The following is a 60,948-nucleotide window of genomic DNA, read 5'->3' on the forward strand; positions in this document are numbered from 1 at the left end:
AAAGCAGGTTCCCTACGACTGGCTGACAGGTAGGCATCCAGATGGATCTTGAATATCCTCAGAGAAGAAGACTCCACAGCTTCTCTGGGCAACCTGTTCCAGTGCTTCGTCACCCCTACTGTAAAGAAGTTCTTCCTCATGTTTATGCAGAACTTCCTACGTTCAAGTTTTAGGCCATTCAAGTTTTAGGTACATTCTGTACCACTTTTCAGAGGCTTCCAAGCACAGTGATGTAAACCCTACCTTTTAACCCTTCAAATGTCTTCCCAGATGAAAAAGGAGCAAGCTGAGTTTGGTGGGATTACCCCAGGCTGGAGGCAGGAGTTTTGGCTGATATCTCTGGTGGTGGCAAATGGCGATCCAGCAGTGCCATCCCATGCATGCTGCAGCATGGACTGGTCCTCTTCATGCTGCAACTCACTCAGTTATAACGCCTGAGCTTCCCTTTGACAAAAAATAAATGGCCATATTTCCCAGGATAATTGCACTAATTAGATAGCAGCCCTTTCCTGTTCTTCTTTAATAGCTCCTACTGAAGGCAGACTCCACTCCAGAGGAGCATGAGCAGGATTTCATGCAGCATTTGCACAGACCTCAGGGATGAAAGACTGCTAGGAAAGTATTTGGATGGGAGACTAAAGATGACTTATTTACAAAAAGGCTCAATCTTGAAAGGTCAGCTTAAATTTAGATACTGATTCAGTATATTGCTGAACCAAATGCTTCTCTATTGTGTGTAATTTCACCCTTACCACTCGTGCTTAAAATTAAGCATATGCTTAAATAATTTGCAAGATGAGATCTTCAGAGCTCCATTAGCACTGTATGTTTTTGCTCTAAATTCACTGTAATTGTTCCTCATTGAATAGATGCTCACTGAGAAAGATATAAAAAGAGCATGGGAACAAAGGGGCCCTCAATCTGAGACTTTGATCCACATATTATTCAAATACATAATGACTGCTTTGATTTATGGATTTATTATTCTATTGAGGCATTCCAGAGATTACCCAAAACATTCCAGCTCAAGTCGATGCTGGAGGGTGTTACTAGAGACCCTGCCTGGAATTAGAGGGATAAAATTTAGCTGCTGGTTTGCTGCTGCGATTACATCACAGCTTGCAGGATAAGGGCAAGCAGCATAGCAATGCATTCAGTTCTATTTGGTGCTAATCACAAAGGCTTTTTCTCCCTGTGACACAAGAAAAGCAGCAAGAAGCACAGACTCTCTTCTACCCGCAGTATTTGGAGTTTTGGCAGTAAAACAAGACAGCAGACGACATAGTGGGTGTGTTGAAAGAAGGAGCAGATGGTAGATTGCTAGCGCAAGGATTTAGCAATGCATTTAGAAAACAGATTATTTTGGAAGATGAGAAATTATGAAGTATGATTATCCCCCTACTCCCACTCCCCTCCCCAAACGCATCCCTACAAAATGTTACTTTGGCCACGCACGATGGGAATGACTCAGCTCAGATGTTCTGTAAGACTTCTGCAGGAAATCAAATAGGTGGCAGATGTAATGAAAAAAATGCCCTGCTGATCATCTGCATCCACACCAGGTTGGATTTTAAAATTTATTTCATCTTGCACAGCAGACCCTCCCTATTGCTAACGGAGAAGATTACCAGTACAGGGAAGCGGCCTGCAAGGCACACTGTTCCCAGATGATGGAGACTGAGCAACCAACTCAGGATCTGCTCCTGCTGTTGTCTGCTCCCCCCCTACCACTGAGGGTGTTTCTCTATCAGTGGGCACTCACAGGCCTTCCCTTCATATCTCCCTGGCTGTGAAACTTCCTTTCTCCCATTCATCACATGTTGCTTATATTAAGAGATTTAGTAGTGGGATAGATTGTGACAGTCCTGCTGTATAAAAAAATAACAGGAAGAATAAGACTTCATTAAGGGTTGAACATCCTGCTGTGATCCATCTAGTCTGGCTTCTGGGGGAGAATGGGAACATCAACAATGTGAGCAACCCATACCGCTAGACCCCAGGGAGACTTCCAGTTACACAAGGAGTCTGCTCTTTCTTTAGCGGTGGTCTTATGATGGGAAGCAGAGAGATGAAGGGCTCCCATTGTGAATGGGTGAAACTCCTGACAATGTGAGAATAAAGAGTTTTGAGTTTCTCCCCACTGCTGAGACTGAAAATGGGACTTAGGTGTCAGCCAGTGACTGGCTTGGGAAGTGACTGTGTTCATGTTTCTCTTCACTTGGCCATAGTGACAAACAGGTTCAAGAAAGACATAAGAGGCTTGTACAATCATATCTGAAAAACACTTCAGTGAGAGACAAAGAGCAGGAGCTGGATGAGATATACAAACGCTTTTTTGGTATGGCACTACATTCTTGTTACTCACTTCTCTGCTTGATAGCCACATCTTGTCAGTGGCTGCCATCACTGGGGCAAAAATACGAACACCAGGATTGGAGCGTGGTGTTCTCAGTCCCTGTGACATCTTGAAATTACATAATAGCACACTGGAGAGATCGTAACAGATCCTGGACAAGAGTGTAATTTTGGCCCTTTTCAGCTCATCTTCTCAGGACTTCAAATTGTTAGGACACAAGAGAAAGAAAGACTGTATCACTTGGAGTTTTTCAATACATGTCATAAATAAGAGGTCTAAATAAGGTGCACTGCATTCTGAAAGGACCGTTTCTCTCAGCAGCTTTGTAAAGAGCCCAGAGTGATCACCTCAGGTACAAATCATTACTGTGTACATATTGAAGGTGGATGAGATAAATGCCACCCAAGTACCCTGGTTAAATGCATGGAAAGTTCTGTTGGCAGGGAAATTGGCCATTCGCAATCCAAGAAATTAATTTAGTTGGCTACCTATGCATGAGAATAATATTGAATACAACAACACACCATGACTTAAAGGCCATTAGGGAGAACAGGAGGCTGTAGTGATCACAGACAGAATATTCTTGCTGAGGATGAGAGAAAATGTCTTCTTAAAGAGCCAGTGCCACTGGGTTTAGTGTGCTATTTGCCCAGGTGAATCATCAAGTTGGATGTGAGGAAAAATTTCTCCCCTGAAAGTGTGATCAGGCACTGGAAAATGCTGCCCAGGGAGGTGGTGGAGTCACATCCCCTGGAGGTGTTCAATAAATATTTAGATATTGTATATGTTCAACAAACATTGAGATGTTGGACGTGGTTTGGTGATAGGCGGATGGTTGGACGGGATGATCTTGGAGGTCTTTTCCAATCTTGCTGAATCTATGATTCTGTGATTCTATCAGATCACAGATTTACAACACAATTGAATTCTCCAGTGCAATGATGCTGGACAAGTACATTCCTGGCACTTGCAGCCTGCCTGGAGATGCAACTTGAGGAGGCAGCTGAAAACTTTCTGGCCATCAAAGCAGCTACATCTTGGCTATTACCAGCAGCTGAGTGTTCAGATCTCTTTTCTGGGGGGTCAGGGGTGTAGTACAGGAAACTAGATCTTACATCATGCATCTATCAACTATTTAGGAACTGATGCACATCCCTCTACAAACTATCTGATTTCCATTCACGCTATTCACAGCTAAGGCTGTGTCCTTTTCCCTATTCATAATACTGTGCAGAGCTTTCTTGTGATTTTAAGTAAGCCTGGTAAGTCTGGATGTTTTTGATCTCACAGAAAAGCCAGCAGCTTAAAAGGAGAAAGAAACTGGTTTTTTTTATGGATAAGACTCATCTGGTAGCAGAACAAATTCATAAGGTAACACCATCCTCACTTTGTCTAGAGGATGTGGATGCAAGGGGCTTATGAAATATGGTAGATTTTAGAAGAACCTCATCAAACAGCCTTTATTTTGCATCTTTGTCCTGTGTGGTAGTTGATGGCTGTTGAAGTACCAGGTCTGGGAATTGGAGATGGCCAGCACTGCTTTTGAGGAAGGTAGAGTGATTGCTCTGAAGGAGTCAGTAAGGTATTGCTGTTTGTTTGTTTGTTTGTTTCTCACAAAGTTGTAATCCTGGTCATTCTAATCTACAGCATTTTATTTTGGGATAAGATTGTGGAACAAAATGCCTTCACTCTGCTTCACATCACTCAGCCTCACTATAGCCCTGTCTAACATGCAGAGTTCACCTGGAGACCTTCTTCCAGAGACTTGCAAAAGCCAGGGGCACGCTGCTGTTGTGCTGATTTCTGCAAACTTTCCAAATGAGCTTTTTTCTTTTTTTTTTTCTTTTCCCCGAAAATGCTGATTCGACACAAAGAAAACACCGGGAATGGGATGATTTTGACAATATTCTGACAGAAACCAGGCAAGTTTCCAAGACAGCCTATTTGCCAGGTGGGTCTCCAAACCCTTCTTGTTTCTTGTCGGCTCATGTGCACTACTCTGGCAGTTTGCCCTGCTGAATCCCAGGCACAAGGCTCACTGGTACAACAACTTCCCAGAGCTTTCAGCATGGAGCTGAGTCAGGCGAGGGGCAAGTGGGGCTGGGGAAAGGCTCTGCACCAGAGGGCGGTGGGTATGGAACAGGCTGCCCAGGCCACTGGTCATGGCCTCAAGCTCCTAAAGTTCAAGAAGCATTTTGACAATATTCTTAGATTTATAGTTGAACTCTTACATTGGCCTGTGTGGCATTAGCAGCTGGACTCAGTTCTCAGAGGTCCTTTCCAATACAGGATATCCTATGACTATCTTTGCAGCAGATCTGCTCTTTATCCCTGGGAGATGTCCACAAATGGTCCCTTCCCCACAGATCCTCACAAGAGACTCTCAGTGGTGTGGTACCACAAAGTGTTAATTCTGGGGCTGCAAGGAAAGTCTACTCAACAAGGCGCAGTTCTCTTTTACTGGGCCAACAACGGTCAAAGGCTCTGATGAGAAGAAGCCAGATGAGACAAGGGTGATTATAGCAGCCTGGAAGCATCGTGGAAGCTTCATCAGCAATTTTGAGTACAGGCTTACACATTCCCATAGTTCAGGAAAAATATGCAATTCAGAATTGATTTTAGACTCTGGTTTTACAGTGCCTGAGTCTGTCTAACAGGTTGCGAGAAGGAACAGTCCGTATTTCCTATGTTCTTCTCATCTGGCCATCAGGTGGCTGCAATGCCTCAATGCTTTCAGTGGGATACTGCAGTCGAGCCACACAAGAGCTGGCTCTGGCACACGTCCCCAGTGACTATGTGAAACCTGCTGGTCTTCAGGGAGAACTTAAGAAACCTCAACAACAGCAAAAGTCTGGTGTTTTCAAGCCAGTCAGGAGTTTTTGTGTCAAGGGAAGGGTATGTACAATTTAGTAAGCTGCAGTTCTGAGCATGGCCAGAGAGCATCCCAGAGCCCTCCACCAGTACAGAGTTGGGCAGAAAGCTGTCTGAATGCACTTTGTTCTCTCTGTAAAGAAAGACTGGAAAGGCTCCATCATGAGGGAAGAGTAATGCAAAAGCAGTGGTACAAGGAGATAGCTGAAAGGTGCAGAAAGGCTGCAATTAAAAAAAACAGCTCAATCAATAAGCCTTTTAATGGAGGGAAAGATCAATCTTTTTCCCTCCAAGGCTTACTCCCATCCCCGCTTTCTGTTTTTAATTCCCATAGATAGGCAAACTGTGGACAGCTGGAAGAAAGAAGGCAGAATTTAGCCCAGAAAGCTAGCCCTGGAGTAGCATCCTGCTGGGCTGTGCTGGTTATGGTGGGATCCTTACTCCTCCTCCATGGGACCCAGGGCTGTGGAACAGCCAGGTGGTATGGGGTAGGGAGAGAATTGTAGTCATAGAATAGCTTCGGGTGGAGGGACCTTAAAGATCACCCAGCCCCAACCCCCTGCCACGGACTGGTTGGCCCCCACCAGCTCAGGCTGCCCAGGGCCCCATCCCACCTGGCCTCAAATGCCTCCAGGGATGTGGCATACACAGCTTCTCTGGGCAGCTGTGCCAGGGCCTCGCCACCCTTTGAGTAGTGATTTTCCTCTAACATCTAACCTACATCTCTCCCCCTAGTTTAAAGCCCTTCCCTCTTACCCTATCACTATCAGACCACAAAAAGTCACTTCCTCTCCTATTTATAAGCTCCCTTCAAGCAGTAGAAGGCTGCAATAAGGTCTCCCTGCAGCTTTCTCTTCTCCAGACTGAACAAGCCCAGTTCCCTCAGCCTGCCTTTGTAGGAGAGTTACTCCAGCTCTCTGAGCATCTTTGTGGCCCTCCTCTGGACCCAGAAACAGAGAGAGGAAGACGCCAGGACATTAGGTGTTGTCATACTGATAGAAGTTGGTAAAAACTCATACTGATGAATAAGAGGTACAACATCTGGTTTTGGTCTGAGTCAAGGGAAAGACAAGTCCTTCTGATCAATATCTCTGCTCAAAAAGATCATTCTCCCTTTTCCCATAGTTAGCAATGCTGGACCTTCATGAGATGGATTCAAAATCTCCTCAGTAAGCAGACAAAGTCTCTGCTAATTTGAGATCAGCTTCAACACCATCATATTGCTTCAGAGCCCTGTCGCTGTCACACAGAGCAGAGCTCAGCGCTGCCCTCCGCTCCCTGTGAGGAGCTGCAGCCGCCATCACGCCTCCCCTCAGCCTGCTCTGCTCTGGGCTGAGCACACCACAGACCTCAGCCGCCCCTCATATGCCTTGTCCTACAGATCCTTCACCATCTTTGTAGCCCTCCTTTGGATGTTTTCTAGTAGCTTATGTCCTTGATTATGCCTCTCTCCACTGGAAAACTCCCAGGCACAGGGCAGTGTGCCCGCCTCGCTGCATAGCCCCCACAGAAACGTGCAGTGCTCCAGACATGGCTTTTATTCAGAGTCATGAAAATAGTCCACCCAGGCAAACAGGCACAGCTTTGTATTGTTAAGGGCTGGTTCCACTGGGGAATTTTTGAATTCAGCTTGCCCAACTCCAGCCCTGCAAGGCTGGATGCCAAGGTATTTGGGCAGAAAATGGCCAAGTGAGGTTTCATTCTTTTTTTGTAGGCAGACAATATTTTTGTGCCCCGTCATGGCTGGACAATCAAAACAGCAATTAGGTTGCATCAGCAGATGTGCTTGCTTTTAGTGACTGTGAGTCTCAACAGCGCATAAGCCATTTTCTGTTTGGGACAAAGATCTTTTCATTTCCAAATATAACTTGGACCTTTAAAGTGCTTAGTCAACCATCTGAAAAGCTGGGCAGGGGTGGCATTCGCTCTTAGCACTTTCAGCCCAGGAAACTGCAGATGTTTATCTTTAGCCCTCCTGTAAGGTGAGCAGAAAATGGAGACTTTGCATCTGCTCCACGAGGGCAGGCAGAGAACAGCCTGTGCAATCACTCGCAGTGCCGCAGATAAGAAAAACAGAGCAGATTTTGTTTCCACATCAGCACAAAGTCAGCTCAGTTTCCCAGGTCTGCAATCTGGCTTGCCAAAATCCCAGCCTCACAGCGTTGCTCTCCCTTCTCTTTTGGGGCCTTGCTGAAAGCCAAGCACCTTCCCGAGAGCCCCATTACATCCTTCCACGAGTGGTGACAGGGAGGAGCACTGCAAGATGTGCCATGAGCCCTCTCATGCTGACACAGAGAAATGGTGCCTTGCTCCACTCAATGTCTGACACAGATGGGATAAACTGTCTGCCGAGGGCTCCTGGCTTTGGAGAGGGCCGGAGAAACGGGCAGCTGGATTGTAGCACCTAGCTACAACCAGATGCAATCGGCTACACCAGGCACCAAAGCCTGGTGACACGGTTCCTACTTCTCTGCCTGCACATAGCATCACTTCCTAAACATCCAGCACTCCCAAATTCAGCAAGCAGCAGCAGAACTTGCTGGCACTTGTCACTTCTGAAAGTCAGGTTTCAGCTGCACCTCAAGCTTCATAGGAATTTTTGCAGGTTGGAGCAAAACTAAGGGATTAGGTTCAACAATATACATGAATTTCACTCAAATTAGCTGAGATAGACATGGCAAGTGATGCTCTTCTGCCTAGGGCTCTGTCTCCTGTTGGGTCAGGTCAACATCAGTGCAGCCACGTGTCCACCCTGGCAGCAAAGGAAGACAGCAACAGGGGCACCCCAGGTTACAGCATGGCATCCTGGAAACACAGCAAGGAGACAGGCAGAGAAATCTCAAGGTATGAAAAGCATGTAAAAGCATATGTCTCCATTTGCGTTTGTGGCCCTATGGCATTAATAGGATGTGAATAGTTCAACAGGATCTTATGTGCTGCAAGAGCACAATCTGGTCACCTTCAGGCCAAAGTACTGTTTCTAATGACGTTTCAAACTAAAATATCACCCTTATTTTTCTATATTGCTCTTGCTTCTTTTATATTCAATCTGGTGTTTTTTTCCTTCTTTTTTGTGGTCTACTGATATATATTTGAAGCAAATTCTGGACTTTACACTGACCCCAGCCCATCAGTCTCTGCAGTTGCAATAGTCAGAGCACCAGCTGCATGGAGGCCATAGGGTGAACTGGAGATGGGATTCATGAGGGCTGGAGGGCAGAGGGTTTCCCGCATTGCCCGCACTGCCCAGTGCTGAAGTCACTGTCCTACGTTTTCAAGAATGTGGCATGCAGGGACATGGTTTAGTGGGCACAGTGGTGAAGAGTAGACACTTGGACTAAATGATTTTAGCAGGCTTCTCCAACCTTTATGATTCTATGATTCTGTGATTTTAAGTATCTGTTTATTGAGCACTAGGGACTGATCTGCCCAGAGCACTGGGGAGTCCCTGCAATTTCTTCTATGCTGGGCATCAGAGCACGGCTGGAGCCATGGGAAGTCTCCATTCCATGATGATTATGGAAAGTTCCTAGAGGTCCTTCAGCTTTCCCACGGGCAGATTTACCCTTTGGACAGGTCAGTCCCTCCAGCTCACTCCAAAGGCAGCCAGGGCTACCTGTGCTCCCAGCACACCTCTGCTCTGCGCCTCACAGAGGGTGCCTAACACTGCCAAAGAGATACTCATGGCACAACAAAAACACACACCAAACTGCACAGAAGGAAAGATTTATTCCCTAATTGCTTCCTAGTGCATACTGAAGCCAGAATCAGCAAGGAATTGAGCCCAAGGAGTACTAACAGGACACGGAAAGGAGACTGACTTGAAATGCCCAATTGGGGGTCCCAGTCCAGTTGTGTTTTGAAACAGAGGGCAAAAAGTGAGCATGAAAGAGGCAGTTTGGTTTAGAAAGAAAACCCAAGCTTTTACAATTCAGCTTTGAAGTTGCTTTTCTTTCTTTTCCTATCTCATTCTTCTCTGGTGAACATGTGGGCAATACGTATTTGTACTGCAGTTCCTTCTGAATACTTTGTGAGCCCATCTGTGTCCCTCACCACCCTCCACACCTCTGGAGTTGCAGCAGAAGGGGCTCAGCGCTTACCAGAGGAGACCACAGCAAAGCACTGCCTGTTACTCATGTTTGATAAAAGCAGCATCAGAACATCTGATTTTTTTGCAGACATTTCAAATGAGATCAAGGACCTGTTTCCCTTGTGACACCACAGCAAAAATATAAATAAAAAATGGTTTCCTGTTACAGTGGCTGTTATAAAAGTACCAACAGTCACAGATTCTGTAAATAACTTTTAAATTATGGTCATGCAGTGTCAACAGGACATCCTGTGCAATGCCCTTAGCTAAGGAGCACCTCCACTGTGAGTCCTGCTGGCAGGGCAGTGCTTGCAGCACCACCCAACAGTACCATTGAACCCAATGGTTCTAGAGCACAGCACTGCAGGAAGCTCAGCTCTGAGCCATGCCAATGACACACAGTTGGTTACCTCCAGTTCCCATGTCACTGTTAAAGAGATAAGGGGAAAGGCAACTTGGAAAGCAAATGGTATCCTGGGCTCCATCAGAAGAAGGGTAGCCTGTAGGGATAGGGAAGTGATTGTCCTTCTCTACTCTGCCCTTGTGAGGCCCCATCTGCAGTACTGGGTCCAGATCTGGGGTCCTGAGAAAGACGGAGCTGTTGGAAAGGGTCCAGAGGAGGGCTATAAAGATGATCAGGGGGCTGGAGCACCTTCCCTATGAAGACAGGCTGAAGGAGCTGGGCTTGTTCAGCCTGGAGAAAAGAAGGCTGCAGGCTGACATCATTGCAGCCTTCCAGTACCTAGAGGGAGCCTAAAACAGGACGGGAATCAACTCTTTGCAAGAGTAGATGACAGCAGGACAAGGAGAAACGGGTTTAAGTTGAAGGGGGGAAGATTTAGGTTGGATATCAGGAAGATTTACCAAGACAGTGGTGAGGTGCTGGAATAGGCTGCCCAGAGAGGTTGTTGATGCCCCGTCCCTGGAGGTGTTCAAGGCCGGGTTGGATGCGGCCCTGGGCAGCCTGGTCTGGTATTAAACGTGGAGGTTGGTGGCCCTGTATGCAACTGGGGGGTTGGAGATTCATGATCTTTGAGTCCCTTCCAACCCAAGCCACTCTCTGATTCTATGACTCTCTGACTCATGAGCTGGGAAGATGAATTTATGTCCTACACCAAGATCTGACCAAGCTGCACTTGCAAGGAAAAAAAAAAAAAGAAAAAAGGAGGCTTGAAAAGGCAGTCACTGAAGTTCACGCTTTGTAATGGAAATAACAAATACGCAAAGCGGAGCTACTTCGGCTGTGCACAATCAGAGCACGAATGATGCACACGAAACGGCGAAGCAAAGCGCTCCGCAGCGCAGCACGGTCAGCCAAACCCGCGCTGCCCACGCGCAGCAGCGCGAAAACCGCAGCGCCCTGCCGGGACTGCGCCAGCGCCGCGCGCCCGCGCCCGGCCCCGCCCCGCGCCTCTCCATTGGCCCCCGGCTGTGACGTCACCGTGTTGCTGGGTGGAAAAGCGGTGACGCAGGGCGGGCGCGCGAATGTGGTGGGTGGAGAATGAATGGGGTGAGGGGCGAAGGGGCGAAGGGGCGAAGGGCCGAAGGGCGCGGAGCCGGCACGTGCAGCCCCGAGGGAGCTGAGGTGCGCGCGGGAGAGGGGGAGAAGCCGGTGGCAGGTCTGCGATCCTCTGCGGGGCCCGTTGTGTTCCCTGCACAGCTGGGTATGATGCGAGGGTTTATCCTGTGACCCCACCAAGATGGACAATGACAGGGAACGTTCTGTCCAGCCACTCTGTAGGGTGAATGAACAAGGCCATCCATCCCACTCACTGATTGCTACCTCTGGAATATATTCCTAATCCAGCGAGTCAGGTTGCTCACTTTGTGCCCAGATCCATCTCACTCAGCAGCTCACAGGCTCACCAGCTCACCTAGTGCTGGGGCCTGTACGGTGTGGCCACCCTGTGCCAGCAGCCAGTATCTCAGCATCTCGTTTTGTTGGCGTGCCATGCACAACCTATGACATGCAATGAACAGCAGGTTGCCACCTGAACCTTCACATGGAGGAGTGAGAACCAAAATAACAAATGCATTTTCAGCTAGGGCAAAGGCAGCAGCCTTTGAATGGGAACTGCTGGATTAACTCATGACTCAGCTGGCTGAACGCTGCGGCACATGTTGGGCTTAGGGCCGTGGCCGAGGCCGTGCTGGCTCTGCTGAAAGCAGAGCAAAACGTGGGCAGGGCAGCAGGGATGTTGCCTGCTCATCCTCCCTTTGAGTACTGGGATGGTGCTGGGAGACACTGAGCTGGGGCATGGTGCAGGGTGCGCAGTGCAGGGCTGGCCAGCTTTGCCATGCTTGTTGGAGTGGGAGGAAGGAGCCAGCCCAGGCGCCAAAACGTCTGCGAGGCCGCTTAGATCATGATCACAATGTTTTTCTGCATAGGGATCCACGTAAATAGAAGCCATTCATCCAGGCTGAGAGGACTGGCAGCTTTCAGAGTCACCCTGTCCGCTGATACACAACCACCGTAGGTTTTGCCCTCTCTTTGATTTCTGCCCTCCTCCCCCAGCAGCAGAATTCCCAGGGCATCATCCTCATGAAACAGCCTTTTGTTTCTGGGTGCCCAAAGCTGATGCATCTCTCTGACTCTGCTCCATTTCACTGCCCTGGCTGCTGGTGTCACCTTCCCAGCACCTCCTGCCCGGGTGGCGTTTCAATATCGCTGTTTTTCCTCTGCAGTCCCACTCCTGCCAGCCAGAAACCAAAATCCTTGCACTTGCCTGGCCCCAGCCACCATCTGCGGGCCTCCTGTTGCCCAGCCACTGGCTATGGGCTGATTAGAGCTCGGAACACACTGCCAAGCCATTGGTTCAAAATGCCTGGCTCTTTGATAGAATCACAGAATGAATTGAGTTGGAAGGGACCCCAAAGATCACCAAGTTCCAACCTCCCTGCCATAGGCAAGGTTGCCAACCTCTAGATCAAGTACCAGATGAGATTGCCCAGGGCCCCATCCAGCCTGGCCATGAACACCTCCAGGGATGATGGGGCATCCACCACCTCTGGGCAGTCTGTTCCAGCACCTCACCGCTCTCTCGATGATAAACCTCCCCCTGACATCCAAATAAATGATAGAATCATGGAACCATAGAATGGCTTGGGTTGGAAGGGACCTCAAGGAACATGAAGCTTCAACCCCCCTGCCGCATGCAGGGCCACCAACCTCCATATCTAATACTAGACCAGGCTGCCCAGGGCCCCATCCAACCCGGCCTTGAACACCTCCAGGGATGGGGCATCCACAACCTCTCTGGGCAGCCTGTTCCAGCACCTCACCACCCTCTTGGTAAAGAACTTCCTCCTCATATCCAACCTATATCTTCCCTATCACTATTTACAGGTGTAAAAAGTTGGTTTCCTTCCTGTTTATAATCTCCCTTTAAATATTGGAAGGCTGTAATAAGGTCTCCCCAAAGCCTTCTCTTTTCCAGGCTTAACAAGGCCAGTTCCTCCAGCCTACTGATAATCTTCATGGCCCTCCTCTGGACTGTCTCCAAAAACTCCATGTCTTTCTGATGCTGGGGGCCCTGGACCTGGATGCAGTACTCCAGCTGGAGCCTCTCATTCAGGTACGTTGCTGTGATCCCTCTCACTGTGAAGCAGTTTTGGCTGTGGTGTCATCTGATCTCACCTCTGCAGGGTCTCCTGGTTTTCTCTTTTTTTCCTTAATACTCTAAGGGAAGAGCCTCTAGCCACTCTAGGTTGCAAGTCTTCAGGATCTTCACTGGCAAGAGACATTAATAAAAGTGCAAAGAATGACAACTATCCATAGATTTTTTTTTCTGTATGTATAGTTATGCAATAGCTCACGCATATCTCACTGCTTCTCAGGATACTCTGCTTCTCAGCTCACCATGAACATCGAGCTAGCTTCAGCCAGCAGCTGTGAATAGCTCTTAGCATACTGCTTATTTGCCTGAGCCTTCAGCAGTGCAAGGAACCCACAGCACATGCTCCTGTCATCCTCCTGAAAAGTGCTGAGCCAAGTGTTAGCACTTCTGCAACAATTTGAGTGGGAAAGTTGCAAGCCTGCCACATGTGCATAATACCTGCATGGTACAAGCACGTTTGGACAAAAGCCATTCAATGAATCTGTTTTGTCACAGTGCAGCTGCACTACATCCAGCCTCTTGCTGCACTGTGGCTGTGCTCAGGTCCGAGCATGAGCTTTGCACCCCGATGCCTGTCTCCAGGTGCAGTGCCCCTGGCAGTTCTGCAGTGATCAGTGACAAGTTCCAGCTGTCCTTTGCATCTGTCCAAGCAAACACAGGCACCAGGTTTCAGCACAGGCCATGCCCATGCCTCGGTTACCCACAGCAAGAATCATTCTCCTCGTTTGATAGCTTTCATGGATGGATGTAACCCAGGTGCTGGGGTAGGAGGGGGAGGTGGGGGGCACGCAGCTTTTTCCCTGAGCTAATGAGAGTGGCAGCTAATTAGATGGACAACATCCCACCAGGCCTTTTACCTCTCCTAAGAGATCCTGCCTTGACTAATCAAGCCAGCACGAACGGCAGGAAAGCATTGATAGCAGAAGAAAATGAGATCACCCCAGAACTATCACACTGCCTTTCTGGGTGAGCAGAACATAATTTATCTCCCTCAGTCACTCAGATAACTCCAGGTATGCTGTGCTGAGCTCTTCCCATTGGTGCCATTCTCCGGCACTCAGTTGTCACATCAGCTTTGTTCTCAATTTAGGCATTTTCTGGCTTTACTTTCTCTGCAGCTTATCAAGTAGTAGGCACTGTTCTTCATAACTCCTAAGATAACTGCTCTTTCTGGACTTTTATTTTTGCCATTCAACACCTTTCATGAATGGATCTCACTTGCTCCTGGAAGCAAAAAGCCCTGAAAGGGGATAGCAAGAGGCAGGTGGGCTTTAATTCCCCTGCCCTCTCCTTGTCCATTACAGCTTCATAAAGCCTGAAGACCTCCAGAGCAATTCCAGGAGTGAGAAAGGAGAACCCAATCTGACAGAATCACAAATCCATGCTGTGGGTTTATTTCTGAACAGTGTCATCTCTCCATTGTCCCAGTGGGCAGAAGGAAAACTGGCAGAAGGGACGTGCTTAGAATTCATTTTGCCAGATTCCAACTGTGGCACATTTTCTGATGAAAGAAGTGCAGCCTGTGTTTGATGAAGGAGACATCAGTGCCATTTCAACCTCTGCCTTTATGAAGCTTCTTTTGTCCTTTGGTAGGTTTTGGGCAGCTCCTTGTCTGCACCTTCAGCTGGCCCATCACTTGCAGCACAGCGCTGCTGCTTTACTTAAAGGGAAACTAAATCTCCTGCCTGAGAACTATATGGGAAAATTTGCTTTGCATGAGCTGGCTGTGAAGAAGCAAATTCCCTGCCCAGCAGCAGAACGTGCCTATGAATAGTCCCTGTGTAAACAGGGTTGCACATTGCAGAACGGCATCGGGCATGCTTTCCACCAGCCATCTCTTCCTGAAATTCAATAGACATTGATATTTATATCCAGCCTTTGAGGTTTAGCATGCTTCAGCACAAATATACATTTATTAATACCGCAATACTTTGGGTCTTACTGACTCCCACTGAGTCTTATTTCACTCACAGGTACACTCTTTTTCCTGGACTGTCATGCTTGAAATAAGCTAAGCCAAGAGTGGATGATCTTTCAGCAGAACAAGTAATTTGCTGAAGGCTCCATTCAGCAATATTTTCCTTATTTCACTTGATCAAAGTGCTGTTTAAGCAGAGGGCTATGTTCTGCCCAGCAGCAGAGTGGTGTTACTGATATATGGCAGCAGTGGTCGCAGCAGCAGGGATCTGAGTGCCCATTGACAAAGCAGAGAGATCAGGAATCTGGCCCAGCATCCTCAAAATAAGAATGCTGGGAATAGAGCTATGCCAAGGAAGAATTTGGCCCATACTGTTTCTGAAATGAAGAAGCCAAATAATACAAAGATGTGAGCGGATCTGTAGTCTGTTTATAAGAAAATCCATGATTTATAGAGCCCAGCAAGAGGAAGGTTAAGCTTCAAGAGCAATACAGCATAACAAAAAGAAGTTATTTCTCCCTGTAAAAAGACACTTTAATAGAAATGAGGACGAATAAAATTCCCAAGATGTGACTTTGCTGTGGATTACAATCCTGTTATGCATTGTAGATCCTTTGCAGATCACACTATTGTGCTGTACGAAGGCATCAGTCTGCTTATAAAACAATTGTTTCCCTGATTCTGCTGCCCAGCATCTTCCTGAATCTGTGTCAATATAAATGCTTCTGCAGCAAGAGTAAGTAGCCAGGTCTACATGCCTGAGGTTCAGTCAGATGTGATGATGTTACTCATTTAATTGCCCAAACAGGAGCCAGGTCCCACCATCTCCTGATGCGGGGCTCCACTGCTGGAGCTGGGGCTGCCGGCTCTTTCCCAGCAGAACAAGGTGCATTGCTTGCATCCTGCCTTTCCCTTCCTGCAGCATCATAAATAGAGCTTGTGCGCTCTGCAGAGCTGGGCTGAAATAGGTCAGTCTTCGAAGGCAGATCTGCTTACAGGAGTCACTCTTTTCCGTCAGGCAGTCGGGCAGATCCCCAGAGGAGTGTTTCTTTAAGGCTGAATTGCAGAATTCAAGATTTCTCCTGTCCAGGAATGTTCCTGGCATTTTGCTGGTGTTTGATGAAAGAAGAAACATGCCATGCAGACAAGCCTTCAGCGCTGAGCCTGTTTTGCTGGGGAGGATCCCATGTGCTGACTGCCTTTGCTCACACATCTAATTGCTTCTTGTGGGTACCTTCTGAGAAAACCCTGCTTGCACTGACAACCTGTTTTTTCAGGGTGTAACCGTCAGAAAAATAATGTAGTGGGATTAAAAAAAAAAAAAGCAATAAAAATAAGCCAAGTTTAAAACAGATGCAAATGTTTCATCACTTCAGCCCTTTGTCCAGAAACAAAGAATAAAACTGTGTTATAGTTCAAACTCATCTTCCAACTTACTTAGATATCTTGGGGTGCTTCAATAGGAAATGGACCTAAATTATGTGCCGTATCCCAAAGGCTGCTGAGTTTTGTATTTGTTGTGAAAATAATGAAAGCCATACCATTGCCAGTGAGTAACGGAAGCTAATCTCACTGATCAGCTCCATCTTTAACATGGCATCATGCTGTACCATGTGTTTCAGTTGCAAAATACGAACAGACAATTTTTGCTGCTTGAGAATTTCTTTCTCCAGCAAGACAAAGACATCTACACACACACAGAAAAAAGAAAGAAAGAAAAAAAGGCTGGCCAGGCACACAACTGAGCCAAAACTCCCTCTTGTTTGCCCTCTTTTTGGCCCTTCGACTTTTGAACTCTTGGCTCCTCAGCTGCCTTGCTGCCACAGGAGGGATTGAGGCAAAATAGGGAGTTCTTAAATGAGGGATACCTGAGATCTGAAGCCAACAGCCAGCAACATCTTCAGGGAAGTGACAAAATCCTGATGAGTCAGCAGTTGTTGTGCACACCTCAAATCCTGGGTTCATTTGCTCATGGGATTCACATCTACAAGAATACATTACAAGAGATATTTATAATTCTGAATCAGGAGGAAGACCACTAACAAGGCTACCTGCGTCCTGCTTTTTGGATTTTCTTTCAATTAATGCATTTCTCCAATGTATCACCCCCCAAAACTGTATGGCCCCAAACACTTCCAAAGTGAACCTGAATATTTCCCAGGTCAACTTGAAGCATAACCTGTTGTTTTTTTTCTAGATGATCCCTATTTACTGTCTCAGCACTGGCCTGTGTGGTCTCAGAAGGCTGAGCTGAAGTAAACAACATGCTGAAATGTATTTAGTGAATTATCATGCAAACCTCAGAAAAACATAGAGAGAGAAAGGATTTCTTGGTTGGGTAGTGATGTAATGTTTTTTAGAACTACATATTTGTCCAAGAAATTAGATATTAAAAAAGCCTATTAGGTTGGCAAGCTCAGCTCTGCTGGACAGGCTGTAATTGTTTCATACGATAAACATAATTTAGAGTGCTTTATCTAGTCAGGGTTTAAATGCTGCTAATGAAAAGGTGTGTGCCCCCACCCTCGAGGAAGAATTCCACAAACTGACATCTCGCCTTCTCATGTAATTATCTGAACACTCATTTTGCAAAATGTGTGTGTGTGATTTTGAGGATGGGAAGTCATTTTGTAGTGTCAGGGCACAAACTTTATCTGCTGCCCTTCCTTCCTCTAAGAACACAATAAAAGTCCTGTGCAGACAATGCTAAAATGGTGCACCAAGCCTGGTGTAATGAATGCAGGACTGTCACTTGTTTGACATGCTGGTAACGTGCTGGTTTTTCTGACCTTTGAGAAACCATATCAGTTTTCCTATCTATCCGTGTTTCATATGGCTCTGCTGAATGATTCATGGACTCAAGAAATGAAAGGCATGTAGCATGTCAGTCACCCATCTGACATTTGAACAGGGCTTTTTAGTGGCAGTCAGATGGGGAGAGTGGGTAAGTCTCCAGTTAGGTACTCACATATCCTCTTTTTCTGCTTCTGAAGTTTTTTTTTTTATGAATAAAATTTGAGGATCTTTTAATTTCTTATGAAATATCTAGTCTTGTAGCAGTCCAGTCTGAGTTACTGCATTGCAGTTGCCCCCTCTTTTCCTTTCTCCCTGGGCTGCCAGAGGTCTTTGAATTGCAAACACATCTATTGCATAACTAGTTCAGTTTTATAGCACTGATCTTCTCAATCCGACCTTTTCAGGAAGCATCAAGCTTTTGCATTTATGTATGGACAGTGAAGGAACTGTGCCCTTCTACAGGAGGTTTGCATCATAGGAAGAACAGATATGGACCTACTGAGCACTCCAGTAGCATATGCATGCACACCATGGCCAGGTGGATTTTTCCAGGACACAGTCCATCTACACAGCATCTTCTGTCTTAGCTTGTGTGGGCAGATTGGCTTTCAGCTGATGACTGTTGGGGGCAATGCTTTCTAGAAGGCAGTAAAGATGCACCGCACCACTCTCAACTTGCTCATTAGGAAAGTCTAGGCAGAAATATTACAGCCACCAAGTGAGTTCAAAAGCTGGTGTCCCACCATGGTGTAGGCACTCATTACTGGGGGTGAAGACAGCTTAGTGTTTTGATGGGCTACATCTTTTAGCTGATTGGTTTGAACCAGCTCAAAGGCTGAATAAAGCATTAGGTGAACTCCAACTGTCACATCTCATCCAGTTACTCCTATGGTGAGCACAGAAACCAGTGCCTGGCTGTAATGTGTCTCTCAAGATTGCACCCAAATGCTTGAGAAGGCAGAGAAAACCCTATTTTCCTTTGGAAGCGTGTTCCTCTCTTATCAATTAGTATTACTCTTCAGTAGTAAGTAAAACTTCACAAAAGTTTCAATCATCGATGATAAAATTCTGCTTAAACCATTAACCACTTAAGCCAGTCTGTCTTGGCAGGTCAGTGATCTGTCTGCAGGGATGTGATGGTCTCAAGCCAGTATGATGCATGCCACTGATACAAAAATTCTCCCCCTTTCCCATCCGTGGCAATAACCAGCAGCCTCTTTGTGTGACCGCAGCAGAGAAGACTGGTTGCGTTTATAGAATTCACCACCTTCTTAACATTTCTGGGCAGGTCAAGGTGCCAGGCTGCTGGTAACTAAATTATGAGGTAATTTCAGATTCTGCTTTCTTTTACCATTCAGTAACTGGACAGAAACTGAAGGAAACACAGCAGTACACAACAACTAAGGTACAGTTGGATCACAGAAGCTAACAGGCAATTGTGAAGGGAGCACCAGATACTTTTTGTAATATTTCTTTTGTGAAATAAATATACAAGAACTTTCAGGAATGTGGCTATATTCACAAAGACAGCTTGTGCAAAGACTTTTACACATTTGTTTAACTTGAAATGGAACAAGCCAAGGGCTTAAATTCAGTCACACAATGCACATGCCTTGTCAGGCACTGGGGCCTTGCAGATGGCCTAAGTTAAGCACATACACAGCATTTTACATGATCAGTGCCATGGGGATCCCAACAACTCATTCTGAAATACTGCATCTAGACAAAGACCTCTGGTATCTGGACTTTTTTATTTTTAAATTGTCTCTGGTCGATAAATTATTTAATACTGATACTGGATATGCACTGCATCTGGCCCAGTTAAGTACTTTTTTCACTTCCATTAGGTATCAAAACTGATTATAAAAAGAAAAGAGAAGAAAAAAAAAAAAAAGAATTTCAGAAAACATATAAGAGAATTTGTTGGGGGGAGGAGGGGGTTGCAGGAAAGAATGTTAGCCGACTTCTACTTGCTGTATTGTTACCAGAAACAATGAAACACAAAGTGTATGTTTCTCTTGAGAGTTCTCAGACATTGAAGAACTGAATGGCAAGCCTGGGACCCACAAAGGTATTTATTTTAAGGGAGGTAGTTCACAGAGTACTTCAGGCATCTGGGCCAGTACTTCCCACCTCCTCTCACAAGAAGTTTGTGGCAGAACAGAGACTAGATATCAAATTTCTCCAATTGTAAGTTGCCTTACACGTCAGCTTTACTTTAACACTCACTTGGTTAATAGAAAATGTTCCCTTTTGTAATGGGCTTTGCTAAAGGTCTGAAGTGGTCACCCCAACTGGGAATAATTGTAGTGGAGAGGAACAGGACACAACCATATTTCTGAGGATGTCTAGTCATGGGTACTTGTCACTGTCAGAATAAAATAAATGAATATTATTCAAGAAATCTGACTATTTGCCAGTACTCGGTGCTAAATATTAGCCCAATTAAAACCATTATCTTACTTGTGTTTCAAGCTTGCCTGCTCCTGTCCATATCAACAGGTTGAGTTCTGAAGCAGGCCCTTTGACAGCAAATGACTCCAATGGATCTTACTTGTGCTAAAGAATCAGCTGCTGCTCACGGCTATAACCCTGATCCTCTACTGCTTGTTCTAAAGCTTCTCATTTCAGATAACATCATAGACCTAGGCAATAAATAAAAAGCCGTTTACATCATTCATGTTGTTTACTTACATTTTAGCATTACATGCAGATTAGCTGATGGAAACTAATCTGTCTGGCTTCCCACTGTCTTTTCAGTGCTAGTAGCACCATGCTGCAGCATGTGGGATACAAACATGGCACAGCAACTACCTGCACTCCAGCAAGCAGTGCTTTCTCACATTAGGATCCCATTTCTACCATTCTGCTTGGGGAATAAAAACCTCTTGTATTTATTTCTCTGTGAGTGCTGCGTTCTGTTCCCTGTTGCTGTGTCTGAGTGCTTTCCACACTGAAATGAGTGACGAGTGGCAGTCCTCACTGCTGCCGACAGCTCTGTTTGAGGTAAAGATTCCTTCAGAAGCTGCTGGAAGGGGCAAGATGGCAGTGGCTGTGGTTTTACTTTGGTGGAGAAGTTTGCCAAGAAACTTTTCAGTAGTTCTTGAAAACAACCAGAGCTGGGTTCAAAAGATGTAAATTACTAATTTCACTGTGCCCTTTTTAGCTCAGCCAGTCGTCTAAATGACACAACACGTGGCTTTGCAAAAACAGGAGGTATTCTAATGGATGAAGGCACACAAAGCAGATCACAGCTCTCAGGCGGGCCATTTACAATTACTTGGACAGGAGAAATGTCGAGAACGCGGTATGCAACACCCTAAGTCTTCTTACAGATTTGGGGAGCCGTGATATTCAGCTTCCACGACCAAATCCAATCCTTCTTACTGTAATCTTTCAACATCAGAATGACGCCACGCAGCGTTTCACACACAGACGCCAAAGCCTGCACGCACACCGCTGGGGCTGGAAGAGCACGCGGACCAGGAACCTCAGCGCTGGTCCGAGGCGCAGAGGAGGCGCGTAGCCCGGCTGCCTTGCGCCGCAGATCGCGGCCCTGCCGCTCTGCTGATGACACCCTCCATCACCGTGCATTAGCATGGAGCCGAGAAAACCTGACTCATCGCTTCTCCCAACGCGGAGAGCCGAGCCGAAGCTCGCCGAAGGCGGCCAAGGGAGGCTCAGCCCTCGCCTCAGGCCTCCACAGCGCCATCCAGCTCCCGGCCCTCGCTCCCTGTGCCTTTCGGGCTGCTCGCTGCAGGTCGCGAAGCGGGGCCGATCCTGGTCCCGGCTCGGTACCGTGCGGCGGCCGAACACACGCAGCCCAAACCGCCCCCTCCCCCCCCGGCCACCACCGCCACTCCCTCACAGCCCCGGGGGCGGGGCTTCCCGCGCCTATTTGCATAGGCACCCGATTGGCCAGCAGAGGACACGCGCCGACGCGCTGACCCCGCCTCTCTGCCCAACGCTGCCCAGAGACGCGGCTGGCCCCGCCCCTCTGCCGCGCCGGTCCCGCCCTTTTCCCCGCCCCTTATCTCAGCTTGCCCGGAGATGGGAGCCGGCAAAAGCTCTCCCCATTGGTCGCCGGCGTGTGGCTCTCGTGATTGGTCGGTCGGCGTAGCGGTGGGCGGGGCGGGAGGCGCGGATTGGTGGAGCGCGCAGGGGTGTGTGCTCGGGGGGCAGCGGCCCGGAGCGGGGAGCTGGGGCCGCGGCTGGAGGATGGGGGCGGCCGGCGGCGCGGGCTGCTGAGCGGCACGGAGCCCAGCACAGCCGAGCCTCGGTCCCCGCCGCACCCCGGCCCGGCCCCGGCAGCATGAACAGGCTCAGCGCCGGCTCCATCGGCGGCGGCGGCGGCGCTGCATCCGCCGCCGGCCAGTACAGGGTGTGCGGCAATTGCCGGAAGGTGCCGAGACAGGTAGCGGGGGGCACGGCCGTGAGTGCGGAGGGGCAGCGGGGGGTGTTGGATGCTGAAGGTTCGGGGGGTCGGAGTGGGGCCGTGGGGTGCAGACAGCCGTGGAGGGGGGAGGGCGAAATGGGCGCAGGGTGAGGGCTCGGGACCGGGAATTAGGGGTGAAGGCAGCGGGGTGGGAGTGTCGGGGGACAGGCGGTGCCGCCCCGGGGTCGCCGTGGGGCTGCTTACGAACTCGGGAGTTCGTCCCCAACACCTTTTCGAGGGCGAGGAGCTCTGGGAATCAATGCTGTAAAAAAATACACGAAATCACTCCAAAAAGGCCTTCCGCAGCCGCGCTCCGTGCGCTGAGCTCAGCCCCGTTCCGAGCAGCTCCGCCGCCCCACGCTGTGCCGCCCCGCTCCGCCGCCCCGGCGAGTTGCGCTCCGGTTGCGCTGCGCCAATGAATTAAAAGCGCTGAGCTGTGCAAACGCGACCGCCCCGAGCCCGGGAGAGACTGCGATTCAATCCGCTCCGGCTTCGTCTTCCGAAAGGCTGAGAAAGTCTCGAAGTCAGCGAGCTCAAATATTTGCGCTCTTTGTCCAAAATCTGTTTTTCTTCCTCTGTGGGTCAGGCCAAGTGCCAATCAAAGTTGTTTTTCCAGCCTCTCTTCCCTGCAGTACGAGCGCTCTTTTTTGCTTTTTTTTTTTTTCCAAGGGTTTGGTTTTTGGACAGGAGGTGTGTGTTAGGGGAGGGGGAGGAGAGATGTTAGAGCCCGGTCGGAGGGCGAAGCCGATCTCAAAAATCATGTTTCTAGGCTGTTTGAATGGAAAGAAAATCTTATTAAATGTGCGTGCTTGGTATGCGCGGTTATTTTTTCCATAAACTCTTGGATCATGTTACGGCTGATACTCGGTGCTGGGCTCTGAGCTCAGCCTGCGAGAAATGCGATGGATCAGAGCCGCACATCGGCGGCTTAACCATTTCCTGGCAGGGCCGAACCCCCCGGGCTGCAGCGCTGCCTTTGGGGCAGCGGTGACACGAAGAAAGGAGTGGGGTTTAAGCCCAGAACAGCTTCAGACCTGCCTTAAGCAGTGCCAAATATGTGGAGAAAGTGGGGAGGGAGTGTGCTGCCTTCTGCCAGATCATCAAAACGTTTTGTTGACAAATAAAGTGGTGCTTGGCAGCGCTGGCATGTCTGAAATTAAATAAAAATGATTAAGTTGCTGTTGGTTTTTGGAAGCTGCACTCACGCCGTGCTGGGTAGGGCTGGTTTTGTGTGCTGCTTTGATACTGGGGGGTAGGAGTAGGATTTACAGTCAAGGTAACAGGAAACTTTCCCTAATTAGGTGTTTTTCAGTAATTAGGGAGGATATAGGTAATAGGACGGGAGAGGGTGGTTTTAAACTAAAAGAAGGGAGATGTAGATTGGATGTTAGGAGAAAATCCTTTGCTCAGAGGGCAGTGAGGCCCTGGCACAGCTGCCCAGAGAGCTGTGGTGCCCCATCCCTGGAGGTGCTCAAGGCCAGGTTGGATGGGCCCTGGGCAACTTGAGCTGGTGGGGAGAACCAGCCCATGGCAGGGGTTGGGACTGAACGGTCTTTAAGGTCCTTTCCAGCCTCAGCCATTCTATGTGATAATGTTTCTATGGCAAAACTTAGGAACCTGCCCTGGTTTTTCCACGGTGGCATAAACTGCTGCAAAACTGGGGAAAGAAAAGAGAAAGCTTGTAGCCCACGAAATCCAGCCTGTTCCTTGAGATGTGCATTGTGCTTGTGTTGGTTGCACAGGACATCGTTGCATCTGGTTTTTTTTGGCAGGGCAATAAACATAGAAGCAGAAAGCTGCTGACTTCATCTGTAATCATTTAAAAGTTGGTATAATAAAATCACTGTAAATTTTAACCTTTTGCACTTTACTGGCAAGCGTACAACTAGAAAACAGGGAGAAAACAACAAGGCTTAGTGGAAGTGAGATGCAGATTTGGCTTGAGACTCAGAGTAATAATCTTCAGATAAGTGCTGCCTCATCTGTTCTTTTGATGGTACTTTTTTTTAAGCTCATGTGATAATATGCTGGAAGGATGATTGGCCTTAAAATGTGCTGAATCTCTTCTGCCCTCCTCAGTCTCAAGCCTTTATCTGGAGGCACTCAATGCCTGCAGCTGGGCAGTGCAGTGTCAGTAAGACACGAGGCCGAAGCAGCCTCCTGCTTGGTGCCACAGGGCGAGACTGCAAATAGCCTGGAAGATTTTGAATGCTGATGGGTGAAGGTGAGCTTCTCTTTCAACAGGAGCAGCCAGATGCAGTACTTCAGATTTCAGATCATTTCCGATTGATCACAGTGATGTAATGTAACGAAGTTCTGTTGTACTTGCTGAGGATTTTCTAGTTAAATTGGCCTACGAAGAAGATTTTTCATAATAAAAAGAATCATTTCTAGTTGGTTTTCTTGTTAGGGACACTTCAAGTAACCAGGTATGCTTGCAGAACAATTGCTACTGATGAGAGGGGTGAGGTGGTTGTAGCCATGAGAGCTGTGTTGCTTTTCCTAATCAAAGGATGACACCCAGTGATTGGTGAGGCTGTTCTAGACTGCAGGTGAGCTTGTTGGAAAGGCAGTCAAGGCTAAAGCTGCGATTCAGCTTAAAATAAATGGAAGAACGAGCAAAATTAGATCAGTAGTTCAGTTTGTGGATGTGATAAGCAGGCTTTTTAACTAAAACGTGGTGTTTTTGTGTATGGGGAGGCACATAAGCACATGAAGTGGTGTGGGAATGTTGGAGCCAAGAATTTCATTGAGGTGGCTGAAAGCTATTGCTGTTTCTGTGACCCATGTGGTTGTCAGATCTGGAGGTGGAAAGTCCTCAGCTGGCTGCAAGCTGCAGCTTGTCCCAAACCCCAGCTTCTGTACCCAAAAGAAATCTGCATCCTGAGCAAGCCAGAAGGGTGCACACAGGAGGGGCTTGGTAATCCTTTGGACAAATAACTGCCTCAGGAAGGCTTTGTGCAGTAAGCAGAGAGTCTTTAGGGGATGGAAAAACCCCAGCATGTCAGGAAGTGTAAGAACAGGGAGAGTTCACCAGTTGGTGCAGCTCAGTTGCAAATGGTAATGCATAGATAGTAAAAGGATCTTTTTTTGTGCAAGTACAGATGAGATAGAAAAGAAAATGTGTTAGAGTGGTCCCAGAATTAAATACTTGTTTTGTGCCAGGTGTCAGTAAGGGAGATGGAGGGCAGCGCTGGGCAGCCGAGGGAAGCCTGAGCCCATCTCCCTCCTGGTGTCCTGGGAGAGCTCTCAAATCCCAGATCTGTTCCCTTTTTTTTTTTTTCACAAACCTGCCAAATGTGGGTGATCTCTGGGAGGAAAAAAGCGCTGAATGTGAGGGGTGGAATTTTCCATGCTCTGCATCCCCCATGCCAGTCTCCTTCAACATGAATTTCAGCAATAGGCAATTTACTACAACTGATGTAGAAGGAAAAACATACAGATAAATGAAAAATGCATGTGATACCACCAAAGTAGGTCACACTAGACTTAAATCGTAGCCTTCTGCTGATGAGATCTGCTGTAATGTCCTCTTCTGAGAGCTGCAGATTGACTGAAACTAGATCTCATTCATTAAACATCTGAAGTAACATCACAGGCCGAATTTCTGGCTTCACCAGCAAGTCATCTGGAAGTAAATGTTGTTCTCAACAGCAGAAAGTTTAAATAGGTTTGGAAAGCATTTGGGGGAATTTGTGACCGAAAAATTGAAGATCTGTCAGTAGGATGTGGTAGCTCTGTGGGCAGGTGCTGCTGTAAGCTGTGCTGGCTGCTGCACGTCAGCTGTGCCAGCCCTGTGGGCACTGCAGACCTGTGGTCTGCCCCGTTTTGTCTGTTTTTCTGTTCCCGTAGTGAGCAGAGCGGTGATGGGGCTGGAGATGGTGGTGGGCCGCAGTGATGGAGGCTGGCATTGGCTTTTCAGTACATCGCTTTCAAAACTAATCTGGTTTAACACTTTCCTGAATCATGATGGAAGTGTGACCATTTCTCAGATACATACAGGAGAGAGAAGTGGTAAATATTGGCCATCTGGTGGAAGAACAGAGTGTTTCACAGCAAGATGGGACACCTTGAGCAGCAGAGTACTGAAGAGTTGGAGTGAGATGCAGTGGCATGGCGTGTAAGAGTCACCTGTAACTGCTCATTACCTGTAAGTCTGGTTAAGCTCCATGTAGGGGCCAGGGAGGGGGATTTCAGTGTACTGGAGGACCAGGACAGTCCCACAGGATTTTGCAACTGGGAGGAAGGAAGCCAGGATGGATCACAGTTCAAAAGGTGCAGAATTGAGCTGGGTGGATGCTCAGAGAAATAGATGACTTACTTTACAAAAGGAGAGTAAAAGACTTTTGCTTTTTTAATCCAGTAGAAATACGGGGTTATGATGGATGTCCATAAATACATCATACAGTAAGAACCAGCAAGGAGAAATAAGCTGAGGAGCAGATGGATATAAAATGGTCATAAATACAGTTAGGATGGAAAATTACGTGTCCAGGGCTGTGAGGTTCTGGAAGAGTTTGTTCTAGGTCTAGATTGTCAAAAATACACCTGCTTTTAAGATAGAAAGTGTTGTGAATGTCATTCAATGATGTAGTGCTAACAATAGCACTGGCCTAGACTCAGTGAGTTGAGGTCATGTCAAAAAAAAAGAAAAAGAGAGAGAAAGAGGGGGGAGACTTTCATTCACTTTAATGTTTCACGTGGGTGAATAAGGAAATAGCCCAAAAGTGAACCAAAAATAGTCTGATGTCAGGTCTCAGAAGCTCCTGTAAGCAAAAATGCACATCACCATGAGTCATACAGGTGCTGTCACCTATTCTGTAGAAGTTAGTAGGCCTCTCAAAGACATCTCAACTATTGTAAGGAAAGCCAGCCTGGTTCAGTGGCTTCTGAACATATGCAAACTAAAGCTGCTTTGCCTTTGCTTGAAAAACACCCCTGGTTTTCTGTGATGCAGCATCTTCACATTACTGTTCTGTGGCATGGTACTCCAGTACTGTGATTGGTGTTGGATAACTGGCCATGATGCTTGGCAGAGCATCTTACTTTGTCAATCTGAACAATGTCCAGTGTAGTTTTGTGCTGCTCTTGGTCACTCTGTAGTTATCTTAACTCATGGTTGCCATGTAGGCAACTTTAGGTCTTAGGTGGGCTTCTTTCTAAAGAAGTTCTCACAACAGTTTGCAGTCTTTGGCATGAAGAGCTAACTCTTTATCAAATCTGATTGTAGTGACTGTTGTCTGCAACACAATGTGTGCTTCTTGTCCATTCCCTTGGAATGGAGCTGGGGAGAAACCAACTCAGGTCACTGCAGTGCTGAGCCCATCTGCACGGCTGGGGCAGAAATGGGGAGTGTGGTCTGTGAGGGTCCAGAATGTAAAAACCAGGCTCTAGGCAATCAACAGGACTCTCACCCTCATCGTTTGGTCCTATTTTCCTGGAAGGATTGGCTCTATAAATAAATAAATAAACAAACCCCTTACTTCCCAAGATTCTTCCTTTTAGAATATGTACATCTGAAAGTCCAGTGATGATTGATTTCTGTCCTCCGTTCTCACAATCTTTTAGCAATTTCTATCTTGTTAGAATCTGATCCTTTAAAATAATTGTTCTTTTGACTGTGTTCGTTAATGTTTGGCTTTGGTGTCTGGAATTGGAGAGCAGTACTGTTTCTTCAGCATGTCTGCTCTTATTGAGTGTTCCTGTTTTCTTCTGCTTTGTATCTTAAGTGTCAGTATAAAACTTTTTTGTTGTACCTTTCTAGTCTCATGTGCTAAAAATGAGAATGCAGTTTTTGAGCTGACCTGTGGTAAGAATGACAGGGGTGAAATGAACCTCCAGTGGAGGATGAAGTTTTGCAGTGACGAGCTTTGTATGAACTGCGCTCATGTAGAATAGTCACTTTTGTTTTAAAAAGTAAAAAAGAAAGGAAATGTATTCTCTGAATTGCAGGGAACTAATGGAGGCAGGAGGGGAATGGGAGCGGGGGGGAGGATTTTCTTCAAAAGAAACCTTGAGGCTTAGCGTTGAGGGCAAGTTGGCCAAGTGTGGACGTTGTCTTCTACTAAGACTTACTGTTGCTGGTAGGAGTGGTGCCTTACGTTAGCCAAATCGCAGGCTGTGGTTTGGAGATGTGGATTCTGTGAGCATTTGCTTTAAATTTATGCATATTACTTAATTAGTGCTTCAAACTTCATGTCTCTTTAAATGATGATGTTTTGAAATCTAAACAAAAAAAAAGATGGCTCATTAAGCATCCTTGGTTTTTCCTCTCTCACATTGGCAAGGGAGATGTTGATACTCGTTTGGTTCTCTCTTTGAACTATTTTTTTTCTGGCTAGAGACACTTGAGAGAGAAGATAGTGGTGTAATTCTCCTCTGGTTTTGCTTAGCTAGGGGAGTTTGTCTGGAGATCTTATTATCAGAGTTCCATTTCCAGGGCTGGAGAGTAAGAATGGATTGCAGTTTGCATGGCCAGACTGAATATTGGCTTTTGTCTAAGTGGGTCAGGATAGACTGGGGGGAAGAGTGGTGTTTTCAGTAGAAAAGAGATTCAAATTATCAGGAGGGAGATCTTTATTAATGAGAAACGGCACATCATCAGCTTTGGAAAAATCTGCATGGAAATAATTCACGCTATTTGATTTCCCTGTTCTTTGCAGGTGTTCCAGTTTGTATGCTGAGGTCCTTCCCATTGCTTTCTCAGCAGCCCAGCCTGGTAGTCTGTGCCTTTTAAGTAGAAGCTATAGGAAGTGTGATGTAGATGACTCAAATGTGTTGTAAATATTTTATATAACATGTATATTATATAAAATACAAAAGTATTTCTGAGGTGGGGATATTCTCTGCAAACAGTTCTCTTTTTTTCCCCGTTTATCAATCAGTGCATTGAATGCATTAGTGGTGTTTCAACAAATTGTATGGGATTTTCTGTGTGACACCTTGGGCAAACTGGTGTTACTGATAATAAGGGAGACTGTGATCGAGGGCTATTAATTTCAATTGTCTCTCTTAACTACTGGTTTCTGGTTTTTGTTATAGGATACTTCTTGCATATCAGACATTGGGTAACTATTGGTTGGGACAAAATACCAGAGTAGATGAGAGTTAATATTGCATCTTCAGGATGCTGAGAAATGAACAGCTTTGCTCTTGGTATAGACTGTTATCAATCATTGACTCATTTAAACATCTTCATTTTTGCATCGTAATTAAGTTGAGAGTTAGATGTTCTGAAGTGTAGGCTTTTTTCTGCTAGGGTGTAGTGTTTGTGACAACTGCAGGCTTAACCAAACACAAGTTAGGGGAGGGCTAAGCAGAGTGTAAATGATGACAGTCAGGGTCAGAGATGGAAATTGGTGTGCTCATTCTGGAAAGGCATCTTACATCTTTCCTGAATGTCCCTGATTGCCTGAATTAGAGAAAGATAAGTAGATACAACCTCCTGATTAAACATCTGCTTTCTTTCTTGTTAATGACTCTTATATTTCTCTCAAGGTAAGCACTAGTTTTCATAGATTAGCAAAGTGGTGACTCAAGGCTGCATGCAGTCCCTTTCCTTGGGGCACTGTGTGGAAAAAAACGAATAATTTTAGAGAAATAGGAAGTATTCTTGGCTTTGTGTCTTATAAATAGGCTGGAAGCGGAGGGGATAAGCCTGTATCACACAAGTGAGTTCCCCATGCACTTGCTCCATATTGTGTGGTTAATGCATGGACCACCCTTAGAGCTGTGTTTTAAATCTTCCAACATAACAAGTGTTAGATTAACACATATGAAAGCCAGAAGAAACCACATTCTTGAGTATTATGTGGAACCATAGGTTTCTATAATCTCTTAAAGCACAGAAGACATTTGGAAGATTACTTTGAACACAAATTTTCATCTATTTGGAGCAAGTGAAAAACTTGCAAATACATTTAATGTATCTCAGTTACTGCACTTCGCAATCAAAATACGTAGTTGTGCACCTGTTTCTAGAGTATTAAATTTGAGCTTGATTTTGACATGGAACCAGAGAGGACTCTGCATTGTTACAGTTAGGTGATACTTCTAAAGATTCTTCCTTAGAAAGGAATAATGATCACAAAGAGGTCTCGCTTAACATTTTCACATGCAGATGAACGTTAAATGTGACTTGGGGATAGGTAGCTTGGGAATTGAGGAGTTTACACCACTGAGCTGCTCCACAGAACCAAAGTCAGAGTTTCATTGATAGTATGAAGGGCTCGCTGTCTTGGTGTAAACTGTTCTTAGAGCAGTATGCTTGCCTACTCAGAATCGCCTTTTGTCTGTCTCTGCGTTATTACTGCATTGGATTTGCTTTTGCTGATACTGATACAACGACTGAAAGCCAGCATATGTTCTCTCTTCTATATGGATTGTGCAGTTAAAATTATTAAGTAAAACACTATCTTAACAGCAGTGAAGCTAATTCAATAGCATGTGCTTGTAAATATGTTTCATGTCTCCTCCTTTAGCATGTGGCGAAGGGAATATAGTTATATTATTGACTGAATATATCTGGAGGTGTTTTGGCCATATGGTATTAAGTCTGTTTTAATGTAATTATTTCCATTAACTTTAAAACAAAACAAAAAACAAAAAAAAAAAACACCTCTTTTCGAGTTGATTGACATTGTTCTCAGTAAAGCACCCTCACTGCTGATTAGAGAGGTGGAAATAGTAATTTGTTCTAGCATTCAGAAATTTGATTAGACCTCTAATGAAATGGGGCGCCCACACACTGTCTAAATATTCTACCTGACACCAGTTGGATCTCATCCACGTTGGAAGAACCCTTGAAATGTTGCTTTACTACAATATGTTTTGTGTCTTGAAATCAACTGCCTTCCTGCAAATACCCACTGGGTGTTCAACCAGCAGGATGAACCTTGACCCTCCTTGGAAATCAGCATCAGGATTTGATTATTCTGCTGAGTACTCGTTGCCTTACTGCAATAATGAAGGTAGAACTAGGAAATCATAGAATCATAGAAGGCACTTGCTTCAATGGAAGCACCCATATTACTGAATAGACTTCAGAATTACTGTGCACGTGCATGGTAGGCATTGTATAGCGTACAGATGTCAAAGTATGCTGCTTAAAATTCACGAGCTATTATTGTTCCTGGGAAGCAATAAGTTGATATGAGCGCACTAAACGAAGATTAAAGTTGCAGAATGATTCCAGCTCTCCCCATGATGAGAAGGCATATTCTGTTTCCTCCGAAAGTTGATCAAAACAACCTGCAGGTGCCCTGACAGTTGCTGTAGCGCCTGTCTTTTAAGCCCTCTTAACTCAGTTGGATGCAGTTTTTGTTCAAGGGCACTACTGTCGGAAAAGTCTGAATCAGGACTCTTCATTAGTATCTTGCAGTGGAAAATTCCAGGTTTTTCTGGTAGGAAACGCATGAAAACATGAAATGCATGGTGTCCATTAGTCAGCAGCTTATTGTGATTGATTAGCGTGCAAAAGATAAGCTCTAACCTATCTTTTGGATTCTTCCTTCTAGTTTTTTTGTCAGTTATCTCAACCACTGTGGTCTTCAATTGTTTTACTTTTTGCAGTCTCTACTTGTGAGCAGATACCTTGGGAGGGTGTTGAACCAAAAGACTGCAACTCATTTATGCTGTTTTGATGCATACTAAAACTCAAGGTTTTTTTTTTTTTTTCTATCTTACACTCTTTCCAGAAAACCCAAACAAACTGTTCAACTACATCAGTAGCTTAATTTTTGCCCATGATGTTACTGGGGGAAGACAGTAACATAAGGGATCATTTAAGTAGAACCTGTCTTAAGATAAGTGACTCTTATTCCAGCAATTTAAAACTTGTTTTCTGACTTCAGTGTGGGTGCTTCACAAGCAGTTGGAAGAAAGGGCGTGTTGGTTGAAAAGGTCAACTGCAGCATTATTAAAGAGTGAAGGAACCTGCAGGCTGCCTTGTTGTTCCTCAGAGGAGATGGAGCCTTGTACGTGTTAGACGTGAGCAGAGGACAGGTGGAAAGAGAGCGGTCTTCAGCCATGCTGGAGCAGTGTCTTACCCACAGCTTTGAAAAGCAAAATGAGAATGGAGGCAGAAGGAGGGTTTCCCTCCATGCCCCTGTTCTTTAGGTGACTTATGCAAAAGGTATTTTAGATAAAGCTGTAGTTCCTTGACCTATTTATCCAACAGAAACTTGCAATACAAGCAAAAGCAGTTTGACTGTGTAGTGCTGTTGGTTTTTTATATGGGACACTCCTTTGGGTTAAGCTGTGCTTCATGAATACTTAAAGCAGCATTCAGCCATCCAACATGAGTAATTCTTGGTTTAGAAGCTAGGTCTATGACTACATATTTCTTAGAAAACTTGGGATACCCATTGCGTGGTCTGATTTCTGTCCATGCAGAGGGAAGCTGGATACAACTAAAGGCTGTCAACCTCTTAGGAGCTGGGCCTACTCCAGTGCTAGGGTCTTAGTCTGGATTTGGTTACTTCATACAGAAGGAGGGCTCGTGGACTGGAACGTAATAGGAGATCTCAGTAGACAATATGTGTTAACCACTCTTCCGTCCCTACAGGAGAGGACACAGAATAAGTGGCTTTATCATTTCTGCAGGACTTTCTGGTGTTTTTTTTTACAGCCATTAAGTCACTAAAATGCAGCCAGAAGTCCTCTTAGTGGAAGTATAGGCAGTAATCTGAGGAGACAGTGGAGCCTGTCAGCTCTGAGGTTGGAGGTGAATCTAAAGTTCTGCCGGCCTGGATGGTTACAGAGAACAAGAAAGCTCATCTGTACTGGGATACGTGCTTATGTTTAGGTATAGTGCATTTTCTATACCAGTTACGAATCTTCATTTTTGAAAATCAGCATCTCTTTCAAGCTTCAGCAGGAAAACAGAAGCTGTGTGCTTTAGGTTGTTACTGCCACCAGCTCAGCTGCGTTAAGTCAGCGTGCTGTGGAGATGGTGTCTCAGCAGTGACTCACTCTGGTAAGACCTAGGTTAACACGAAAAAAGGAAAAGAAAAGAGGACGAAAATGGAAACTGCTTGACTGCAAGTAGTCACTCCAGCAAGTTGGTGGCTTTCAGTTGTGCTACTGAGATGAAGCCTTTTCTCTGTCAGTCTCCTGTCCAAACCTCTCCCAAACTAATGGAGTATGAAATGGTTGGTGGGTCAGCTCCTTGCTTGTTGCAAAACAGGCTGCAGTCTTTGCAAATTAGACCATTTGGAGAAATAATTTGTCCTAAGTGGTGGCTGTGTTAGGATTTCCTGTCAGGTGAAGAACTTTGAGGGGCACCCTCGTGGTTCGCCCGTCTGTGGGCCCAGCACCCATAAGGATTCTGGGGACTTCTTTTAGGGAAAGCTATGTAGGAAAACTTAGTCCAGTGTAGTCATGCGTGGTATAGATAACAGCTATAATAGCTTCTGAAAAATGCATAGGAGTCAACTAATCAAAAAAGCCTTAAGCCCCTGTCTTGGACAGCGAGGTGCTTGCTCTTGGAAACTGTGTCCTTAGGCTAGAGGTAAAAGTGTGTTAGTCAGGGAGATTTTATTTTTCATCTGGCATATTCTTTCTGTTTGAGTCACGGACCAAATTTAAATGGCAGAACCCACGCTTCTCTGAAAGCAGGAGGACATTGTTCCTGTTGGGCATCCACAGGGACTGTCCTTTTCCAGACAGAGCTGGGAGAGCAGCATCAGTATTTCTTACATTATTTGAATTGTAACAAAGATGCTCAACAGTCATGAATTATAAATGAGCATTGGACTGAGAAACTGGTGCTGAGAGGGTTTTTCATTGTTACAGAAGCTTTTCAGTGGATTAACTTATGAAATTCTGTGGGTCATGTTAACATTTCACTCAGTGGAATTTTAAGGAACCATAGCCACGAGTTCTGTTTCCTGTAAACTAGAAAATTTATGCCAGCCTTGCATGTTAATATTTTTATGCTGGCTTGCGTTCTGATGGGAGCAGCTTAGCTGGAGGCCATCATGATGAGGTAGCATAGCCGAAGTCTGTATTCTTCCAGGTAAATATCAATCTAAGCAAACCTTCCTAACAGTGAGTACAGAGTGTACATACGTATTTTCTTTCTGCTTTAACTTTCAGTTTTTTCTTCACTTTTTTTTAAATCTAAATGGATGTCACTTCTGATATGGCATGTTCAGAAAAGGAAAAAACATTTTTTTCTAAAACTAGTGTTAATAAACAAAGTGCAAGTTATGCAAAATTATGAGGTAAATGATGCAATAGTTGTTGAATAAATATCCCAGTAATGTGCTCAGCCAGGCTCCTAAGGAGTTATCTGATGTGGGCTGCATGTTTTAGACCAGAGTAGCATGATGATTGTTTCTGCAATAGTCGAGTATAGCCAAAATTGCTTAGGTAAAGCCAATTCACACCTGTATTATTATATACCTTTTTTTCTTAATAGCTTGTATAGAATAAATAGTATTTGGGAACCAAATCTGTCTTAGTATTGCAGCTTGTCTAACAACGTTGGAATAGCTGTAGTGGACCAGATTGAAACCTAGTGTCCCAGCAGCAGCCAGTGGGAGGAACCAAGGAGAGAGGACACAAAGCAGAGCATGGTCATGGTGGTGCTCCCATGGAACTGTCTCCCAATCTCTAAGTGTCTGCAACTTGAAAACTTCCCAAGCTAGAGGCAGTTTCCCAATATTTAATGAATGCCCCTTCATTCTTTCTTTTCTGTTAGCTCCAGTGATTTGCTTATGAACCCATACAGAGTTCCACAGACTCTTACAGCAAGGATTTCTATGCCTTAGCTGTGCACTGTTGAAGTGTTTCAGTACTGTTATTTGGCCTTCTCATCTGTGACTTGATTTGAATCCCAGCTCTCTGTGGACTGTGGCAGCCAGGAAGCCATCAAATAAAATATCTTGACGTGCATCTGACAGCAAGTACATAATTTCAGTTTCTTTCCAAGACCCAAGCTACTGAAATCCTACATGGAAAATATGGCAAGAAGGTAACCCAGCTAAGCACATCTCCCTTTTTGTAATGGTCTGGATGAGAGGATTTGTTTTTCTGAATTTTAGCATGTTACTTCCGTGAGTCTTAAGATAGTTCTTGCACATAGATTTAAAATAAATCATGTGATCATTTTGTACATAAAATCTGTGGAAAAAAGTAGTTTGAAAAACCATGTTTCTGCCATCTGTGTGACTTTCCTCTGTCTCGGAATAGATTGAGTTTTATATAGTACCTGGTAAGTGAAAGGTGCTTGAAAGCATTTTCCTGCAGCAGCATATTCTGGGATACCATTTGTTTTCTCTGGAATACTTTTTATCCCCTGCAAATGCTGCAAGGACATGGAGTTACCAAGCTGGAGTTTTGGCAGGGACACATGAGGAGCTTATTCCTGGATTCTGCAATTTTACTACCTCCTTGAGATGCAGCTATCTGTGATACATTGCAGGTAATGAATGCTGCTTTACAAGAGCATCAGCCAGCACAGCCTTGTTACTTCATATAGTCAGTCACTAGCAGTTAAAGCTGGGGAGGAAGCAATTTCAGCGAGGTGGTGCAGAGGTCAGAGCCCAGCTTGTTCCCCTGCAACTGCAGGGAGATTGAGATGCTAATCAGAGGAGGATATCGTTGTTATTTTTTCCATTAAAGTGCAAAGATAGGACGTAGAGATCTGTTCACAGCGAACAGAAGCTGTCCAGCTTCATTGCCTAAATTTTGTCTCTCCTTTTGCTGTAATCTTTGCTGAAATGACAGCATTGCTAAAAGAGAAGAGATGACAGGATGCGGCCTTGATGCCAACCGCTGTTTAAACAGTTCTCCCAGTCTGTTCTTATGGCAGCTCCCAGTGAGGTGCACCTTCCTCAGAGTCCTGGTGGTGATGAGCTCTGCTGGAGTGCTGCAGTGTTTGAAGATGCTCTGGCATGGATTGCAAAGCCTGTTAATGGTTTTCTTCAGAATACATCATTGGAGCATTTTGATGTTTGCTGCCCTTGTATTTATCAGCTTTCAAACATTTTAGCATATTTGAAATCCAGTTTAAAACAAGTCAGCTGCTTTGTTCACAGTAGAAGGATACTGTTATTGATTTACGATACGGATGAATACCATTCAATCTTACTTGCTTACAGGGCATGTATTTCCAGACAATACTTCTATTAAGAATTGAGCAGAGCATTCTTAGGAAGCAGCTCTGCCAGGGTTACACAGCAGATTTACATAACCCTGGGCGTCTTTGTCTCTCTCTTTTTTAATGTCCACCAGTTATGCCTCTCTGATTGGCGGCACACCCAATAACCGTGCGTGCATTTATGAATTGTAGTATTTAACTGTTGAATTACTGTATGCTAAAGATAATGTGATCTCTATTGGCGGTTAATTTAGGCATTAATTCAGGCCTGCTGAAGCAGCTGCCGCTTATCTGCATGTTCTGTCAAACATTTGCTCTACCCGTTGGCTATCCCAGCTAAACCACTGACGTTTTCCAATGTAACTTTTGCCCTTGATTCCTGATGCTGCTGATACAGAAAATACTCTTCTGCCATGCTGGTAGGATTTTGAGTCATCCTGACCATCACAAGATGATCTTCTGTCCTGAGGGCATTTCTGGGGAGCGTACAAACCTCCAGTGCAGGGAGGGAACGAGGCACGGTTGCCTTGTCTGCTCCGTCAGGGACTGGTAAGAGGGGAGTTTTCTTTATTTTTTCTTTTTTTCTTTGGTGGCTGAATTAGACCAGAAGACCAGTTTGGTAGCAGTGCAAGCCTTGCCACTTAGCAATGGATTTCTGTTGATCTGCAAAAGAAAAGCAAGTCGTGCTGTGACAAAGTTCAGTTCATCCTGAGTTGGACATCAGCTTTCTTTTTTTTGGTTGTAAATAGCATCCAGCTGGCAAATTGATTTGGGTGCCAATGTTTGGTTAGTTTTGTTATCTGATAATGATGCAGCATGAATAACTTTTATTTTGGGGCTTGTCTTAAATTAGATGGAAGGGAATATCTACCAGCAAGTAAACTGAACAATCTCTCCTTTTCATCTGTTAATAATGTTTAGGCTTGGTTATTGGCCTCTTGAAGAAATCTTCTCATAGATAGTTTTCCATTTTTTGGGTCAGGAGCCCTGCTTTCTCAGGTAGAAATGTGCTCTATACTTATCGTGACTAAGTTACAGATATGTCTTTTATGTCATATATTCGGTTTGGTTTCTTAAATAAAGAACTGTCTTGCAGCAAACTCATTACTTGGATGTTTGACTTGAAGTCATTGCCTGTTAGATTCCAGGTGCAGCTGAACGTTCGTTTTGGTTACTAGCTGTCAATAACTTGGAAACTAACTCCAAGATAGAGAAGGTGTAACAGCACAAGTGGGACTAACAGAGGAAGTAGGTGTGGGTAGGCTTTCTTCATGAAAAAGGATGTAGACTTTTCTGCCAGTAACTACACATTCACTTCTGAGTTTTCCTCCTGTAGGTTGAGCGTACCGGATGTCTTTCAGAGATTGAGGAACTGCTGTTGAATTTCTGCTGCATGGCCATCCATCTTGGATTGGGTAGAAATTGCTGCCCTTTGGTTTCTAATTAGTGTGGGTTGTGTTCTTAATAGCTGGTAGAGGGATGGGAACTTGGGATAGGCTTCCTTTTATTGTATGGAATCCAAAAGGGCTGTAACCTGTTACCAGAGCAAAAGCTCCACATCAATTGTACTGCACTGGCTCCCTTCCCAGCTCCTCGCACCGCTCCATCAGCTGTTAGGCACAAAGACGGTGAATTCTTAACATTAAGGGTGGCCTTTAAGTATTTCGAAATGCTGCTCCACAGGGAAAAAAAAAATATTTCCTACAGTTTGACTTCCTCTGCGAATTTTCATCTTTATCGCTTAGCTTGCTTTCTGGAGTTGTACATCCTGTTAAGAGGAAGAAAGCGTTGCAAAACCACTTGAAATACCGTTAATAAATGACTGTAGGCCAAGACTTCTACTTTGTGAACTCTAACATTGTGACATTGTCTCCACTGAATATCTCTTTTATTAATTCTGGACATAGTCCTAAATTGAACCATTTTAGGAATGGGTCAGTCCTAAAGAGGAGCTCCACACTGTCAGCAAACGGTGTTGTGTGTTGTTTGTGTTCAAATTATTCCTTTTCACATTTTCTCTTTTGTCTTTTGGCTTGTTCTCTGTTTTTCTTTCTCTTTACAGAAATTGCTTTGAGGAAGAGAACAGCAAGTTTATGCTTCTAATGTGCATGCATCCACATTTTTGAAGTTGCAACAAAAGTTAATTTGACATGACTTGCAGATATCTTCTGAAGCTGTAAAACTTCTGATTCTTAACTCATTAAATGCCGTAAACAGATTTCATTTCCTTAAAAATGATGCACCAACGAATGTCAATAAATTTCAAAATGACACAGCTTTAATGTGTAAGTTTTTTGTCTCTATCAGTTGGAATCTCCCAGGAGTCCTGAAATGCGAAGACAAGTAAACTGTCTGTCTTTCCTTTTAGTCAGGGAGACTGTATGTAGTTTTCAGTATAATACTAATTCTCTGTAAGTGCATGAGAAGTATTCATGTTTCTACCTCAGATGAATCAGGAGTGTCATTAACTTCTGCCACATTTCTGATCTGTTCTTCCTTTTACCTAGTTAGGTGGATAAAGTAAAATGAAGCTTGGCATATGTAGAAGTAAACAAGGAAAGTTTTGAAAAATAGTAGAAGCTAAGAGTCAGTGTCAGGTAACTTTCAAAATGTTCATTCTTTTTCTTTCTTCTGTCTTCTATGAGGATGGAATAAACTGGTAGTCTAGTATAACCGTAAAATTGTAGGTGTTGCTGAAATCTAGAACATTTGGCACATGTGAATGAACCCTGCTCACCCTGCTCTTTGCATCCAAGAGCCAAAAGTGGAAATATATCCGATGTATTCAGTAAGCAGTAACAGACAGTAGGATCCAGTGTGGAGGTAAGGTCTTAACCAGAAGCAGCAAATAATGCTGCCTGTGCCATGTGAACTAAAATGTGTTTGTGTACACAAAGCTGAATCCAGAAAGTAGGGTTCTACAGCATCAAGTCTGAGATTGAATGAGTATATTTCCATTTTGAAGAATTGTAAGGTAAACAAGAGGCTGTGCCAAAATTGATATCTTCGGGATGATTCAGTCCCAAACTAAGAGTCCTAAAACCAGTTTCCCACTTGTATCCTCAGTATTCAAACACACAGTGTAGCCAGCCAGGCTCAGCAGCTGACTTGGCACACTGGTAATGAACTGCACTCTGCGACCCATAACTAGTACCATGATCTCAGTGTAGGCACTGGGTACCATTTAAGATATCTGAGAGTATCCACAGGGATTAATAGATACGGTACGGGCCTGTGGGAAGCCCATTCTGGTGTGGTGGTTTTGTGCCAGGCGTGAGACCCCAGGGACACTTGAGTGGCCCTCAACTCTGCTTTTTAATGCTGCCATATTTGCTCTTGCTGTCTGCTGGGAAAAGAGTTGAGGCTCCTTGCTGAAATGGAGGCGTCTCAGTATAGGTGTCCTAATGAAATATAGGTGTCCTCAGCTTCAGGTTATTTCCTCAGATGCTGGTGTGTGTTATAAGGAAAGAGATCGCAGAATTTAAGTAACAAAGTTCCTGAGAAATGCTAGATGGCAGCAAAATTACTGGAAGATGATAATACAAGAGAATATTTAAAAATCTATGAAAAAGGAGGGAAAGATGAAGCTTAGGGCTGGATGTTGTTGCAGTGCATCCAAGACTGACCGACTATTAATAAAAAAAAATTGAGTCCAGGAAGCTATTAGAAAACTCATATTGAATTGGCTGAACTTCTTCAAGTGCTGACCAAGAGCTGAAGCACTTTGTTAGTGCTATAAATAATGATGTTTCAGAGCAGCAAGTCTTGGTACTTGGAAGGTGCAGCTGTAGTATTACTGGGAGATAACCGACTAAATTATTTTTCGTTCAAAGAGCAGCCTTCTGAATAGTAGTTATTGAGATGGAATAATGAGAAAATGCATTACTCCTTCCTTCAAGATCTCAGAGAGAAAACGAGAAATGCTCTTGACTGGACAATGTCAAATTGCCAAAGAAAAAAAAAGCAAAGCTTTATTCTGCAGTTAAAATTCCAGCATGTCAGAGAACTTCCTGGTTGTCAAATATATTTGAATTTTTTAGTGTATTATTCCTTCTAAGTAGCAAGCAGAGGCACATGTACAACATGGATGTAGAAGCACAGTGGGCAGCAGTGACAGTATGGGTTTTTGTTATAAATGAACATAATGTTCACAAGATAGAGTAGCTGTGAGAAATTCTTAAAGGGCACTTGCTGGATAGCTAATGAACAGATTCTCAGCATGCTCAATATAGAATACAGAGTAGCTTAATAGTGTAGTAAATCGAATTGAAAATGTATATGATTTTTATGATTTTATGATGGGGAGACAGTAAAACGTGAATGGGTAAATAATCCAAAGCTAGAAGTATTTATAATATCCTATGCTGGGAACTTTGAAGTATAAAAAATGATTTATACAAAGTACCTGGAAAATGCAAAAGAGAAAGGGGAAAAAATAATGTAGGAGTAAAATTCAGAAAGAGAAGTTCTTAAAAGGAGCAGATGAAGACTATTGAACTTACAGAGATTTCACTGACTCTTTGTACTTCTGTGGAGTAGGAAAGCTATGGAGACTTTCCTGTTCCAAAGATACATTCTGTGCATGGTCAGAGAATGGCCTTTGCAGAGGGAAACATCTGAGGAAGAAGTGTCATAAAGCAGTGGAAGAACAGAGTAGTAGGGCAGAGGGTGGATGGTATTTGCTCTTTTGGAAGCATTGGAGAGCAGACATGAAGCAGAAGATTAGACAACCTGGGTATTAAGCAGGAGGTGGGAGTGCATATCATTCATGTTTTTTTTAAATAGGTAATGATTAGCTGAATGCCAGTGGAGAGTCTAAGAGATGGTTGGAGAAGGATAACCTCAGCACAAGCATGGCTTAAAATAAAGAAATAAAACCCATCTTGGCTTCCACAGTGGGGGAGAAGTATTAGAGAAAGTCAGTAAATACAGTGAGTAGAAAGTACATTTTCTTAGCCTTCCATCACTACTGTACCTGTTTATCCAAGGGGAAAAAAAGTTTACGCCTCAGGAGAAAGTAATTTTGGGATGCCCTTGGGATGTATGCGTATGGGATCCAGTGCTATTTATTGCCCCAATGTCTTTCTGGTGATTTTTGTGCAAGTGATGGCTCTCAGCCTTTCACCAGCCGTCCTGAGCCACTCATGCTGTTCTGGCAGCTGAGAAGTTGCAGAATTCCCTCATGAGGTACAAAACGTTTCTTTCCAATGATTTGGTTTCCCCACAGCATGACCATCTTGATGTGCAGGATGAGTTAGCTTGTATGCACAACTTCTGTGCAGAGCTTCCATACGCCCCAAGCGCTGCACCAGCCTGTGCTTTACATGTTCATAAGGAAAGAGATCACAGAATTGAAGTAACAAAGTTCCTGAGAAATGCTAGATGGCAGCAAAATTACTGGAAGATGATAATATTCAACAAAAAAGTATTCAAAAAAAGGTATTAAAAAAAAAGGGATTTCTAAGCCAGCTGTTTGATCAGCCCTGCCAGATAATGGCTCCATTTTCTTCTGTTTCAAATAAAATTAACCTCCTTTTACAGCTTGCTAAAAATAGTCATTTCTTTGCAGCCTCAGGACACAGTGACTCATGTGATAGCAAAGAGGAAGAAGTTGAATTTCTTTAAAATTCAGGCTCAGACAGGAGGGCTGCTGCAGGCCAGCTGCACTCTCAGCTCGCAGGTGTGGCTCTGGACCATGCTCTCAGCTCTGGCCCTGTCCTCACCAAGGCAGCTCAGCAATGCTTCTGGTGGTCAGAGGGAACCTCCTGTGTTCCAGTTTGTGCCTGTTGCCTCCTGTCCTGGCACAAGGTACAGCCTTTGGTATTGGCGTGCTTTGGCAGATCACATCCAAGGAGGAAGATGTTTCCCACTGTTGAGTGTGAATTGCACATTCACAAGAAAAATAGATCCATTTCACAACCTTTCAATTCTCGGTGTTTAGTTCATGACGAAGTGCAGCTTAAGGACAGAAAGCAAGTCATGGATGAGACCCACTCAGGGCTGTCTTTTTGTGATTTCCAGCGGCTCTTCTGCCAACACGTGTGTTAGTGTGTCCATCACATCACAGCAGGCCACTGCGGAGCTTGCACCTCAGCATGAATTGGGCCCCATCTCATAGAATGATAGAATAGCTCAGGGTGGAAGGAGCCTTAAAGATTATTGGCTTCCAATCCTTGCCGTGGGCTGGTTACCCCCCCCCACCAGCTCAGGCTGCCCAGGGCCCATCCAACCTGGCCCTGAGCACCTCCAGGGATGGGGCGGCACAGCTATCTAGTCAGCAGTGCCAGGGCCTCACTGCTCTCTGAATAAAGATTTTTTTTCCTGACATCTAACCTACATTTCCTCTCTTTTAGTTTAAAGCCATTCCTCTTTGTCCTGTCACTATCAGACAGTGCAAAACCTGAGCTCCCCTTCTGCTTATGAGCTCCCTTCAGGTACTGGAAGGCCGCAGTGGGGTCTCCCCAGAGCCTTCTCCAAGAAGCAGCAGCCTTCTCCCAGCAACCTTCCCTGGCCTGGTTCTCCTTTCTCATCTTTGAAGCTCTTCATTATCTTTCTCTCTCCTCATCAGCACTTCCAAAAAGATTCTTTTAATTTTAATGTAAATGATGTTGGTTACAAGCTTTTAAGATCACGTATTCATACTCCAACAATGTGTTGATAGAGGAATAGCAGAAAGTGGCTCATGGATGTGCATATGGTATCTTGGTTGCTGAGCAACCTGTTCCTTGGTTCATTTAGCATAAGAATCCAATTTCAAATAAGATATTTGGGACCCCACTTGACTTACTTTGCAACAGCCAGTGGGGATGAGTTGAGCAGGAAATTGAATCAGCTTTTCTTGGGAAACAAAAAGCTTTGCAAGAATGTCTCATCTTGAAGGACCACATATCTGAAGCATTGTTTGCTAATTCCCATGTTGTGTAGGTTTTAAATCCCTACTTATATACAGCTTGTCCGGGAGAAGTGGTTTTCATCTACAGTTCAACAAAGCCACTGTTATCTTACTTAGTGATTGCAAACTTCCCATGTTTTTATTAATAGCGTCCTGAGAACTTGTACAGCTTGATCATTTTTGCTCTTATGATGATGAGCTTGTGTTAACTGGTTTCAGTAAAACAGAAGCTTTGGTGTAGAGGCAGCAAAATATTTTCTGTTGTTAGAAGGGAATAGTCTACACCACTAGAAAAAGTTCAAGGCAGCCATGTTGAATGGGGAAAGTAGGTAATGGAGGTCGTAGCCTCTTAAAAGTAGGATAACAGTGCTCTTTTTTGCTCCAGTCTGACCTAGATGACCCATTGGGCAGTCTGGCAAAGTGGGCTGTAGCTCAGAGGGCACTGATACAGTGATTCAGCTCTGCTTTCATTCTGCGCTTTGGCCAAGGGCTGTTAAGTCATCTCCCTCTCACAAACTGTTTCCTCCAGGTATTTGATGCAAAATGAAGGCTTTCAAGGACTTGATGTCCAAAAACCCTTCCTAAAAACAGTGATGTACACCATTAATAGTAATCTTGGAAAGCATTTCTTTTTTGAAGGTTGACCAAGATGATTGCTGGCAAAAGCAAGCATTTAAAACTAAGAGAAACCTTCTGAGCCTTGAATAGCTGTATGGAGAAGAGGTTATGTAGGCAGATACCCAGTCTGTACTTTTTTCACTACTTTAGATGTGTTACGTGTGACTCATAAGGAGTATTTTACAATGCTGTGGGGCTGTGACAGCAGGCAGTGGTCACAGTGAGTTGTCTCCTGACTACTTGTTTTCACGCACTGGATTCTGCTCAGTTCAGAAAACGAGCGAAAGCATGCATGACTGCATTCTTCATCATTTAACAGCTAATTACTCCAAAGTAACAAATTTAATTGTCAGGAGAGAGTTTGTTTTGGAACATCTTTCCTGAATAATCACTGCCGATTTTTGCATGGTTTTGTTTTTTTTTTTATACTCTAATTTAAAAGGGAAAGGTTGTTCTGAAGACACAGAACAGTTACGCATTTCTAGTGTCTTCATTTCCCTGTGTGTACATCTGTGGCACTTTCAGACCCACACTGATCTTTGTGTATGTGGCCGCTATACATAAGCCTGCCTGGTAGAGTCACTGAAGTATTTGAGGGTCATTTGTTATGGAAAACCTCAAACTTTTATGCTTGGGACATGAAATATTTGCCATGCAGATCTGATACTGCTGTTGATGGGTAACTTATTAAAAGTGACTTCTGCTGCAGTGTCATTAGGGACCTGAAGAAATGCACAACCATAGTTTGCAGTTACATGGGATACAGCTGTAAAGAAGCAAAGAAGAGAGGCAGGTCCCTTCCCAGCTTCTCTTTGTCAGTGGCAACAGATTGAAAATCTCCACAACTCCATTTCTTATCCATTATTAAACAAGAAGTCCGCTTGCTCTTGTTAATCTCTGCCTATTATCAAAGAACACGTAATAATTGTTAGGCTCCAGCTCTTCTTCCAGCTGCAGTTGGCACACCAAGAGGTATATGGCATGCTTTGTTCTTTTCTGGACTTGGCAGCTGAACAACATAGTATTTTTGTCTTTGTTTTTGGATGGAGTCTTTACCTGGGCCTTGCTGGTGTATCTGGAAGGTGACTGGGCTTTTCAAGCCACTGGCAAAACAAGTGCATGTACTCTGCTAAATGCTTAGAATCTGATTAGGTTCTTACATTGAAGAAAATGGCTTCTTGATTATAATTCCTCAGGTGTGGCCTTTGTGCACATAGTGGTAAGGACAGCTTTTTTTCCCCCTTTGCTTTCAAAACTCCTGTTCAATCCAGCAAATTGCCAATTTTAGCATTGTGCCACATTTTTTATTGTTGTTGTCCACATATCTCTAATTGGACCAGTAATTTTCTTTTTGGCCTTGCCAAAATTCATGCCATTTGTCTGAGCAAAGCACAAGGGATGCAAATCCAGTGTGGGGAGATGGCTTCTTGTGTACTTGACTGTAAAGCATGCAGGTGGCCTTGGGAAGAGAACCAAGCCAAGGCCTTTAGATCTAACTTGCAAGATAAAGTGGGCTAATGTATTATTCCTCAAACTGATTGAATCGTATGACTCTTCTGCAGGAAAAAAGAGTCCAAGTCTCTCCACCATTAACAAGAGGACCAAGTGCCTTTATACCTGAGAATGAGGTAAGTTTGCAGTTAGCTGGGCTGAGTGTGAGGTGACTCTTAGCGTGGAAATACTGAAGAACAGTTTTACCATCCTGCCTGCCCAGGGGAACCTGAATGAGTCCCTTTGGGAGCTACAAGAATGGTTTAAGAGGAGCAAGCTCCAGCGGGTAAGAGCCAAGCTGCCCTTTCCTGCATGTGCTGACAGCGGAGTTGCTCGCAGTTGCCCACGCTCCCCATGCCAGCCCTGAGTGCTGCTCTGCTCTTTCCACAGGGGATGATCCGTTCTTACTGTTAATGTCAGGCCTAAGGGGAGACCTGTCCGTACTCCGACAGAACATTATATAGCTCTCAGGGCAGTACCTGACCTTCAGTTTAAGTCAGCCTACAAATATGACCAACTTCTGAGACTGTAACTGTGGTTCTTAAGAGAATTTATGGTTGAAAGGAACAGTTTGATTTCAGCCTGAAGATTTCTGTGCATTATTTAGTATTCAGCTTAAGCCTTGATTTGCACCTCGCCACAGTAAATAGAAGCTTTCCTGTGCAGTAGTTCCCTTGCCCTGAAATTAATCTTCAGAGTATTATTTATTGATTGACAAATTGTTTGGGATGGCAGACTATAAAAATAGGGCCTTTTTTTTTTGTTTGCTTTTAAATACTTAGTAAAAGCAGATCATTCACATGCTGTAAGAGCCAAAAAGAAATTTTTGAAAGGTAGGATATCTGCTGTTCTCTGAGTCTCTGTTTATACATGGCGAAGATGTGAATCTAGAAACAGAGTAAGTGTAAAGCCTGGCAACAAGAAATACAATGAAGTCAAAAAAAACCCAACAGATATCAAAATGAGCCTTGCAGACTGGAGAAAGAGGAAGCAGAATGAGTTTCAGCCAGCCCAGCTTGTGAGAAGTACTTCCTTTATGTATAGAACATGCACTTGAGATGCTGAACTTCATAATGATGTGGTTTCTCTTGTTAAGAGAAAAATTGCATGAAAAGGAGAAATGTGATTGTAATTAAAATAACAGCATACAACATTTTGAGTGAGTAAATTCTTAATGAATTTATTTTACAACTGATACGCTTGGTAGTAGGTACTAGCTAAGGGTACAGGAGGAGAGCACTGAGTAGTCTCCAGAAAGGAGCAGCAGTAACTCAGAGCTGGAACCTCCCTCTACCTGTAGGAATGAAAAGTTATTCAGAATCATAAACCAATTTTAAATATTGTTTGTTGAGCAAACAACTGCTTTTTTCCCCCATTCTGTGACATTAAGTAATATAGTAGGTAGGAAAGGTGTGGTTAGAGCCTGATTGTATGTTCAGTGTCTCACAAAGTTTGATAAAAACACTGGTCTTACCAAAGTTTGGTTTATTTTCACGATGTATATGGGCAGGTAATGAGGAGGAAGTACATGTGCAGTGTGAAGAGATTTGCAATATACGTAGGGATAAATCTTGGAAGCAATAATGCTGCATACTGCTGCGCCTTGTATTGCAACAGTGCAGTCCTACAGGAGTGTATTTCAGTTTTGTCAGCAGAATGTTTTCTCTAACTTCTGCTAAGATAGATGGAAAATTCCTGCCTAGCTGGAGAACAGCACACCAGCAACACAGCATGGCTGAAAAGTAGAATTTCCTCAAGGAACTACTGCATGAGACAAAAGTCTCTTACACATCAGGAAAGTAAAGTTGCTGAAGAAATTGGGGGATTCCTTAAATGGAGTGAGGGGTGTAAAATACAAAGTGAGATAGACTGATTTCTAACTCATGAATAAAACACTGATGGCAAAAACATTCCAGAGAAAAACCAAATTGACATGATTTCTGGTGCAAAGCAAAGAAAGCTGTAATAGTGAGGAGTGACATGCACAGTAATAACGGGGTTGCCAAACTGCTTCTCCACTTTGTCTGTGGGCCCGTAAATTCAAACTGGGAATACAGAAATGAAAGGTGGTATGTTCATAGAATCACAGAATGCCCTGGGTTGAAAAGGACCACAATCATCATCACGTTCCAACCCTCTGTTATGTGCAGGGTTGCCAACCAGCAGACCAGGCTGCCCAGAGCCACATCCAGCCTGGCCTTGAATGCCTCCAGGCATGGGGCATCCACAGCCTCCTTGGGCAGCCTGTTCCAGTGTGTCACCACCCTCTGTGTGAAAAACTTCCTCCTAATATCTAACCTAAACCTCCCCTGTCTCAGTTTAAGACCATTCCCCCTTGTCCTATCACTATCCACCCTTGTAAATAGCTGTTCCCCCTGCTGTTTATATGCTCCCTTCAAATATTGCAAGGCCACACTGAGGTCTCCCTGCAGCTTTCTCTTCTCCAGGCTAAACAAGCCCAGTTCCCTAAACCTTTCCTCATAGGAGAGGTGCTCCAGCCCTTATCTTGGTGGTCCTCCTCTGGACTTGTTCCAAGAGCTCTGCACCTTTCTTGTGCCGGGGGCCCCATGCCTGGATGCAGTGCTGCGGATGGAGCCTCACAAGAGCCGAGTAGAGGGGGGCAATCACCTCCATGTCCCTGCTGGCCACCCCTTTTTTAATGCAGCCCAGAACACAGTTGGCCTTCTGGGCTGCAGGCACACACTGCTGGCTCATGTCCAGCTTCTCGTCCACCAGGACCCCCAAGTCCTTCTCCACAGGGCTGCTCTCAAGGAGATCTTCCCCCAGTTTGTATAAATACCTGGGATTGCCCTGGCCCAGCTTGGTGGAAAAAGATTTGGTACACAGTATGTTCATCAGCCCATCGCCAAGAAGGAAAACATGCTTTGAATGGAGTTGCTCAGCAAGAGTTGTGTCTTCTTGGTTTTAGGCACGTTTTCTGTCTCTGTATGGTAAATCTGCTAAAATGGCTTTCCATTTCATAGTGCTTGCAGCAGTAAGCTGGCTCGTCTAAAACTGTGCTGTTTCAGGATAAATACTGGGTATTTTAGCCTTTTGCTTGTAGCTTCAATGGTGAACATGTTTAAAATGGCAGTTCTTGGTGATAAACACTGAGTAATAGTACTAATACTGTGTCAGGGCTTGCAGTTCAAGAGCTGCTTGCTTGTATTGCTTCATTTCATCTTGTGCCCAAGGTTTGGATCAGCTGGAATAATTAAAGAACAGCTTTTGTTTAAAGAAAGCATTAAATTCTTATTCTAAATAATAATTGAATGTTACAGACAAATTAGCATTTGATCTCCTCTTCAATTATACAAACCCAGCTGTGGTAGATTGCCAGACTGTTTCTGTAATTTGGTTACGTAACCCCACTCTTCTCCATTAGTTTCAAAATTGGTTTTAGGGCTGAGTGTTTGGGTAGTGTGTGTCTCTACAGGTTGACATCCATAAAGACTTTACTTTCCATTTTTGCTCACTTCCAAGTCTCCACACAAATTTTACATGTAGCATCTGAGAGTTTAGCCATTTTGGAAAGCTCTGCAGAAAATGTTCTGGTTTTTTGTAGTCAGTTAGTAGAACAGCAGTCATATGGTGCTCAGTATACAAGTAACATCTGTGTGCATATTCACTTATTAACAGGCGCATGTATACATCTAGATCTTCAGAAGTTTTTTACACAAGCCAACATTTCATACTACAGTATGTTTCTCTCCAGTATCGTAAGTTTCTCCATCTTATTTTGCAGGTGATGCAAGCGAATGGTTTGGATGAACGTACTAATCTTCTTGTGGAAGAATACTCTACATCTGGCCGCCTGGACAACATCACACAGGTCATGAGTATCCACACGCAGTACCTGGAGTCTTTCCTCCGCAGCCAGTTCTACATGCTGCGCATGGATGGGCCCCTTCCTTTGCCATACAGGCACTACATTGCTATAATGGTATGTACCAATGGGCTACATTTTCTCCCATGACCTTGACTTTCTTATTAAAAAAAGAAAAAGGAAGCCTTTAGAAAGAAGATGCTAGTATGTTCTAGAGATCCCTTGCAACCTCAATTAGAGCTTGTGTTGCAAAGTAATCACACTTACAGGAGAACCCTCCCTACTGTGTAGAAATGCTTTGCAATATAAAACATGGCCCTTTGCAATCAAATTGTATTTTTGTTTTGTGTTAATATCCTGTTTCTACCTGCAACAAAATCACATTACTCGCTAATGTGCTGATCTTTTCCCTCTGTGTTTAATTATCTTAGGCCGCTGCCAGACATCAGTGTTCCTACCTAATAAATATGCATGTTGATGAGTTTTTGAAGACTGGTGGGATTGCAGAATGGTTGAACGGTTTAGAATACATTCCCCAAAGGCTGAAAAATCTGAACGAAATAAACAAACTCCTTGCACACCGGCCCTGGCTGATCACGAAAGAGCACATTCAGGTACCTGTTGAATTGTGCCTTGTAGTAGCAGTAAATGTCCAGTAATAAGAACTGCTGAGAACTAAGCTATGTCTGGTTAGACTTTTTTTTACCTTGAGTTAAAACATTTGGGGAAGTTCTAGAGCATCGAATAAGCCAATAAATTCTGCTGTGTGACAAAGGCAACAAGATTTATTTTTTAGAAGTAGCAATGACTAAAGTAACCCTGGGAGAATTGAGGTAATATATCAGGCCTCTTTCTTTTAATCTAGTGAGTGTTTGTGTGCGAGAGGAGTATGGTATTTATTGGAAGAAAGGAATTGATCCCTTTTTAAAAGTCATGCATAGCATCTTATACAAAAGCTGGGGGCCAAAAGAAATTTTATATTTACACTTTTTTTATTCTCATTTCAGAAACTTGTCAAGACTGGGGAAAACAATTGGTCTCTTCCTGAACTGGTGCATGCTGTTGTCCTGTTGGCACATTATCATGCCTTGGCAAGTTTTGTATTTGGTAGTGGCATTAATCCAGAGAGAGATCCGGATACATCTAATGGAGTCAGACTTATAGCAGTCAACAACTTCTGTGTCTGTGATCTTGCCAATGACAACAACATAGAAAATGCATCCCTCACAAGTAGCAACTTTGGGGTTAGTGTTGCAAGAAGATTCTTTTTGCTTGCCTCTGTTTTGCATTAGAAAGCTTTCTTCCATTCTTTCCTGTTTAAATTTCAGGGTAGTTTGAAAGTTTTTGTCTATTTTCTGAAACGCTTGGGTCTGGTTACTCTTACATTAGCTTTAGCAGTTGCTGTGTAATCCTTTTCAAAACCACACTGAAACAGAGGATGATAGTTAAAGTAATGTGATTTTAATAGCTAATCTCACAACCCATTGAGCAAGACTAAAACTATGCTTCCAGTTGGCAACTTAAAGTGCCAGTGTCTGCAGATGGCGTATCACTGATAAGAACACGATGTTACCCATGTTCCGACCATGTGGAATGAAAAAAGAAAGGGGAAGAAAGCAGCAGAGGTCACATTATTCATTTTGACTTCACGGTCTGTGATCACAAAGCAGGTTGATTTTGAAGAACACTTCCATGTGGCTGAGAGGAAATGTCTGAAATAAATGGCATGGTTCTTCACGCAGGTGTTCTGGTCTTGAGTGAGCCAAGAGAGGACTTAACATAAATGCATTTTTTTTCCTAAAATTGCCTTTGAAGAAAAGTCCTTGAATTAATATCAGTTGGTGAATTAGCCCCATCTCCTTTATGGAATATAAGGATTGCGAGCAGAGTCAGTAGATGCATTTTTCCAAACCAGCAGTCAGCTTGCAGTGTGAGTTTGTGATCCATCAGTTCCATTAGCACATCCAAAGTGAAGTTTTGGGCTGTAAGACATGCCAGCTTAAATCAGCAGGATGTGTTACTCTGCGTTGGTAGTGGGCACAGGGCTGCTGCTGGCTGCGGGTAGCTTGGTAAGCAGGTAGTGCTACACTGAGAGACATTCACAGTTAGAGGCAGAAAACTGGAATCAAGAAGAAAAGGTGGAAAAGAAAGACCAGGCAGTTCACCTTGTGGAAAATGGTGAATGCAGATCACCAAGCTCCAAACTTTGATGCATTTCTGTAGAAGAGAACAGTTTTCCACACGAGAACAAGAAGAAAAGCTCCATTTAATAGTTGTTCTGAGCACACAGAATGAATAGAAATTAAAAAAGAAAAAAAAGGAAAACTCTGTTTTTCTGTCTCAGGTTGTGTTCCTGTAAGATATTTTGTATTACCAGTAGATTGAGTAAAAGTACCATAAAGGTTGGCTTCATATGCACATAGGGCATTTAGCTGTCTTTTCCTGAGCAATCAGAATGGGGGAAAATGCATTTTAAGCAACCGTGTTCTCCATGTTCAAACACAGCCTCTTCCACTGTTAATCGTGCTGTAGTGTGCTGTGATAGCTGAGAGCAACACCTACCTCTTTCCTTCTCCTGATTTTCTGAAAGCTGTTTGTCTACACTCTGTATTACACAAGGAATTCTGGCTTAAACTTTCATATTTGCTGCTCTTTTTTTTTTTGAGAACGCTTATTGTTGAGCATGAACTGTGAAGATGACAAACTGTCTGTCTTCTGATTTTAAAGAATGTCTTGATGTTATTGCAGATTGCAGATTCCTTAAGTGAGCTGGAGGCCTTGATGGAGAGGATGAAGAGGCTGCAAGAAGATAAAGAGGATGAAGAAGCCTCTCAGGAAGAAATGGACACTCGCTTTGAGAAGGAGAAGAAGGAGAGTCTGCTAGTAATTAGTGGAGGTATTTATGTATTTATGCTTTTTCAGTTTAAGTTGGATTTTTTGGGGGCTTTGCATAAAATAAAGAAAGAGTAAAGTTCAATGCCTACAGCATTTTTGTCCATTTCTTTGTGCTGGATCTTGGCTTAGTAAAAGCGTGGTAAGGTTCGCTTGGTTCATCTCTTTAACCTTTCCTTATTGGCAAATACCAGCATCCATTTTGCTTCTTGAAATTTACCTTTTGTGTGTTTAGAAAAATAAAACAGAAAAAAAACATAGGTTTCTGTAAGAGTTTGAATGTAAACCCCACTTTCTTTATATGCTCTGTGTTTTCAGATTTATTCATTCGTGCCTCCTCTCTAACTTGCTGTTTTTAGTGATCATTCTTCTGTGCTTTTCTGTTACTGGTATGATGTCAGAGATTGCTTAGCGTTCAGTTTATTTCAGACTATTTCAGTTTTCATTTCTAACAAATGATGCAATGAAGTATTCTGTACAGACACCAAGGTTTTTTTTCCCAATGCTTTTTCCCAAAGCATTTTAAGAAGATAGTTAAGACAATCAGAATCTCCAGCCATCTCTTTATGTTAGGGGTTGCCTGAGTATCATAGCTTTATCTCTTTGAGGAACAACTCATAAAATGTCACGAAGTGTATGGACAGTATGAATTTAATTGTATCAGTCACTTCAAAGAGAATCTGGTAAGAAAGCCAAAAATATGCACTAGTGGTGAATTGCTGCTTCTTGTTCAGAATACAAGCCAGAACAAACACATCTGAAGTACTTCAGGTTTTGTGCACCAAGCCCAAAAGAGAGGAAGAGTTCTGTGAATTGGCAGTGATTGTTTTGTGGCTTTCTAAGAATGTCCAAAAGCTCTGAGGCAGATTTCCACCAACGTCATGGTTGGATGTTCAGAAGCGGACATTGTCCATTCTCACTTAGACAGACTCAACTGTGTCGATGAACTGAGACCCACTGCGGTTTCATTTTCAAATTTGAGGTGAGGAGTCTGCATGCATCATGTCTTGTATCCTTCCAGGGAATCCAGCACTGCTGGGGTGTATGAATGCAGGTGTTAAATTCTTCACTGAGCAGATGCTGCTCAATCTTCTTCCTACGCAGTTATGTTTTGATTGTTTAATGAGGCAGTGAGGAGATAAAGCACTTCTGCAATTCTTAGGCTAACCGACTTGTGGACATATGGCAACTGTTCTGTTGATGCACGTGGAAGCAGGCCAGGATTGTAACATCAGGGTCAAATGCAGTCAGCTATGCAGTAGTCAACTTCTGCAAAGGTAGTTACACAACCAGGCCACCTGTTTATTCGGGAGGGAAAGATTGATTCCTGATAGAGAACCTGCACTTGCTTAGTGACACATTTTGGAGCTCTTTGAAGATGCCTGGTTACTGGGGCTTCTGGCAGAATTTCAGCCTGTGCTATAAAGCTCTTCACTTTCATGTAATTTTCTGTTGATATTTACAAGTGCAGAATTGCATTGCTCTCTTGTTCTTATTCTGGGTTGTTACAGATCACAGTTGATGTAATTCTGGACACTGTACCTGCTCATGTACAATCTGCTCAGCATAACAATCTGGTTGTCAACAGGATTATTTTTCTGTCTCTTATTCTAATCTAATAACTTTACTGACAGGATTCATCTTGTCTAAGTTACCTAGCCTGTCTCAGAAGTGAACTGAAAGAGGAGGACCTCTCCAGAAGTTTAGCTTATCTCTTCCCATCTTGGAGAAGTAATCTTGATGTCCAGTGTAGGCTGATAAGTAGACTCCAGGAGAAGGATGGACTCCATACAAGCAGATGAAGATGGACATTTTTCCTTCCTTCATACCACACTTTTCCTTTGCACATTTTTAAGTTGCCTTCTAGCTGCAGTAGAGTGGTAATTTGAAGTCAGAGCTGACTCCTGTGCTTGCCTAAAGCAAAGCGTTCTGCTGTTTTTTTCTCACAGCATTTGATGATGAAATGGTTTCTACAGATGTCTCCCGCTACGTTGAAGATCCTGGGTTTGGGTACAAAGACTTTGCACGGCGAGGAGAAGACCATCTGCCAACATTCAGAGCTCAGGTAGCGTCTCTTTAAAGCACGTTCGCTCAAAGGATATATGCAGCTGTCATTGCAGGACAAGGTGAAGTAGTGGGGCATGTTTGTTACATGTGCTTTTTCGTGTTATGGTCCGTTAAATAATTTGGAATCTTCTATAAATTTACCAGCAATGAGTCTTTTACAATTTGTAAATCTCAAACAAGAGGAGATTTCATTTTCAGTCGCATTCCAAGCATTAGCAGAATTAATACTTGAAAACTGTAAAGCGTATCACTTAGTCTGGAATAAAAGCAAAAGGTAAAAAAGAAAGAATCCTTTTCTGTCCCTCCAAATGTGAAAAAGACCATACTGGAAGAATACTTTATTCCTGCCATTTGTATCAAGTGCTCTCTGCCTTGAGTTATCAGTGAATAGATCTGTCTGTGTCTGTGAGAGTGATTGGGTGAAATACTTCCTGGAGATGCACCACAGCACTGAAATTTGAATGTCTGAAAAGAAAAAGAGTTCTTAAATGTGATTACTGTAACACTGAGGTTTCTGACTCTTTATGAATATATAAATATTCAGTGCTGTTGAAAGAACTGTCTTCTGTCTGTACCGTGTCTTACATATGGTATCTTTGTCCATGACCAGACTCATAAGCTTCTGTATAATATATGATGCAGCAGAGACCTTCTAGATGGTTCTGTTCCAGGTTATAGAGTAGATTCATAAGCAGTCTAGTGATAAATTGTAAGGAATGGAAGAAATCTAAAACCGAAACAGAGAACTTCAAGTAAAGCACAGTAGGTGCAGTATAACTCCATGGTCAGAAGATGTATCCAAAACTTTAAAATAAAAAATCTGTGATCACTTTCAGGAAATGTATTTAGCTATATAGCAGCCATTGCTGGTCTGGACAATTTACTCTGTGGTCTTCATATGAGTCTGAAGTAAGTAGATACTGCCAAAAAGAATAAGGCAGAGTCAGAGCCTGTAAATCAAACATACTGCTTAAATACTTTAGGAACAGCAGGCTCCCATGGAAAAAAACTCAACCAAAGTTGAAATTGGAACTAAAATGTCTCTGCTCTTAAATAAACAAGACAGCTTCTGGCCTATATTCAAAGGAGTCACCTTAGCAATTTAACTTTATTAGTATGGCCTACTCCAAATTCGATGTATATACCCACAGCATCCAAATAGTCTGCTATTAATGCTGCTTAAATTGAAGCAGCATCACAAAACTCTGCAATAAATCCGAACCTTATTCTGTTGAATCAAGACTATCATTTGTGTCTGTGCATTTAAATTCTGTGATAGAAAGAGGTACTTCACACACAGCAGAGTGTCTTAAAACGTTACCACGATTGCTATAAATCAGCTGTTGTCAGTAAGCACTGCTTTGCCCCATCCTGGGGTTTCTGTTTTTGAAGCATTTGTGATGTCCCTTGGATGTACTTGACATCTCTGCAGGGCCAGGTAGATAAGGCATAGCTCCCAAACTTTGTGGTTGTTTGGACTGGCAACTGGAGGTCAAGTGGGACCTGGAACATTTCAGATGTCACTGAATTCCAATTTTAAGCAGCTGAACGTTATCCTTCTTGATACTTCCCTTAGTCCTAATCAGGGATTCAGTCTGGTAGATGAGCTCTAAAGCAAGTGAGTGGAGCCCTTGCCCCACAGTACTTCTGGAAAACAGCCAGGCAAGAGAAGGATGTGGAGATGATGCCCTCAGTTGTAGAGAGTCTGTGATGGAGTAACGGAACACTTGTCAAGGATGTGGGCAAACTAACATGTTCTGTATAACCACAACATGGAGAGTGGTTGTATGCTGCTCTAATGCATACAGGGTCATTCTCCTCTGCTGCTGATGCCATGCCATCACCATGCAAAGATTTCCTATTCCTCGTGCAAACAGGCATACTTTTGCTCTTGCAATCTAGCTGCTTGGCTAAGACCTGAATTTTATTACTTTGTTCAAAGATTTTTCAGCGCTTTGCCCAGTGATTGTACATCCTGGATGGAAATGCTCTGCTTCTGCTTGGAGTTAAGCACTAAAGCCCCCTAGAGGAATAAATTTCTAAGTTTTGCAAGTCTATCTTGTTCAGAATGGCACTGGTCAAAGTAGCAGAGCAGTGAAAAATTGCCTCTGCACTTCAGAACAAGCTGGGGCTTTTTTCTCACATAGGATGGTGATAGCCAACCAAAGATGGGCAGTTGTGATGTGACTCATGGAGAAGGAGACCTGGCAGAATGGAGCAGGTGATACCAACAAAAGATTCAAAATGAAAGATTCTTTGGAGGAGAGCAAAGCTACTCACAGACAACAAAAAGTGTTGAGCTGTTGAAAGAATCTCAGGGACTTCACGTCCCTTGTATATTTATTTCTTTCCTTTTTCTCCTGCAGGACTATACTTGGGAAAATCATGGCTTTTCCCTCGTGAACAGGCTTTATTCTGACATCGGGCATCTCCTCGATGAAAAGTTCCGGATGGTGTATAACCTCACATATAACACTATGGCAACACATGAAGATGTTGATACAACTACATTAAGAAGAGCTTTATTTAACTATGTCCACTGTATGTATGGAATCAGGTATGGAAGAAAACCCCTGGCTAAGGAGTACATTCAAAACTGTATCAGCACCAAATGAAAATTGAACGGTGTGAAAAGCATCATCTTAGACTCTGGGTGTAGAGGTGGAGGTAGTACCTCAGTCTGGAAGTCGAGTGGTTTCTCTGCCGTGTCAGTAAAGCTTTTACTTCCAGTGAATTATGATTATGAGTCATATAAATGATTATGAATCGGGTTGAAACCAGCCTGTATTCTCTGCTCAGAAAAGACAGCATCCCAGTAGTGAGCCTTTCCCCTGTTAGCAGAATGCATTCTAGCATATATAACAAGTGCTTGAATTCCTAAGCGTAAGAACTTAATGTTGCAAAAGATCAGAATCTAATGCTGCAAATGACCGTGCTTTTAAGAATGCCTGTCCAACAGAATTCCTGCCTTTGTCATGTAGGTATGATGACTATGATTATGGAGAAGTTAATCAGCTACTTGAACGCAGCCTGAAGGTTTACATAAAGACAGTGACCTGCTACCCAGAGAGAACTACCAAGCGCATGTACGACAGTTACTGGCGTCAGTTCAAGCACTCGGAGAAGGTACGTGTTGCACAGCCAGACTGGCTGCACAGAGGCCCACATGCTGTTCATAGATGAAACTATGGTGACTCCCTGCCTGTAGCAGAGGGTCAGAATTAGATGATCTTAAATTCACTTCCAGCCCAAACCATTCTATCATTCTGTGACTCCTAAAAATGGCTTTATTTAAAATGTATTTCCCAAACTGTTTTAACTAGAGAAAAACAAATGAGATTAATTCATTGAATGTTAAATATCAATCTTATGAAAATACTTAGTAGTGTGCTGGTGGTATCGATCATTTTTTTGTGTTTTTTCTTGCTTTGAGTGACTTCTGCATAAAATTGAACTGACATCTGTAATAGAAAAGTGGATAAACTTGGGAATGCAGATGCAGATGCAGTCAACCGTGCCAATGCTTTGGATTTGTGGATCAAAAAAGAGCTTACTCCATATAAATATAATCTTCACAGTGCTTTTCATCAATAAAATTGTCAACATGTCTTCAGATATCTAAGTTAAATACTTCCTGACAGGTTCAGTGCTTTCATGCCTGCCTGTCCGGTGTATAAATTGTTCCTTATTCTATGTTCCTATATGGCATTCATAAGTGGTAGAAAACCAAAGAAAATATGATTCTTGAAGAGCTATGCTATTAGGGTACAGAAGTGGTTTTGTTGGGACTTTTCAGATTGAAGGTCCCTTAAAGCAGGCAATGTTAGTTCGTCATCCCAAAAGGAACTGGAGTCTTGCAGCAGGAGCAGGGAGAAAGGACCTCATTTCTTGACGTGATACTTTGCTAAAGGTTCCAGATGGTGGCATAAATAAATGAAATAAATGATCCTGCATTCAGGGGTGAACTGAACGTCTGATTTAATTTCTAACAGGTTCACGTCAATCTACTTCTAATGGAAGCTCGTATGCAAGCAGAACTTCTGTACGCCCTTCGTGCCATAACTCGTCACTTAACCTGAAGCATTCACTGGGAGGGAGTAAAGGAATTTTTACTGAGTACGTAAAGACCTTTTGAAATAGATACACACCAGAAGCTGTTTGTGATGTAGCATCAGGTTATTCGATTCTATAGTGTCAAAGTTAAGCCGTGTTTCTTGACGGCTGTAATGTGCAATGACGTGTTTTATTTTCTTGATGCTTAACATTACTAATGATAACAAAAGTAACACTGAGGAGCACTACTCTGCATTGTTTCCGGTTGGATTTCTGCACGGTGGTCAGAATCCTAAAACTCTTTTTATTATATTCAATTCTAGCGCTTTGTTCTTTAAGCAAGGGAGTGAAGTGCTTAGAGACTTCTTTTCCGAGCAATCATTTTTCAGTTTAGTGGAGTCCAGCAGAAGATTGGTTCTGCCTGTTCTGAGAGCGTGCCACCAGCTCATAACTCTGACAGAGATGCACGTGCTGTGTTGCATTGAATTGCCCACTGGATTCTTCTGTGTCTCCTGGAGACTGCCTGCCAGTCACTGTCTTACTACAGCAATTGAAGGTGATGTGAAATGTGGATGCAAACCTTGACCACGCTTTAATGTGAAATTAATCATGACAAATTCTACAGCATGCTACTGAAGTGCAAAAGTCATCTGCTTTATCGTGTCTCTTCCCAAGAGGAGAGCCCTCAAAATTTGCCATTTCAGCTACACTTACTGTGTTTGAATCATGCCTAATCTTGTTTTACTGACAGCCACCCTCAGTTGTCTTTACAATGTCCATGCTCATCACACGTTGCAGTTTGTTGAGTTGGCACCTATAAAGCTGATACAGGCTGACCAAAAATAGGGTTGTGGGGTTCTTGCACTCTCTTCTTTCTCAATGTTTTAAATAAGGAAAGTAAAGGAAGGCTAGCGTATCTGTTCTGTCGTATTGGATGTATAGGAATTTATTTCCCATAACTTCTTCATAGCATGAAATGTTCAAAGCTTAAAAAGTTTCTATGCATTAGTGTGGGTGAACAAAAGAAAAGTGCAATATTAAAAAAAGCAAGCTTTTTTCCCTATCATGTCACTGCTAAAGTGTCCTTCTTCTATAGCCATAAAGAAATTGTAAAACCAAATTTCTTTATTGTCTAAGGCCTAGCAGTTTTGTTTTAGCTTTTGTGGCTTAAGACAACCTGATACTGAGATGCCAAAGCATCCCCAAAACAAAGCATTCTTAGACAACTGGTAATATTGGGGAAGGGAAGAAATAAGCTGCCAAAAATGTCACACTTTTGTGCTGTTTTCTGTTGCTTTTGACTAGTTTTAAGAGCACAAAATGCTGATATTTATAGCTTTATTTTGTATTGCATTTAATGAACCAGTGAAGTGCCTAAAGAGATGCTTAAGCTTACCCAGTAGGATGTAAGTTGTCACTGCATAAACTTTTCTCTCAGTTTGGACTTTCCGTAGTACTTAGAGGAGAGTGACCTTTCTTTCCATTGCATACACGCAGAGCTCACTGGATAGATTTACTTTTAGTATTCCGTGGTATTTTAGGAGATAATACAGGATTTCTATCTGTTGATGACAGAATAGTTTCTGAAGAATGATAATATTACTGGTGCAGTCATACTTTTCATTGAGAAAATCGTGGACCAGTGTGCATCTGAAATGGGTTTGCTTCCCTTTTCCCGAGGCAGTGCCGTGACTTCGCATGTCGGTTTCCCCGCTCTGTCCATCTGCTCCAGCTGGGAAGGCTGAATGATTGTACACTTGGCTGCACTTTCCAGCTGCAGGTCCTGCATGTGGAAAGCTTTTGAGGAAGAAATCAGTAATTTTTCTTTCTTTTCTGAAATGTAATGTTGGCTATTTAGACAGCTATCTGATAGACAGCATCAGAGTCTCTTCTAGAGAGATCACTGGGTAAAACATCAGAGGTGTTTATTTTTATAGCTGACTGCAGAGATTCCTCGGAAGCGTTAGGACATGAAGATATATGAACTTAGATTAGCTTTCTTATTCCTACCTATTGTAACTGTAGTGGCCACCCCGAATGGCTTTTGTGCATACAGCAGGTCTTCTGAGAGGCCTTTTCATGCAATACTTCTTTCTTTTTCCAAGTGATGACAACTGTACAGTACTACTTTAAATTCCTTTGCTTTGAAAAGTCAAGTATTTCTCAAGAAGCACAGCTGAGCTCTGGAAAGGAGGTGAAACTGCATTTGGGTAAGGAATATGACGTCTTGGTTTTCCTTCAGAAATGCGAAGGCTCTTTGAGTAGGTTGGGTTTTGTGTTTGGAAACATGAGTGCCTTTACTTCTTTCCTTATGAAATATACTTGCCAACTCAGATGCCTTCTGAGCAAAGTACACGAGCAGATTTGAAATACAGAAACCATAAATGGATCGCTCCATAAAATTTGTAGTAAGTCAGAAATCTTTTTCTTTAAGTGCCATATCAAGTCACATACGGCCTGCGAGACATTCCACTGCAGGAAATGTCGAGTAGTTTGCTGTTCCTTTTTTTTTTTTTTTTCCTAATATTAAAAGCAAACTTGAAACTTCTGAAAATGTTTTCCATGTGGCATTTTTTTTTCCAGAGCATGGCATTTACAGCATAACAGTTTAGAGCTTAGTTTTTATACTCAGATTTATGATTTTTAATAGACGTTTGTTCAGAATAGCTCTTTAAAGTCGTGCAGTTCTACCATATGCTTCATGCATGCTTTGGGTCGCACTGTGCCAAATTTTCACATGCAAGTGTTCTTGGATTTTTTGCGTTTTGAAAGCACTCATGAATGTGAATCTTCACGCTTTGATCATTAATATTATTCTGGGGAGTACAGTAATTGTTGGAAGTGTAGATACTCTCCATCTGTGTTCCTTTATTGGAATTGATATTTACCAGCATTAATGTTAGTGCACAAAATCCCAGCTGT

At 43.7% G+C, this 60,948-nt stretch overlaps 1 protein-coding gene and 1 long non-coding RNA gene across 4 annotated transcripts; both read left to right on the forward strand.

Annotated features, from left to right (window-relative positions):
* Positions 1-10,747: 10,747 nt before the first annotated feature.
* Positions 10,748-16,189, forward strand: LOC122171445. Of its 2 annotated transcripts, none has more exons than XR_006172003.1 (4): positions 10,748-10,807; positions 11,706-11,790; positions 12,755-12,892; positions 15,871-16,189. It is a non-coding gene; the product is annotated as an uncharacterized LOC122171445 (long non-coding RNA). The 2 variants fall into 2 exon arrangements; XR_006172004.1 differs by lacking the exon at positions 15,871-16,189 and adding an exon at positions 14,239-14,811.
* A 5,801-nt stretch (positions 16,190-21,990) lies between these two features.
* Positions 21,991-60,545, forward strand: SESN3 (sestrin 3). Of its 2 annotated transcripts, XM_042838699.1 has the most exons (11): positions 21,991-22,062; positions 45,260-45,325; positions 48,934-49,131; positions 49,446-49,628; positions 50,022-50,258; positions 51,763-51,910; positions 53,856-53,971; positions 56,340-56,530; positions 56,955-57,099; positions 57,966-58,089; positions 58,350-60,545. In XM_042838699.1, exons 3-10 carry the CDS (start codon positions 48,937-48,939, stop codon positions 58,050-58,052), a joined length of 1,302 nt encoding a protein of 433 aa, XP_042694633.1. In that variant the 5' UTR covers positions 21,991-22,062; positions 45,260-45,325; positions 48,934-48,936; the 3' UTR covers positions 58,053-58,089; positions 58,350-60,545. The 2 variants fall into 2 exon arrangements, with proteins under 2 accessions (XP_042694633.1, XP_042694632.1); XM_042838698.1 differs by having other exon boundaries at positions 57,966-60,545.
* The last annotated feature ends 403 nt before the right edge of the window (positions 60,546-60,948 follow it).

This window comes from Centrocercus urophasianus, unplaced genomic scaffold (assembly GCF_019232065.1).
Source record: "Centrocercus urophasianus isolate 14NV4802_14NV808 unplaced genomic scaffold, USGS_Curo_1.0 seq_9, whole genome shotgun sequence".
NCBI lineage: Eukaryota > Metazoa > Chordata > Aves > Galliformes > Phasianidae > Centrocercus > Centrocercus urophasianus.

Coding starts and splice junctions, on each gene's coding strand:
- SESN3 (XM_042838698.1), top strand. CDS start 48,937: ATGCAAGCGAATGGTTTGGATGAACGTACTAATCTTCTTGTGGAAGAA. Junction 49,629..50,021: donor TCACGAAAGAGCACATTCAG/GTACCTGTTGAA, acceptor TTCTCATTTCAG/AAACTTGTCAAGACTGGGGA. Junction 50,259..51,762: donor TCACAAGTAGCAACTTTGGG/GTTAGTGTTGCA, acceptor ATGTTATTGCAG/ATTGCAGATTCCTTAAGTGA.